Source organism: Lathyrus oleraceus, chromosome 7 (genome assembly GCF_024323335.1).
Source record: "Lathyrus oleraceus cultivar Zhongwan6 chromosome 7, CAAS_Psat_ZW6_1.0, whole genome shotgun sequence".
Taxonomy (NCBI): domain Eukaryota; kingdom Viridiplantae; phylum Streptophyta; class Magnoliopsida; order Fabales; family Fabaceae; genus Lathyrus; species Lathyrus oleraceus.
This window is the reverse complement of record NC_066585.1, coordinates 192,340,925-192,413,013: the sequence shown is the minus strand read 5'-3', so window position 1 is coordinate 192,413,013 and position 72,089 is coordinate 192,340,925. Positions and strand designations below refer to the sequence as shown.

At 36.3% G+C, this 72,089-nt stretch overlaps 3 protein-coding genes and 1 long non-coding RNA gene across 7 annotated transcripts; 3 read left to right on the top strand and 1 right to left on the bottom strand.

Annotated features, from left to right (window-relative positions):
• The first annotated feature begins 1,448 nt into the window (after positions 1-1,448).
• LOC127102845 (uncharacterized mitochondrial protein AtMg00810-like) lies at positions 1,449-2,432 on the top strand. Its single transcript, XM_051040172.1, has 2 exons — positions 1,449-1,767; positions 1,897-2,432. Exons 1-2 carry the CDS (start codon positions 1,449-1,451, stop codon positions 2,430-2,432), a joined length of 855 nt encoding a protein of 284 aa, XP_050896129.1.
• An 8,617-nt stretch (positions 2,433-11,049) lies between these two features.
• Positions 11,050-16,819, top strand: LOC127107878 (mitochondrial inner membrane protein OXA1). Of its 2 annotated transcripts, XM_051045219.1 has the most exons (10): positions 11,050-11,216; positions 11,304-11,775; positions 12,141-12,231; positions 12,567-12,614; positions 14,478-14,536; positions 14,952-15,027; positions 15,133-15,264; positions 15,385-15,492; positions 16,178-16,232; positions 16,329-16,819. In XM_051045219.1, exons 2-10 carry the CDS (start codon positions 11,321-11,323, stop codon positions 16,586-16,588), a joined length of 1,284 nt encoding a protein of 427 aa, XP_050901176.1. In that variant the 5' UTR covers positions 11,050-11,216; positions 11,304-11,320; the 3' UTR covers positions 16,589-16,819. The 2 variants fall into 2 exon arrangements, with proteins under 2 accessions (XP_050901176.1, XP_050901177.1); XM_051045220.1 differs by lacking the exon at positions 11,050-11,216 and having other exon boundaries at positions 11,223-11,775.
• A 410-nt stretch (positions 16,820-17,229) lies between these two features.
• On the bottom strand, positions 17,230-18,318 carry LOC127107880 (uncharacterized). 2 transcript variants are annotated; one of them, XR_007795859.1, is made up of 3 exons: positions 18,087-18,318; positions 17,714-17,908; positions 17,230-17,536 (listed from the first exon to the last, which is right to left on the bottom strand). It is a non-coding gene; the product is annotated as an uncharacterized LOC127107880 (long non-coding RNA). The 2 variants fall into 2 exon arrangements; XR_007795860.1 differs by lacking the exon at positions 17,230-17,536 and having other exon boundaries at positions 17,712-17,908.
• A 21,278-nt stretch (positions 18,319-39,596) lies between these two features.
• On the top strand, positions 39,597-60,209 carry LOC127107879 (mitochondrial inner membrane protein OXA1). 2 transcript variants are annotated; one of them, XM_051045223.1, is made up of 9 exons: positions 39,597-39,759; positions 39,864-40,286; positions 40,724-40,814; positions 41,155-41,214; positions 45,651-45,721; positions 57,217-57,292; positions 57,396-57,527; positions 57,772-57,879; positions 59,897-60,209. In XM_051045223.1, the coding sequence occupies exons 2-9, from the start codon at positions 40,084-40,086 to the stop codon at positions 60,017-60,019; spliced, it is 864 nt and encodes a 287-aa protein (XP_050901180.1). In that variant the 5' UTR covers positions 39,597-39,759; positions 39,864-40,083; the 3' UTR covers positions 60,020-60,209. The 2 variants fall into 2 exon arrangements, with proteins under 2 accessions (XP_050901180.1, XP_050901179.1); XM_051045222.1 differs by having other exon boundaries at positions 39,846-40,286.
• The last annotated feature ends 11,880 nt before the right edge of the window (positions 60,210-72,089 follow it).

Genomic DNA, 72,089 nt, shown 5'->3' with positions numbered 1-72,089 from the left:
CTCTGTTGGAGAATAGCCATCCATGGCGCAGCGGAATTTAAAAATTTCTCCATTTAGTGATCCTTACGAATGGGCATGATCAGTGATAGAATCGTTATCTCTTGTGGCGATTCAAACCTTTGGTGCAGATCTCTGATAATGATCAAAACCTTTGATACAGATCCACGGGGCGATCACGAACGTTGAATGATGACAACGTCTCTACTCAGTCTACACGAACGGATTCCTTCAATCGCAGTGCTAGCTGTTATGAATGAAGGCTTTGAGTGAGAGAAAGAGGGAAACAAAATTCCAAGTCTCTACTTGAATTTCTGTCTGAGTGGATTGGAGTGACAATGCTTCTACCCAAGGGGTTCTATTTATAGAACCACTTGTGTGGGCTTCAAGCTAAAAAGCCCATTTAAGTGTATTTTGGCCCATATCTTATAATATGCCCAAAATCACTTAAGTATTTGGTACCTTACCATATTTCGTCTCCCACTTAAGTGCACCATACCTTACGGTGTTCCTTAGTTACTCTATCTCTAATCAATCCGTCCTTTATGTGTGACCCTATAGGTTTTCGCGGCGTTGGCAATTATATTAAATCATGCATTTAACATAATAAACAGTGAGCGGTATCTAGCAACACATCACTGCTACCCAAGTCACGAAAATGTCATGTGATCTGACAAAACCTCCTGTGATAATAATTATGTGTATAATTACCCCTTTGCCCTTATGTCTATATTGAACACAAGGTATAGACCGTGTCACCCTTGTCCAGTTCAATATTGGGCCCATAGACATTTATCCTGTTACGCAGGATTGACAAATTCCATCTAGGACACTCATGTCCCTCAGCATGCTTCGTGGAGTACCCATCAACTGCCTTTATGGTTATCCAGTTACGGACAACGTTGGATCATCAATAAAGCACTCGACTCTACATCTAGGATCCATAGTGGTTTCAGGTCGAAGAGTGGTATACACTATTATCACCATGAGAATAACTTATGACACTTTGCATAACTTTCTATATAGTATTCTCATAGCGGGTCAATCCGGTATAAATATTACTCATAATATTCATACCTATGTTTAAGACTTGAAAACTCTTTATCCATGATCCATGAGATGTGATCATCAGTCTACAAACATAATAGTCTTAATGCTTTAATGTTATCCCACTTCACACTAAAACTCAACTACGGATACTTTAAGAATAATGTCCTTATGTTTAATGTGTTCTCATGATTAAGTCACACTTAATACATTAAACGGACTATCTATTCCAGGGACTTTATTAATCAACCATAATAAAGAAAATGCCTTTTTATTATTAATAAATAATTCGATACAAGTACCAAAAGTATTGGCCTCTAGGGCTTACACCAACAGTCTCCACCATAGGCTTTCATCACAACAAAATCGACCATTCCTTATTCATCTATCGCAAAGGCACGGACATGGCATACATTCTTCTATATGTTGATGACATCATTCTCACCACATCCACTGATGATCTTCGGAAATCCATCATGATGCTCCTTGCTTCAGAATTTGCCATGAAGGATTTGGGCCCTCTTAGCTATTTTCTAGGCATTGCAGTAACCAGACATACAAGTGGTATCTTTCTTTGTCAAAAAAATTATGTAGCAGAGATCTTTGATCGGGCCGGCATGTCATCTTGCAAATCGTCTGCCACACCTGTTGACACCAAACAAAAACTCAGTGTCTCATCAGGTGTTCCGCTTGAGGACCCCACTCATTATCGGAGCCTTGCAGGTGCTTTGCAGTATCTCACATTCACTCGACCAGATATTTCATATGCTGTCCAGCAGATATGCCTCCACATGCATGCTCCGAAAATAGAACATATGAATGCTCTAAAACGCATTCTGCGTTACCTATAAGGCACTCTGCATTTCGGCTTACATCTGTACCCTTCATCCATCTTTAGTCTTACTTCCTACACTGATGCGGATTGGGGTGGTTGTCCTGACACAAGGCGCTCAACATCTGGTTACTGTGTCTTTCTTGGTGATAATCTTATCTCGTGGTCATCTAAACGACAACCTACTCTCTCCCGTTCTAGTGCTGAAGCTGAATATAGAGGGGTAGCCAACGTCGTGTCCGAGTCATGCTGGATTCGAAATCTTCTCCTAGAACTACATTTTCCGATCCCAAAAGCCACGTTGGTGTATTGTGACAATGTCAGTGCCATATACCTCTCCGGCAACCCCGTTCAACACCAACGGACGAAGCACATCGAGATGGATATTCACTTTGTTCGCGAGAAGGTGGCTCGCGGTCAAGCTCGTGTTCTTCATATCCCATCACGTCATCAGATTGCTGACATATTTACTAAAGGGCTCCCGCGCATACTTTTTGATGATTTTCAGACCAGTCTCAGCGTACGGGAACCTCCCGCTTCCACTGCGGGGGTGTGATAGACCAGAATATTTGTTAGAATATTCTTGTAATAACATCTATATCTTTTCCATTCATAGAATAGGCAATACCTTCCTAATCTATTTTAAGCAAATAATTGATGTATAGTTAAGAGGCTTCTATATTGGTCACACATGATCATTGTACATATATGGATACAGATTAATGAAAACGGCAGGGAAACAATTCCTTTCATGGTATCAGAGCCTCGTTTAAGATCCGGTGGGTCACCTATTATGATTTCCGCTATCGGGTCACCCACCATCTATTTCCACGCTAAAGTTTGTCTAGTCCTGAGCGTGGGGTGGGGGGGTGTTAAGAGTCCCACATCGGATAATATATGGTCTGAACATGAGTTTATAAGTGGGGACAACCCTCACTCTACCAACCGGTTTTGTAGGGTTGAGTTAGGCTCAACCACACTTCTTTACAAAACCATTATACAAGGTGCTGGTTTGAGTTGGATTGATTGAATATATTAAAAGCAAATATGCAAAAATATTTTTAAAAAGTATTTAATTTATATCAACTGATTTTTTAAAATAATATAAAATAATTAATTTTTTTCCTCCATATTGATAGTGAATAATTTCTTCTTCTTTTTGAAGTTGACTATCTTATTCTAATTTCCATAATAATAATGATATATATTATACAAATTAATTATGATTGATCGGATAGTGAGACTTACTGTTAAAATTTTAAAAAACCAATATCCAAATCAATTAATATCGGACTTCACATATTTAATTCACTTTTTGTCGAAATTAAAAAAAAAATTGTCCAAACGAAACACCATTGTTTTGTTTGGTTTATAAATTTAGTTAAGATTTGTTGGAACTAATTAACAAATTGTTTTGTTTGGATTATGATTTAATTCGGATTTGTCGGAACAAATAAACAACTTCAATAATTGGAGAATATTCAAATCCAAACCTAACTTGAATCAAAATAAGTTTTCCTTGTCAAATTGTTGCCCCCTGCGGTGCACCTCATTAGAGTGAGATTTTTCCTGCCTTGCCCCCATTTTGAATTTTTTTTCCCACTATACCCCATTTTGAAAAAATATTCCCAGAATACCCCCTTTTTAAGTTTGGCCTCGTCACTCCAAGTGACGAGGGGGTGCTAATAGATTTTTTACAGTATACTCTCGGCAAATGGAATGACGAGGGGGTGAACGAAACTTTTTTGGTTTCATTGGCTCGTCACTTCAAGTGACGAGCATGTGCAGAATTCAATTTTTTTTATTTCTGTAATTATTTATTTCTTTAATATTGAATAAGTTTTAATTTAATAGTTTATTTTAATTCTTTAATTCTTTAATTCTTTAATTCTTTAATTGAAAAATAATAATTAATATTTTTTTTAATTCTTTAATTCTTTAATATTTTAAATAGTTTATTAAATACTAATAATAATTAATATAATTTTTTTTAATTTTTTAATTCTTTAATATTGAATAGTTTTTAATTGAATAGTTTTTTTTAATTCTTTAATTCTTTAATTGAATAATAATAATTAATATAATTTTTTTAATTCTTTAATTCTTTAATATTGAATAGTTTATTAAATAGTTTATTATTTAATTCTTTAATATTGATTTAATTGTGATAATTTTTAATTGATTTAAATAAATTGTAAATAATTATATTTCTTATTGATAATTAAAAAATTGTGATATTATTAATTTTGAAATATTAATAATAAAAATGATTAATTGATATAATGAAAGCAAATATATTTTATTGATATAATGGAAGAAATACATTTTATTGATACAATGGAAGCAATACATTTTATCTATAGTGACCGCCTGTTCCACATCTTGTGCCAACTTTTTTTCGTTTTCCCTTGCCCAAGTCTTCTTGTCTTTGTCTTGCAGGAGACGGAGATGAGTCGGAAGACAATTCATCAAGGGCGTTTTGTTGTTGTTGTTGACTTTGACGTTGTTGTGATGTGTTAGGAGGCATATCCATAACGTCGAGTTCTTGAACGCCAAAAGAAGGCATACTCATTAAATGGTCATCGGTGAGCTCAAAGTTGGGTAGTGAATATGTGGTTTGTGTGTAGGTTTGGGGTGGGGTGTGTTGGATAGAAGGATAATACACATCATCAGGGTTGTATGTGGGAGTGGGACGTGCGTATGTGGTGTTAGAAGGTTGGGGTTGAGAATGAGGGTTTGAGTATTCGAAGTTGGGTTGAGGAATAGGAGTGTATTGTATGGGTGGGCGTAGGTTGGGTTGTTGTTGATATTGTTGGTTGTTAAAGTAGTTTGTTGGAGGGAATGGAGTTTGGGGATTATGGTGTTGGGTTGAGGTGGAATAAAAGGTGTGTTGTTGGGTGGTCTGGATGTGTTGGTATGTTGGTTGAGCTGAGGAGGATGGTTGGTTATGTTGTTGGTATGTTGGTTGAGCTGAGGAGGATGGTTGGTTATGTTGTTGTGGGGGTGATGTTGTGTGTTGGGTTGTGTGTTGGGTTGCGGAAGCTACACGTTGACGGGGATCATCCAAAAATTGTGTTGGAGCAACGTGCATAAAAGGAATTGATAAAAACCAATTCATGTATTGTCTATCCGGCTTAGACTCACCATTGACCGAGTTTCCTTGTAACACCAAATGCCTTCTTCTTTTCCATTCTTTCAGCTCTTCTTTATTTAAATCTTGCCAATGCGTGTCCCAAGCTTTGACCATAGTCATGTTATGGTGTTCACTTAGACATCTTGGAGGAGACGGTATTTGTTGTTCAAATCCAAATTGGAGTTTGACTCGATCCGTCTGATGCATCTCAACGGTATAGAAACATACGATGTATGTTGTTGCACTCCAGACTCGGCTGTCATTATAATCAGGCACTGGATATTGTATGTACGGCCTCCAAATAAACTGTTAAAAGAAATATAACTATTAGAATGTTAAAAATAAATAACTTTAATATTATAATTAATATTAGAATGTATACAATAAATTTAAATAAGTTTAATATTATAATAAATATTAGAATGTATATAATAAATTTAAATAAGTTAAATATTATAAATAATCATTCTTACATCTTTTTCTTCCATGTGTTCTATTGCAACACGGTACCCTTGTAAATGATGTCGAGGATTAGTTCGATAATTCATACCTCGTTTGCACCATCTTGCATATTAAAAAAAAATACAAAAATACGTTAAAGTGATGTATAAATAATTTGAATAAATTTAAATTGGATTTAAAAGTAAATCGTTACCTTAATGCATAAGGAAATGATGGAACCTTGTTACTAACTGGGGCTATCAAGGGTATGCGTGTGAATGCCCATACAGATAGTAATACCACACATCCTCCTATGCTCTTTACTCCTCTATGGGCCGCCTTGCACATATGTCTATATAATGTAGCCAAACAAGCAGAACCCCAACTGTATGAATTACATTTTTCAAGGTCTCCTACTAAAGGTATCCAAGAAGAATGCAACAAATTGTGACTTTTATCTGGCATTAAAAAAGTAGCAATTAAAAGTAAAATATAAATTTTTGCATGTAAAATATTTTCTGCCTCGGACGGGTTAGGGTTATTTTTTAGTTGCGTTAATACTGCTTCTAGCCAAACAATTTTGATAGAAGCCCCATTTTTATCCGAGGCGGTTGGTTGGATTCCCAAATATTCCATGTAAACGTCATTTGTTACGTTTGTTGGCCCATTGACAGCTTTTCCATGGATTCGGAGACCGAATAACATGCTCACATCCTCTAATGTGATGGTACATTCACCGGTTGGTAAATGAAATGTATGTGTCTCCGGTCTCCATCTCTCTAACAACGCCACAATGAGTTTAGAGTCTACTTTTAGACTTGTAATTTTTGCCACATTCGCAAAACCAGCTAGCTCCAAGTACGGTATAATAACCGCACTTGGTTGAATATATGAATGCGAATGAACCCGAAAATTTCCATCTTGCTGAAATTAAAATAAATAACAGTAATGAATATTTGGTCTAATAAAGAACGAAAATAAAAAACGATAGTAAAAAACGATAATAAAAATGAATATTTCAATGAGACTTACGTATTCGGCAATGTTTGCCGCCGTTCCACGGTGTGATTCGCCCATCCATAGGAAAGACATCTTGAAAGGAAGTGTAGTAATTGAAGAGAGTAATAGAAATTGGTGAAAATGTGTGTAATAGAAAATGTAGTATTGGATATTGGTGAGTAAGAAATGTAGAAGTATTGGATATTTATATGGGTTAAATAATAATAAAAAATTGTGGTAAAAAATGTAGTAAATGTATGATTAGACTATTGAATGGAGAAAATGTAGTAAATGTAGGGATTAGACCCTTGCATGTAAATATATGGCATGCATGCAAAAAATGGAATCGGATTCCCCTGTGAGATTCCCATGCAGAAGGAAAAAATTTTGAAAAATTTGTGTACCTAGTCCTCGTCACTTTGATTGACGAGTTCTGAATACTTCTTCATCAACTCGCCAAATGGAATGGCGAGTGCATGCGTGGTCTTCATTAACTCGCCAAATGGAATGGCGAGTGCATGCGTTGGTCTTCATTAACTCGGTAAATGGAATGGCGAGGTATCACATGCAATTCAAAGGCACGCGTTTCCCCTCTCTCAGCATGTGAGTTGGTTTTTGTTTTATTATGTATACCAAATCAAATTGATTTTTCCTATAAATACTACTACTACCTCATTTACATTCATCAACTCAAATCCTCAACTTACAATTACACAAAATCAAAGAAATTTACACATCCATGGCTCAAAGAAACTTAGTTGTTTCTATCCATTCCGAAGGATCACTTTTCACATGTTCAAATGAGGGATTCTCATTTTGCAATACGAATGTAACTAGGTTCAAGATCCACATCAACTCCGACTATTTCCATTTAAAAGACCGTATTGAAAAGAAGTTGCAACGTTATGTTGAAGACATCATTTATCGTCAACCATTATTTAATGGAGATGGTAATACCGTCTTTCACATAATGACACCGATTAAGACCGACGAAGATGTCAGGTCGATGTTTCAATGTCATGTAACATTATCTCAATTACCCAGCATTGAGATATATGTTCGTCTAGTTGATATTCCCGAAGAACAACCGATTGGCAATGTTGAGGAACAACCGTCTCACTTCTATCCAACGCAATCTGTACAGTCACACGACTATGGAATGAGTCAAGCCATTGACGAAGAGCCGACTCAAAATAATGAACCTTTCATACCAAATGAAGAGGTGGGCGAGAATAGTGAGGATGATCTTGAGGAGGTTCGATTTGAAGATCTTTTCGGTGTTAGCGATGACGATGGCAATGAGGAAATATTAGACACACCGGCTGTTGCACTAAGAGTGCAACCAATTAGTTTGTACAATCCACCTGCGCACATGCAAAATATAAGTTTGGATGATGCCGAACCAACCTCCGTTTTCGGCAGTTCCATACCAACTCACAACTCTGACGAAATTGAGGAGGGCATAGAGTATGAAGATAAGGAAGAGTGTCTTCTGGCGTTGCAACAATGGCATATAAAACGTAGTCTAGATTTCTCTGTGGTTAAATCTGACAGTGTACGTTTTGTCATCAAATGTAGAAATGCAACATGCAATTTCAAATGCAGGGTCTCTTTGCGCAAGGGCAACTCAAGGTGGAGAGTTGGTAAGTCTAGTGGGCCTCATACGTGCACAACAACTTCCATGTCACAAGACCATACAAAACTCAGTTCAGAGATGATTAGCAAGAGCATAATGGAGCTTGTAAATCGGGACGCTTCTCTTAAGGTGAAGGTTATCATTGCTCATGTTGTTGAGAAATACCGGTATATCATATCATACAAAAAGGCATGGATTGCAAAGTGTAAGGCGATTGAGTCGCTCTATGGAAATTGGGAGACATCTTACAACGATCTTCCGCAGTGGATACTGGTAATGAAAACATATCTTTCAGGTACCATTATAGAATTACAAACCCTACCTGTGATTTCAAATGATGGTTCATACTTGGGTGACCAAAGGATATTTCATCGTCTATTTTGGGCGTTTAGACCATGTATACGTGGCTTCGCGTATTGTAAACCAATTGTGCAGGTTGATGGAACTTGGTTGTATGGCAAGTACAGAGGGACTCTGCTGATGGCTGTGGCACAGGATGGGAACGGAAACATATTTCCGATAGCGTTCGCATTGGTTGAAAGTGAAACAAAGGAAGCCTGGAGTTTCTTTCTTAAGAATTTGAGAATGCATGTTACCCCCCAAGCAAACCTATGCCTAATATCAGACAGGCATGAATCAATAAAGAGTGCATACAACAACCCGGAAAATGGATGGCAGTTTCCTCCTTCATCACACGTCTATTGCATCAGACATATCGCGCAAAACTTCATGCGGGAGATTAAAGACAAGGATCTGCGGAAAATGGTTGTTAACATGGGTTATGCATTAACAGAGGCAACGTTTAACTACTACCGGGGGGAAATCCGAAGAACAAACAACAACGCTTTATCATGGATAGACAACATCCCTCGCGAGAAGTGGGCAAAGGCATTTGACGGAGGGCAACGCTGGGGTCACATGACAACTAACCTAGCAGAAGCAATGAACGCCGTGTTGAAAGAAACCCGGAACCTTCCAATCACTGCGTTGGTCAAATCTACGTACTATCGTTTAGGATCACTATTTGGTAGAAGAGGCCATCAGTGGACAAAAATGTTAGCCTCTGGGCAGGTTTTCACTGATAACTGCAACAAGGGGATGGCTGAGGAAGTCATCAAAGCTAACACGCATAACGTCATGCAGTTCGACCGAGAGAGATTTTATTTCATGGTCCAAGAGAAGATTAATCATAACGACGGTCGACCAACCGGAACGTTCAGCGTTGATCTAAGGAAACAACACTGTGACTGTGGGAAATTTCAGGCATTTCACTTACCTTGCTCTCATGTAATCGCAGCATGTTCGAGCATACGCCAGGACTATTCCATTCACATTCCAGACGTCTTCAAAATTCGTAACGTCTTCAAGGTCTATCAGGAGAGTTTCCTAGGACTTCCCCATGAGGAGAATTGGCCACAATATGAAGGATATACTCTTTGCCACGACGACTCTATGAGAAGGAGGAAGAAAGGGCGCCCAAACAGCACCAGGATTAGAACCGAGATGGACGACGTTGAGAACGAGAAGAAAAGGTGTGGAATTTGTCGCGAAATAGGACACATGCGTAGGAAATGTCCTAATGTTGCAGGATCATCCCAACGACCTTCCAGATGATTATCTTGTTGTTTTAAATATTCGTTCAGATGACTATGTTTATTTATTTATTTATTAACTACTATGCACATAATATATATAAACCATTTTGTATTTCTAATGTCTTTTGGGAACAAACATTTATGAAATACATTTGATAATCAAAGGCTTCTGGTTACAAAGTACGACCACATCAACTAAACAACAACAACAACCAACACAAGTGGTAATTAAAAAACTAATCAACAACAACAAGCAACACAAGTGGACCTTCAACTCCTCTATTAACTTCACCACTATGTGCCGAAAACATACATTGGACATCTTCATCATTTTCTATACGATCCAGGTAATACATGTACGTACCATCGGGGCTTGCATCAGTCAACGTTATGTATGGACAACGATACTCTACTTTCCTCACCTTCATACGACGCCCGCCCAACTGTCGGAAGCCAGTGTGGATGGCAGAAATCAGTGTTCTGAAATTCCATTGCGGATCAAGGCAAACACTCATTTTTTCACCGTGTCCATAAAATACAAGACCACAAACAGACATTATGAACTAAAGAAAGGATTTGGTGGTGTGAGTTTTATTTCTACCAGTTCTGCTACTTATACAAAAATTAATAAGTGAATACTCGGCAAATCATTGGCCGAGACAGTAAAAACACAAAAACTTTTTGGCGGAAAAAATATCATTCCCAAAAAAAGATTTACATTATGGAGGGAAAAAATAACATTTTTATTATTAATATATAAAACACCAACTATTTCTATTATTAATATTCTAAAAATTATTCATTTTTATTAATAATATTTCAAAAATAACAATATCACAAATTATTATTATAATAATAATAATTATTATTTACTATTTACTATTTATTATAAATTATTTATTATTTATTTTAAATATTTTTTTATAAATAAATTATTATTATTTTTAATTAAATCAATTATATTAATTAAATATAGAATTAATATTTAAAAAACAATTATATTAATTATAATTACAATTTAATATACTATTTAAAATAAAAACAAAAAAAAAAGAATTTCCTTTGGCAGCTCGTCACTTCAAGTGACGAGCCCATGAGGCCATAAATTTTGGTTCAATCCCTCGTCAATCCATATGCCGAGCCCTTGAAGCATAATTTCGTTCAGCATCCCCTCGTCACTTCAAGTGACGAGGCCCAAGAGAAAAAGGGGACAATCTGGGAATTTTTTTTCAAAACAGGGCATATCAGGATTTTTTTTTTAAATTTGGGGTATTTGGAGCAAAAACTCCATTAGAGTCCTTTGGTGTCAAAACATCAAACACGCTCAAAAGTTATAATTTTTTACGTACTTGACTAACAAACAAGAGTTAAAAAATAGAATGAGTGTAAAAAGACCCACGGTAATTAATTAATTAAAACCCTAAAATGCTGGTGTCCTACTGAACTCACATCATTAGCCGTGAAAACCAGAGCCTCGCCGGAAAAAGCAGGCGGAGTTGCTCGTCAGCCGCCTGAAACACCGAGAAAGCCATCCAGGTTTTCCTCTTTTCATTCATCTCTTTCGGATTTTCCTCCCCCTCTTCTGTATCCTTTCTAATTTCTTCATGTAACGTTGTTCGATAGAACTTTCAAACAAATCAATGGCTTATAGACGTTGCCTCTTGCAAAGAGGGAACCTCATAGACCGGAAGTTCCACCCGTCTTTCACCTATGTTATCCATGGCAGTGAAGGGAATCGTGACCAGCCAGACGAAAAACCTTGTTCAACAGGAATCAGTAGTTTTATTCAATCAAGATCCTTTCGAAGCTCTCTTAATGGATCAACGGGTTTTTTCTCATCCTCTCAACGTGGACACTTTTCTCCATTTGCTGGATATAGTTTCTGCCGAAATATGTCTACACTGAATCAGGATTCGGATAGGATTACTGCAATGACTGATGTAGCTGATGTTCTTATTGATACTACCATGGAGGCTGTAGCTTCTCAGGCTCCAGTTGCTAGTGAAGTTGCTATTGCTGCTGCTGATTCTTATTTGCCGGTACAAGCCTTGCAGTACGTTATAGATGCAGTGCATTCCTTCAGTGGGCTAAATTGGTGAGTTTCACTTGCTATTCATCACTAATAAGCTCTGTAGTAGCACCAACGCCTCTTAAAAAATGTGTGTCAGTGTCCGACACGACACCAACACTTGTGATTTCTTTCAGTTTATTCAGTTTTTGAAATTATTACCGGTTTCAATGTATCAGTGTTGTGTCTGTGTTCGTGCTTCATAGGTAATAAGTAATGAAGCTAATGCTTTTCCCTTAAGAATATACAAGTTGGGGTCTTAGATTATTTATGACCTTTTTAAGGTGAATGGAAATAAAGAGTTTTTGAGACTATGCTAGCTACATTGTTCTTTAATGAGTTGTTAATTCCTAACTCCTAAAAAATTTAATGGCGCATGGATTTTGTATCAGGTGGGCATCCATAGTTCTAACAACTCTCTTGATTCGAAGTGCAACTGTTCCACTCTTAATAAATCAACTCAAGGCCACTTCTAAGCTTACAGTATGTTGTGCTGCTTTGTTTTCATATTCCTTTCTTGCTAAAATGTAGTAATGTCAATGAGTATTACTTGCCCCTTTCTCCTTTGTTGTTCTATTTCAACAGGATACTAATTAGATGTTTGGAGTGAAATTTTCCCTTTGCTTCTCCTTCCATTTTCGAATACGATATCCCTGATATGGGTTGTAGGGTTTATTATTCACTCACTTCACCATTTTGTTCCTTCATTTTTGCCCTTTTGAATGAAGGTCGTGAAGCTTGTTGTATATTTGATAATGCACTTTTTTTTTATATCCTTATCTATCTTATTAAGCTTACTGTTTCATTGTGTATTGCAGCTTATGAGGCCTCGCTTAGAAGAGATAAAGGAAAAAATTGATAGACAGGTAATGATGCTCTAGTTCATCAAGTCATTTCTTAATACCAGCAATATTCGATATGATGCTTATGCGTGTAAGTTAAGCAACAGGAGCCTCACAAGTTCTATTGTCTTAAATCTTCAAATTTTAGTTTGGATTTTTTTTATAGTTCACTGTTTAAGCGTCTAACCTGATTATCGATGTCATCGGTAAAACTGTAGGGATCAAAATAAATAATTCTACTCAAGTAGTCTCATTTTTTACCTTCAGTGAGTGTGACTAAGTTCTCTTATGCATGAGAGCAGATGAAATATGATAGGAATCTGATCTTTGTGAGTCAACCTTGAGGATAAGTTGTTTTGAGGAGGCGTGTGTTGATAGAGTATAGAAACATGTCTTATTAGAGTAGTTAACCGTTGTTAGAATAGTCAGTTAGTAGAGGTTTTGTTATATAGTTATCTGTATAAGTAAGAGAATACAAGGATATAGATAATTTTTAACCGTGGAAGAGAGATTTTTCTCCTATTTACTTATATCCTTTCTCAAATTTTCAGCAAATTGTTCATTCTTTTCAATGAAAATCCACGGATCCTAACACTCCCAAGTCTCAACCCACCAATCACTATAAATATCCGAATTCCATACTCTTTTCCAATCTCTCTTTTAAGACAAAAACTCCACCTTCCATTTTTTTCCTTTACAGTAATTATAGATCTTGAATAGAAATTTACACTAAGTTGAATCACACCAACTTTCAGCGCATTATTAACTGGTTTTCTATCTCAGTTTTTTTAATATTGACGGGGTACCTTTCAAGTTGCATATTAGGAATTTCTGCCCCTTCCTTCAACACTATGGCATGGTCATGTCTTTTAGAAGGTACTTTTATAGGATCTTTAAAAACATCTGAGAATCTTCAATAGTTCTTGTAGCCCATTTGGTGTATAGCCACGGTGATATGTGAAAAGATAGAACATCTTTGAAAAGCTTTGTTATTATTAGAGTTTAGGTTAGGCATAACAAAACCGACTTGTAAGGTGAAGATTCCTCCCATTTATAAACACGTTGTCAGGCTATATCTCTTCAAATATGGAACTCCTACCCCCTTCCCCCTCCCCCACGCCTAGGGTTGGACTGGACATTTGGAGTATGATCTGAGTGGCCCGATAGCGGAAACATGACAGGAGGTGGTCAAACGGATCCTGGGTAGGATTTAAATCCATATTAGAGTTTGGGTTGGGTCGGGTCTAACTCAACCTTACAAAACCCGGTTGTAAGGTGTGGAACTCTTAACAAATACCCCTCACGTCTAGGATTGGACATCTGGAGTGTGAGTTGAGTGGCTTGATCGAAGTAACCTGATAGGAGGTGGTTCAACTGATCTTGGATAAACTTTGATGCCATGTTAGAGTCTGGATTGGGCCTAACTCAACTTTACAAAATTGGCTGTAAGGTGAAGTTATTAATCACCTAGTTTATCTTCTGTGATATGTGTCTAATCGTAGAGTAACTTAGTTTATCACCTAGGATTAGTTTTATATTGCTTTTTAATATCATGATTTCCTTCATGTTTTTCTTATTTATGGATTAGGAGTCTTGTGTCCTTATAGTTAGGGATTGGTGTTTAGTCTTTTGTATCAGTTCAATATTTTATATATTAGCAATAATTTAATGCTCTTATTCTTTCTCTTATTTATCTAAAGCTAACAACTTCAACAAATTCCATTAAAAATGATTTTTCAATTAAAATAAGTGACTTGTCTATTAAATAGTTTATAAGAAATGAGTTCTTTGTCATATTGGAGCAATGGAATTTTTTCTTACATGCATGTTATACGTTATATCAAAAGACAATTTTTTTTTCTACTCACAATAAAATCCATTTTTCAGACAATGGATCCAGAGGCTGTTGCTGAAGGTCAGAAGGAGATGTCAAAGCTATTCAAAGAGTAAGCAGTTCCATAGTTTGTTTAATGCATGACTGCAAAATGAAAATAGCTATGATTGATCTCCAAATTTAATGTAAATACTGCATTCGGTGATACAATGTATCACCGGAGTAATCTTCGTGGTGACTAGTGATGGCCATAACTTAAATATAACTTTTAATACTCAGTGTCACTATTATTATTGGCTTCATTCGAATATGCTGTTTTCATTAAAATGAAAATGTTGCTTTTCTAAACAGTCAAATAATCAATCAGATATTTAAACATTTCTTCTACTTACAATTGTGATCACAATAGTCCTATGAAGATTCGTTATGGTTAGTATTTAAGAAAGTATGATGTAATTGGTCTGTGGCTCCAAGTAAACTTTATTTTAAGTAGTAAATAAAACTTCATGGTTCTTTTGTTTCATTAGATATGGTGTGACTCCATTTACGCCAATGAAGGGACTCTTTATTCAAGGTCCTGTCTTCATTAGTTTTTTTCTTGCGGTAAGCTGACTTTTGCTTTGATGTTCCCTCTAATTGTAGAATCTGATGATGAGCCTTAATATTGTTTCTATTCACTCAGTTCTATTTTACTTTCTTTAATGGCAGATAACAAACATGGCTGAAAAAATGCCATCATTCAAACACGGTGGAGCTTTCTGGTTCACTGATCTCACAACTCCAGATGCCTTATACATTTTTCCAGTTATAACTGCATTGTCATTTTTATTAGTAGTAGAGGTGCACACTTCATTTCCAGAGACTTTACTTTCAACTTTTCAATTATCTTTGTAGTTTGACTTTTTGAAATCTTGTCTGAATGTGTTTGGTCGTACATTTCGTTTTTTATTTTCATTTTAGTGTAATATGCAAGAAGGAATGGAAGGAAATCCTATGGCTGCCACCATGAAAAATTTCTCAAGGGTTCTTGCTCTTCTTTCCGTTCCTTTCACCATGAGTTTTCCAAAGGTAAACTTTCCTAGCCCTTCTTTTCGGATGGAACAACTTCCCTTTGCTACTACACGCATATGCATATGAAAATTTTTAATTGTATAAATTTAAGAAGAAACAGTGGATTTATCTTTGTTAGATATAAATGCCTCTAGTTCTATTATTTCTTTGTACTGTTCTAACTAGTTAGTTTCATTCTGTTTGTACAGTGACAGTGTCACTTATCTGCACTTATCTTCTCCCTTAATGAATTCATTTTTTTAAATCAAAAGGATTGATCATAATAATCAGAAAATAACATATTCAATTTTAGAAACTTGTTGGGAAACCTGGAAAATGTTATCTGTTGACCTGTAACAAAACAACATCGTATTCCAGTTCCGGTCAGGAACTTAGAAAATTGCTGTGTTTTCTATATTTTAGAAAAGAAGTCTTAACAATCATGAAAATTAATATTGAAATTAACCTTAAATTGAAGAGAATCTTTCAACAGAACTATTATGCATTATAGATTATAGATATAGAAGATAGAGTATTGATTGATTCTCCTTTTTTATTACACATGATTGATTAAACTGTACTGTAAAGATATTCAATGGTGTTTGGCTAATCAAATAAATGTTTGCCTATTTTCTTCTAACTACTGCTGCTTTTATTTGCCATTTGATGTAATTTGAACTTGTGTTCATGTATAATTTTGCAGGCTATATTTTGTTACTGGATTACATCAAATTTGTTTTCACTTTCATATGGAATGGGTAAGGGGAACTTCAAAATTCTCATTTGATATTTCATATTGTCATTATTCACCTTTTCAACATGCTGAAATTTGGTTTTGTTTCACCATTTTGCAGTGCTTAGAGTCCCTGGTGTAAAGAAAACTTTAGGTATTCCTGATTTGCCTCCTGCAGAACCCACCAGCTCTCCAAAATCTCCCTTCTCAATATTTCCAGCACTAAAACAAGCGGCATCAGTGGCAAGTGGTCAAAGCTCATTTCCAGTTGATTCATCAAAACAGCCCAATAAAAAGCCATCTTCTTCTGCTGCTGTTATCAGTCAAAGGCTTAGAAGCTTAGAGAAACAAGTAAAAGGAAGAAAGAAAAGCAAGAAGTGATTAAATTTACTAGCTCTTTAATTGTGCCATATAACATATGTAGCAAATATGCTTAGATTTTTTGTCATAGTGTATTATTATCCTCGGATTGAGGGGAAACTAACCATTTATTTAATAGGGGAGAGGGAATAAAAACAGTATGTGATCAATTTTGCTGCGGAAGCTAATGCTTTTTGTTCAGATGTAATATTTACATTTAGTTTATTAATAACATTTTCTTGTGTTTATTTACTTATTCATGGTATGAACTTGCAAAATACGTGAAGGATTTTAACCCCTGGGATGGGATACAAGCCCAACTATCTTTGTATGCTCAACATTTTAATGATTTAAATTTTTGTAGTTTTATTCTCGTATAACTATGCACTTTTGGTTCTAATTTGAGTGTTTTAAACTATTGATTCCCTTTGAATTTTTATGGTCCTTTCGTTATTGGTGATGTGAGATTGATGATTGGGATAAAAAATATATTTTTTAAACTCATTCATTTACAATCAAGGTCTAATATACATATTGCATGTGTCTATTAGCTTTATAAACACTCAAATTATTTCTAACCAAAACAATACGAGACTATATTTTACTAATCAATTTGTGCTCACCTTATTTTTTCAAGATTTTTGTTCCTTCCTCGTAGTGTTTATGAACATGTCCTTCATGTGGAACATTCTCATATGAGTCTACGCCAAATCCACAAATCACAAACACCATGCTATTGTTCTTTACAAAGAAATGATAACTGAAAAAGAAAATGAAATCTTTCTTGATAAACACAGTTACCCGTTTCTTCTTAAGGTTCATGCCCATGTTTTAAAACTTAGGTTTGAGTTGGATAGTTATATCTGTAACAATTTGATTCATTTCTATGCTTTTGATCTACTTTCTATATCAACTTTTCATCTCCAATCGCATCTTGACAAACTTCAGCAACCTTTACATTCTTTTCTACTGCCATGCAAAACAATTGTAAAATCACTATACATTCCTTCAAATTAACTCTAAAACCATCCTTTCCAATTTAGAAAAACAATATAATAAATAGAAAAAGAAATTCCAAAGTGCATTATATTGGTCATAAATCAAATAACAAAAAGTAGAGAATTTAATTGGAAGGATTAAGGAGACCTGTTTTTTTTAATGCAAGACCCTGCAGTAATGAACATCTTGAGAAATTACCACAATTTATGTTGACTTAAGTTCAACGATTTCATTTAATCATTTTTTTTCTTACAATTTTGACTTGCAGCCACCAAAATCGGATAGTTAGAAACATAAACATTTGAAGATGGTTGATAATTTTTCAATCTTCCCTCCCTAAATCTGTCCAGAAAATTTTATAGTTAATACCAAACTGAATTATAATATCAGATCTATTAGATTACAAATTATGTCCATCATTACTCACAAATATTACATCTATTAGATTATCTCCTCCTTGTAAAGGAATGAGTTTTAACAAGAGAGCCAAAAAAATATATTTAAGTCATTATTCAATTACCTCCAACAAGAATTTATTGCAAAAGGCAGTTGCGACAAAACATTTTCCATGGTTTTATGGAAGCATTTCGTCTTTGCAATATACTCCTATGATTTTTTGTTTTCGTCCTTGTCATTTGCCAATATGGGAACTCGGTGTGGGATTTGCCAATATGGGAACTCAGTGAAAATGGGATTGAGATTGAGTTTGATACACGATGAAAAGGAAGATAAGGACATGACACACAACACCGATAAAGTCTTATTTAGTATGAGATGGTTACATTAATCTTTTTCAAAATATATTATATTTAAATAGTTAATCTGAAGATGTATTTTTAATAACTTTTCTTATATATTTTTTTACATTTACATTAATTGTTTGATTATATTTCATCTACTCTTTAATACCACATAATTTACATGTCTTCTCTCTACATATCAGAACCACCAAAGTATATTTTCTACCATCTTTTTTATTATAGGTGTTTCCCCAATGTTTTATCTAATATTGTCATTTCTAAGTTTATCATGTCTAATCTTATCACTCATCCAATACAACATCCTTATCTCTGCTACACTTATTTTATTTTCATCCAATATTTTGACTTTTAATTGTCCAACATTTTGTCTCGTACAACATCGAAGGTCTTACTGCAGTCAGGTGGAATTTTTCCTTCAGCTTGAGCGGTACTTTTGTGTCATATAAAATCCATAAAGTTATCTTTCCTTTTAGTCACCCAACTTGAATTCGATAGCTTACATTCTCTTATAATTCTCCATCGTTTTGTATTACGGTCCCAAGATATTTAATTTGTGTGACTTGAAAGAGGATATGATTTACAACTTTCACATCTAGGTTAGAAACACTTTTTCTTTTACCGAACATGCATTTCATATCCACCATGTGTTTCTAAAGCTCGTCTCCAACATCTCATTTAAATCATAATTCGACTCTTCAAGTAGGACTATATCATCTACAAAAAACATGTATCTCGCTGTTAACTCTTGGACGTGTTTCATGAGTACATCCAAAATTAAAGTAAAAAGATAGGGGTTTAGTGTTGAACCTCGGTGCAAACATATTGTAATTGAAAAACCGTATATCTCTATGCCTTATGTTTGCACTCAATGACTTTATCTTTAAGAATTTTTCGCAATTCAATATGTATGTTGTTTGGTTTAGCTGCCTTACTGTTACTCATCATTTCAATGTTTCTTTTACCCCTTGTTTCTGAGTCTGATGGTAGTAGTTATAATTTTAATCACCTTCTCTAATGTCGAGCCTACAATAGTTGGATCATCTTAGATGGATCTTTGTCACACTCTGAGGCGATTAAACAAGCTAGATCCTCATAGAAGGATCCTTGTCACTCTTTGAGGCGATTAGACAAGCATGATCCTTAACAAAGAGCCCTGACATCATGTCTAGAGTGATTAGAGGCTCGAGACCCAAGCATAAAGATCATTATCGTCGAGTGGGAGCTAAAAATAGAGTATAAGAAAATAAAAGTCTGTACAAATAGGGATAAAGTCCAAAGGAAATAAACAAACAGGGTGATTAGAAAGTTCTCTAGAAAAAACATGTATCAAAAGGGGATCAAGGTGCAAAGGACTTGTCAAGGGACTTACTTGTCGTCCACCAACGAACCATCTTGAACCACCTTGAACATGTTCATTCAATTAAAATCTAGGTTTGCATAGAAGAAGGTCACCTACTCCTTCGCCCTCTCAAAATACTGATCAAAGGCGGCCATAACTTCGTCCTTGAGTAATGAAGCCTTATCCTATAAACCTTTTATGAACCAGAGAGCTCCCTTCAAGCTTTTCCCATCCTCATCTTGGGCATATGCTTTTAAAGCCACCTTATTGGCAAGGGCTCTCAAATTATCCATCTCATTGGCCATGGTTGTCATCGTCTTCTAAAAGGCTCGTTAAATAGGAAAGAGACTTATTGTGAAGTGACTGATTGTCGCAAGGAAAAATCTTTGAAAATAGGAGGCAATGCCTAAATAACTCTACAATATTGAAAGAAAGGTCACTCCATAACGAGGGTCAAGGAGCTCCAATCGTCGAAACAGGTCCCCCGACTGTCTTTCCTCCTTTATCGGTTATCGAGTGGTCTACCGAAGGCCCCAAGGAACCCTCTTCTCGACTTTGACTCTTTGGAGGGAGAACTCCTCAATCACTAGATGTTAGGCCCTCTCTTTTTCTACAACAGTCGATAAATCTTTAAGGAAAGTCAGGGACATGTCCACTAGTCGCTGCTTAGCTTGCATATGAACCATGCAACCTCTCCTCTCGCAGAGCGATATTTTAGACGTATCCCCTGCAAGACGACGACGTTAAAACGTGCAAAGTAGTAAATAAGGATTCAGGTCATAAGGTTATTTTCATACCATAAAGATTACCCATATACTTCTCTACTCCACCGTCGTCTTCTCGATCCAGGGTGATTAAAGCACGAGAGCTCATAAGCTGGATATAATTTAAAACCTGGATCACCTCTCACTTGAGGAGAGAAAGGGTGTTGTAGTATATCCCCTTGGAAATTTGAGGATTCATTGTCCATGACAGAGGAAAGTGAAAGGCACACGTCACCTTTGTGGTCACCACATAAGCGTCGTCTCTCCATCTGATCCACATGAATTTATCTTTCCAATCCTTATAAGGCTCCACGTATGATTCCAACAAATGCCTACTAGACAAAGCACATAAAGTTACCCAACCAAATATGGGGAAGAACGTTACTCCATAAAAATAAAGGAATTCCCCGACAATAGGGAAAACATTTAGATTACAACAGACGATCTCGAAAGCCCTGATGATACTTCATATGTTGGACATAATTTAGGAAGGCTTGACATTAGCGGTCGCCAAAAGTCTTCCTCAAAAGGCGTAAAGGGTATTAAAACCTCAAGTTTATGAATAATAGGGAGATACAAGTAAAAATAATAAGCGAACGAACCACCTGCGGTGGCCATGTTAGCTCTTTTAATTTCTGAACAAGGCTCTAGGATTTCCTCTTCGTGCCCTATACTAGAGAACCCAATGTCCTGGCAAAACCTCGCGATCATATCAAAGTCAGAATATAGAGACACAATGTCTCAAACATGAACACACTTCACTTCCTTTTTTGCCATTAGTTTTTAGCGAGAGGGGATAGGTTAAAAGTTTTAACGGTTAGATCCACTAGCGACTAAGGAACCCCGTAATCTCCCATCTCCTATCCAAACATAAAGAAGCACATTTTCATTGTGCCTATGTTTTTATTTGATTAAGAAAAGAGGAAATTTTAAAATGGAAGGGAAATGAAAAGTTTTTTTTTGAAAAGTAAGTTAGGGCCCTTTATAGGGAAAAACCAATAGCGTAAGTAACATACCTACCTAATAGTTCAAATGTTACAAGAAGCGGAAAAGGTTCCACGCATTAAGGACACATGTATAAAAATAAACTGGATTGGGTTTCCCCCAGAAAAACCATCACGTGCAACATTAAATGCACACACACTTCTTTCCCATTAAACGATTAAGCTTTCACAACTGACTGGCGTTTTGACATCCAGAAGTCATTTGACTGATGTTTGACATCCCTCATCTAACACACGAGCTCACAAGAGAAACCTGACAGGAAATTGGTGACTCACCCTAAACTGAGGGACTCGCTTATAGGTGAGGGACTTACCCTCAACTAAGGGACTCACCTTTATCTGAGAGACTCGTCCCTAATTGAGGGACTCACTTCTAGATGATGGACTAACGTTTAACTAAGGGTCTCACTCTTGACTAAGGGACTCACACTTAATTAGGGGACCCACTCTCGAACTATAGGCTTTAATCGAAAGATATAGTGAGCTTAAAACACTTTGCCCTTTACAAGCCCTCATGCTTGAGGGACTGTGTAGTGATATATTTGTAAAGATTCATAGAAAGGGCGACACAAGACCTATCCTCATTAGGCGTCCCCCCCCCCCCCGAGTATGTCGCCTAAGCCTAACCCCCACACGGTAGGTGGCTCATCCTGAGGGGAAACATGGATGAAGACGTGCACAATACCTATAATTGTGTGTGCATGAAGTCCTGGTAACAGTTCCATGAGAAGTAGGCAATCAACAACTTCCCCAATCAAGGTGAAGCATTTACTACTTTCCAGGGGTCCCTAAATCTAGGCCCAATGGCCTATATAAATACATTCACTCTAGGGTTAAGGATGACAATCCGGAATTACACAAAACACCTAAAAAATACAGATATTCTCACCTCACGTGAGCTTTCTAATACTAGCGAACAAGGTTCATCAAAACCGCGAGCTTATCCTAAACCACTAAAAACCTTAAAGCCTTTGTCCATCCCTACCATCCTAGGGGTGCCACGCATTTGTACTTTTTGTACAATATTTATATCTATGATTTGATATATGAAATATCTGTTAAGGAACACATTAAGTTGAATTCACATTCAACTACTATTTCAATTCAATTCTCAGATGTGGCTAATTTAAGTCCATAACTGTTGAAAATTGTCTATGTAATAGTTTCATAGTTTCATATCGTGTTTTTATATTTGTTGGATAGTTCAGACATTCAAAACTTATATTCTTGGTCATTTTTATACTCCATCTTCATGTTTGTTAAAATGAATGTTAAAGTAAATGATGTCCATGATGAGTAAAGTATTTGTTCTATTTTGGAGCTTCTTATAGAGGTGTGTCATACCCCAAAATTTGCCCGTTCATTTTTCAAGGCATTGATTCCAAAAGAACAAAGGCCAGCTCACAGATGGCCAAATCCAGAAAATGGCCCAAAACTGGCATGCTCGCTAGGCGAGCAATTCCTTCGCCTAGCGAACCCTTCGCTACAATACTCGCCTAGCGAAGCTTGCGAATATCAGAATTTCTGGGCTTCATTCTGAGCCCATTAGGTCACAACAAGAGCATTATAAATAGCCAAGATTCAGTCAGAAAAAGAGAGAACGAAAACAGACGAGGACGGACGGAAACCCTGGCATAGAAACCCTGGAGACCAATTCAGAGAATTCCGAGTAAAGAAACCCTGAAGGCCGCTCATCCGCACCGAAGTTACCTCCGCCCAATTCGACCCGATTTGCCAATCCAAATCTGCAATTCCATTGCAAACAGGCTTACACATTCCCGAAGAAACGGCCGGCTAAGTATTCCACTTCATTTGTGGGATACCCTTATGGAGATGGATTCTGAATTACTTAATTTTAATGTGGAGATTCATCCTAAATTATCCAGCTGATTTTAATGTATTGATTTCATCGATTTTTAATGTGGACCTAATTACTTAATCGATTACGGCTATCTAATTAATTGTAAAACTTTGCCTTTAAATATGCGATCTTGGACCTCTCTTTGTTACCCTACGATATTACGGTATTATGGTCATGTCCCGCGAACGTGGGGATACCCTTAGCCAAGACCCTTCGAATAAATCATCATGTCCCTATAAAATAAATCATAGTCCCTCGGATGTTACCTTCGAATATATGGTTTTGTCCCTCGATGACCCTTCGGTATAGCCTACGGTTAAATGATGATAGTCCCTTCGAATGCTAAGGTATCCTTACAACCGTTGCTTTCAATGACCAATCGATGACCCTTTTACATCCAAAGGATAAAACTACTTATTTCTCAATAATAAGGACGGTTTTACCCTCACAAGGATAGGAAATACCCATCAAGACCTTGGGTAGGTATAACTCTTAATTGCTTACGCACAATTTAAAAATACTTTCCACACTTCACAAATACTAGAAAATCACCACTTGGTATACATTCATACTAGAATCATTACTGAGTTATATTTTTCTAAACCATTTTTAAAACTAAACGAGATAACCACTTTGTATACATTCATACGAGAATCATTACAAAGTTAAACTCTCTTTTCAAAACGTTTTCTAAACAACTCACGAACACTTTTTCAGACAAGAAAGATAATATAAGTGATCAAGCAATTAAGAGCCCATGGATAACCATGGATACAAAGGGTGCTAACACCTTCCCTTTGTATAATGTACCTCCCGAACCCAAAATCTAATTAAGGTTTTTCCTGTTCTTTTCCACCTTTCCTTATTGGATAAAAGAAAAGTCGGTGGCGACTCTTGCTATCCGCGACATTTGCTTTCCAAAGCAAAACACAAAAAGTCAGTTCACCGTATGACAGAACTGGCGACTCTGCTGGGGACACTTAAAGAGAGGTCACCTTAAAAACAAGATCATTTATTTAAATTGTCTAATTTACTTTTAAGGGATTGCTTATGCTTGAGTGAAAGATCCTACACCCGGATCTAGTGTACCTTAGGTAAGTAGCAATAGATCATCGCGACTATCCGGCGTATACTGGAATGGTTAAAATGATGGCTACGGTTAATGTGACACTTTGGATGTCCTGATGTTCCTCATGTTTACTTGAGGAAAAATTTGGCTTCCGCGTGGTGTCATCAAAACATTAACCAGACCTTTAGAACCCTAATTGACTCATCCTAGCCATTAGAAAGTAGTGAGATAACTGACTTCGGTTCCGACTGAGGTTGGTTGAGACTCGATACTACACTCTTTGAGATTGAACTTTAAGGAAGCTTCGGTCAACCACTTGGTGTTGCACTGAAGTGGACTTAAAGGAAGGTCGATGATTTGAGATCCTTCTAGAACCCGGTTACTATTCTAGGACAGGTTGAACCAACCAAACTTCAATGGGGAGGGTACTTACCTATGGAACTCATGCAAGCCTTAAAACTCAGGAATGATGGTTGTGTGACTTGCTTGTGCTTGTTATTTACTTAACATCATAACATCATAACATCATAACATCATAACATCATGACATCGTGGCATTGTACTAACCATTTCAAGGACTTTAAACATTGAAAACATTTCATACATTGCATAGCATAACATAACATTGCATAACAGGTACTCTAAAGGGATCAATGTTCTCACGGTTTTCCTCCAAACAGAAAAATGGACCTCGAACAAACTGTCAAAGATCTCCATGCTCAGAATGCTCAACTCCAGGAGATGATGCTGAGCTTATCCAAGGGGCAGGAGGAACTGAAGGCTCTCTTGCTCGAGAAGAAAAAGGACCAGAAACCTGTGAGTTACATCAACCCGGGAAGAAGGCGTAAAGGACAGGCTGCGGGAGTCAAGATTAGACTTCCGAAGGATCAAGAAGAGGAGACCGAAAATGATTCAGGAGAAGAGAATGTTGATCTCTTCAACTCTGAGGACGACGATGAAAATTATGAGAATGAACAGTACTCTCCAAGAGATGGCAAGTACAAGTTGCTGGAAGAACGTATGCTAGCTATGGAGGGTCAGAAGGCGCCCGGTCTGGATTTCGAAAGCTTGGGTTTGGTCTCTGATGTGGTCATTCCTCGCAAATTCAAGATCCCCACTTTCACTAAGTACGATGGTGCATCTTGTCCTCAGATGCATCTGAGAGCTTATGTGAGAAAGATTCAGCCGTATACCACTAATAGGAAACTATGGATCCATTTCTTCCAAGAGAGTCTGTCCGGCACACAGTTAGAATGGTACTATCAGCTTGAGAGCTCTGACATCCACACCTGGACTGACTTAGCGACAGCTTTCTACAAGCATTACCAGTATCATTCTGAATTAGCACCTACTCGGTTACAGTTGCAGAATATGACTATGGGATCTAAAGAAAGCTTCAAATAATATGCTCAAAAATGGAGAGATTCGGCTGGCAGAGTCAAACCTCCTCTGACTGACAGAGAGTTAGTGGACATGTTCATGAGCACACTGACTGACCCATTCTACAGCCATCTATTGAGGAGTTCTTCATTGGGTTTCACTGAACTTATATTAACAGGTAAACATGTTGAAAGCGGCATTCGAAGTGGAAAGATACAAGCGGCTACCTCTGATCCTCCGGAGACTCCTAATGTCATCATTGCTCCTCTGCCTAATCATGACGAGACTGTCAATGCTGTGGAAGATACTGATAACGATTATGACTTGGATAGCTGGATTTTCCCAACAATTGGTGACGGACTCCAATTGGAAAGCTGAAGACACTATCCCGATTTCCTTTAGTCAGGAGTAATTGTTATTGCTTATTTTAATGTATTAAATTTTGTTAAAGGTTTTGTCATTTTTATAAGCATCTTCACATTCAATAAATCAATGGACCTTTTTGCATTCAAATATTGCGCTCTTTATCTTTCCTGTCATCTTTCAAATAAGCTATGTTTTCTTGCACACACTCACGTAACAATTTGCCGATCCATATCCACTCTGGATCCTGTTGGTAATAATTCTGCTACTGTGCATTATGACTTTGAAAATCCGATCTACCAAGCCGAAGATGGAAGTGAGGAAATTTGTGAAGTCCCTGAGAACTTGCCAGGCTATTACTGCAAGAAGGAAAGACCATACAGCCGCAGGAATAATCAATTGAAACTGTGAATCTGGGTACTGAAGTAGACAAGAACATTACTGAGGAAAAATCAAGAGATAATATGGAATGATGAATGTCAAGAAGCTTTTGACAAAATCAAGAAGTATCTCCAAGAACCCCCAATTCTGATGCCACCAATTGAAGGAGGACCTCTAATCATGTATTTAACCGTGTTGGAAAATTCAATAGGGTGTGCTGGGGCAACATGACGAGTCTGGTCGAAAAGAGCATGCAATATACCACCTTAGCAAAAGGTACCGGCTATAAAACAAGATACTCACAGCTCGAGAAAGCTTGCTGTGCTTTGGCTAGGGCTGCTCGCCGACTAAGACAGTATATGTTGAATCATACCACTTTATTGATTTCTAAGATGGATCTTAGCAAATATACATTTGGAAAACCTGCTCTCTCCGGAAGAACAATAAGATGATTACTGAACTCTGCACGCAGTTCAAAATAAAACACCATAACTCTTCTCCGTACCGGCCAAAGATGAATGGCGTCGTAGAAGCTGCTAATAGGAATATCAAGAAGATCATACAAAAGATGACAGTAACATGCAAAGACTGGCATGGGATGTTACCCTTTGCTCTTCACGGTTATCGCACTTCAGTACGCACTTCGACGGGGGCAAATCCCTTCTCTTTAGTCTACGGAATGAGAGCCATTTTACCAGTGGAAGTTCAGATTCCCTCTCTAAGAATCATGAAAGATGCAGGTGAATGGATTCAGACTCGACTCGATCAGATAAATTTGATTGGTAAAAAGAGACTCGTGGCTATTTGTTATGGGCAGATATATCAGAAGCGCATGACCCAGGCATTTAACAAAAAGGTCAAGAGACGGGTGTATCAAATTGGCGACTTGGTGATTAAGCGTATCATTCCACCACAAAGTGATCCCAGGGGCAAATGGACTCCCACATACGAAGAGCCTGTAGTTAAGAAAGTATTCTCTGGTGGAGCCATGATACTTGCTACGATGGATGGTGAAGATTTCCCGCATCCGGTGAACGCGGACATAGTTAAAAAAAAATACTACGCATAAAAGACCCGCTAGGTCGACGTATCTAGACAAAAGTAAGGGCATCCCGGCGAACCAAAAAGGGTTCGGGCAAAAATTAGGGATAAACAGATAAAAATGTACACCCGGCAAGTCGAAAACCTGAAAAGGCGGCTTGGGCAAAAAAGGGTATCCTGGTGGACTGAAAACCTGAAAAGGCGGTCCAGGCAAAATTAGGGATTAAAGCGTAAGACTATGTCCCGTTCTCAGACGACTTCATCCAAGTTCAAGGGACTGAACAAGCCAATCACCTCTATCCGACAGCAGGAGATGAGATGCTTGAAGACATAATGACAGTAGCAGAATTAAAATCGATAGGACTTTTCCTTCATAGCTTTTTCTTTATGTTCTCGACAATTTCCTCTTACTAGGATTTCTGTCTCCCTGTACACGAATTGCCTATTTACAGGCCCTCTTTCAAAATCAATACGATTTCATTTCCAAAAAGATGTTTTGTTTTACTTTCTCTGTTTTGCTTGCATAAACGTCCATTGATTTAATTTGAATTGATATATGCATTTGAATATGATTGATGTTTACCGAAAAAACATGCATGAAATAGCAATGGCAGTTACTAAAAGACTTCATGATCGTGGATAAGGTCTAACCATGCTTTCCGATGAATCCCGTTGCTAGTTCTATTCCCCAACAAAAACCAGCTATTTCCCAGAAGAGGTTGGCATCACCAGACAGACTGGTCATCTCTTCCATCCCCAGCCAGGCTCTGTTGAGTGTTTCCATCGTCAGACAGAAATCAAGTATCCCAGCTAAGAAAGGATCATCAATACAAATATCTCCGACCAGAAGACTAAGATTTATTTCCCCAGTAGAGTCCCCTGGAAGAACGTTTCAGACGCATAGTGCATCACATACATGCATACAATGTTCGCATTTATTTCAGACGCATAATTCATTCATTACACCATTCCACAACATACGCATGCATGCATTGTCCGCATTTATTTTCATGAGCATAAAACATCTCATGCATCATGACATAGCATGAAGCTAACTTTATTTTTCAGGTTAATTATCCTCCTGATACAGTCAAAACAAAGGTCCATTCAGACGGACATCTTTATCAATTACATTCAAGATTTAACTACATCCTTCAGATATACTCCATGTCAACATTCATTCTGACATCCTCCTAACGAGGGCATCTATAAGCCCACCTCAGATATTCAGTGCAAATACAACATACAACAAATATTATCAGATATAGCCTAGCGTACGGTTCATTCTGATTCAGCTCAACATATGACTCCTTCAACTCAGATGCGATCTAACGTACGGTCCATTCTGACCTTCAACAACTCTAATACGGTCTAACATACGACCCAGTTAGACCTTCAAGTCCTCAGATGCTACCTAGCGTACGGTACATTTCTGAAGTGTAGTCTAGCGTACGACTACCCCTTTCATCATCAGATTCAGCCTAACGGACGGCTCATTCTGCTCAGAGACGGTCTAGTGTACGACCCATTTGGATGTTCATTCCCTCAGATGCTACCTAGCGTACGGTACATTTCTGAAGTGTAGTCTAGCATACGACTACCCCTTTCATCCTCAGATACAGCCTAATGGACGGCTCATCTTGCAACTCAGATACGATCTAGCGTACGATCCATTCTGATCTTTCATCCCCAGTGAAGTCATCCGCCTAATGAACAACTCACTCCGGTATTCAGATACGGTCTAGCGTATGATCCATTCTGATCCCCTATCCCCAGCAGCGTATAACACACTCTGACTCCCCAGCGAAGTCGACAGCCTAATGAATGACTCACTATACGGTCTAACGCACGACCCGGTATAACACCCATGTCTTCAGATATCGTCTAATGTACGACGCACTCTGAAGTCCTCATCATCAAATTTCCTGGATGGTATCTTTAAGCCCATCTTCATCAAGACTAACGGTTGATTAACAAGCGCAAATTTTTGGGGCATTCTAGTGTTCAATAATCTTCCACCTCCCGATCACGAATGGCGTACACACCATTCTAACTCTCTCGGTTCAAGAATATTGAACATGGGCAGCTGTCATACCCCAAAATTTGCCCGTTCATTTTTCAAGGCATTGATTCCAAAAGAACAAAGGCCAGCTCACAGATGGCCAAATCCAGAAAATGGCCCAAAACTGGCATGCTCGCTAGGCGAGCAATTCCTTCGCCTAGCGAACCCTTCGCTACAATACTCGCCTAGCGAAGCTTGCGAATATCAGAATTTCTGGGCTTCATTCTGAGCCCATTAGGTCACAACAAGAGCATTATAAATAGCCAAGCTTCAGTCAGAAAAAGAGAGAACGAAAACAGACGAGGACGGATGGAAACCCTGGCATAGAAACCCTGGAAACCAATTCAGAGAATTCCGAGTAAAGAAACCCTGAAGGCCGCTCATCCGCACCGAAGTTACCTCCGCCCAATTCGACCCGATTTGCCAATCCAAATCTGCAATTCCATTGCAAACAGGCTTACACATTCCCGAAGAAACGGTCGGCTAAGTATTCCACTTCATTTGTGGGATACCCTTATGGAGATGGATTCTGAATTACTTAATTTTAATGTGGAGATTCATCCTAAATTATCCAGCTGATTTTAATGTATTGATTTCATCGATTTTAATGTGGACCTAATTACTTAATCGATTACGGCTATCTAATTAATTGTAAAACTTTGCCTTTAAATATGCGATCTTGGACCTCTCTTTGTTACCCTACGATATTACGGTATTATGGTCATGTCCCGCGAACGTGGGGATACCCTTAGCCAAGACCCTTCGATTAAATCATCATGTCCCTATAAAATAAATCATAGTCCCTCGGATGTTACCTTCGAATATATGGTTTTGTCCCTCGATGACCCTTCGGTATAGCCTACAGTTAAATGATGATAGTCCCTTCGAATGCTAAGGTATCCTTACAACCGTTGCTTTCAATGACCAATCGATGACCCTACGATGACCCTTTTACATCCAAAGGATAAAACTACTTATTTCTCAATAATAAGGACGGTTTTACCCTCACAAGGATAGGAAATACCCATCAAGACCTTGGGTAGGTATAACTCTTAATTGCTTACGCACAATTTAAAAATACTTTCCACACTTCACAAATACTAGAAAATCACCACTTGGTATACATTCATACTAGAATCATTACTGAGTTATATTTTTCTAAACCATTTTCAAAACTAAACGAGATAACCACTTTGTATACATTCATACGAGAATCATTACAAAGTTAAACTCTCTTTTCAAAACGTTTTCTAAACAACTCACGAACACTTTTTCAGACAAGAAAGATAATATAAGTGATCAAGCAATTAAGAGCCCATGGATAACCATGGATACAAAGGGTGCTAACACCTTCCCTTTGTATAATGTACCTCCCGAACCCAAAATCTAATTAAGGTCTTTCCTGTTCTTTTCCACCTTTCCTTATTGGATAAAAGAAAAGTCGGTGGCGACTCTTGCTATCCGCGACATTTGCTTTCCAAAGCAAAACACAAAAAGTCAATTCACCGTATGACAAGGTGGAAGAAGTAAAAACTGATACATATACACTAACAATAAATGTGTCTTTACTTGACCCATTAAAAGGATCTTCTAGTAATGAATAATCTTTAAGATCAAAATAGTTTCCTTTCTCTAGAATAATAACTTTGTGGGGAGAAGGAATATTGTGGATTATGCAGAATTATGGGTGGTAAATGGGAATGTCCGCCTAATTTAGGTTCGCCCCGCAAAAGCCCACAAAAGATGGGACGACCCATGACGGGCATAGTGTAGGGTGTGGGTCTAAAACCATAGTCTGCCCCGCACAAAAGTGTGGGTGGGGCGAGGCTTACCCGCGAACACTACATATTTTAGGCCTAAAAATGCCTAAAATTATGATAATACCCATATCCACAAAAGCCCGCAAAAAATGGGACGGGACGAGGCATACACATTATAGACGATCGCCTAAATCCTTGGTCCGTTCGGCACTAAAGTACGGGCAAAACGGCATACCCAACGAGTCGGGCCTGTTTTGCCACCCCTATATAGAATACCTCATGTGTAAATATGTAGGTAGAGAGAAAAAATGAAAAATTTATGTCGAAAAATCATTTGTTGATAAATAGTAAACTTGAAGGATAATATACAAGGAAAAATGTAAACTTTTTTTTTTGAAAATAACAATGTTTTAAAAAAAAATAATCCAAAATAATCATATTTTTAGATTAAATACCAAAGTAACCATGTTTCAAACAAAAAAAATCGCTCCCAAGAAGAGGCGCCATAGGCAGTGGCACATGCAGTCAAATTTTGAACTAAGGCTCCGTAGGATATGAGACATGCATTCATGTCATGCCACTGCTTATGGCGCATGCAGACATCCTCTAGGAGCATACACCATAGTCAATGGCTATTATGTTGTTTTGATTTTTTTTATAAATTATTTTAATAATAAAATAATATTAAATAAAATGGAAAATAAAAAATAAATTATAATATTATTCCAGCAAATAGAATTACACAACGATTAGATAGATATTCGCTTGGTCGTAATGAAGGAGAATTTTCATCCAAGGCGCAGCGGAATTTAAAAATTTCTCCATTTAGTGATCCTTACGAATGAGCATGATCAGTGATAGAATCGTTACCTCTTGTGGTGATTCAAACCTTTGGTGCAGATCTCTGATAATGATCAAAACCTTTGATACAGATCCACGGGGCAATCACGAACGTTGAACGATGACAACGTCTCTACTCAGTCCACACGAACGGATTCCTTCAATCGCAGTGCTAGCTGTTATGAATGAAGGCTTTGAGTGAGAGAAAGAGGGAAACAAAATTCCAAGTCTCTACTTGAATTTCTGTCTGAGTGGATTGGAGTGACAATGCTTCTACCCAAGGGGTTCTATTTATAGAACCACTTGTGTGGGCTTCAAGCTAAAAAGCCCACTTAAGTGTATTTTGGCCCATATCTTATAATATGCTCAAAATCACTTAAGTATTTGGTATCTTACCATATTTTGTCTCCCACTTAAGTGCACCGTACCTTACGGTGTTCCTTAGTTACTCTATCTCTCATCAATCCGTCCTTTGTGTGTGACCCTATAGGTTTTCGCGGCGTTGGCAATTATATTAAATCACGCATTTAACATAATAAATAGTGAGCGGTATCTAGCAACACATCACTGCTACCCAAGTCACGAAAATGTCATGTGATCTGACAAAACCTCTTGTGATAATAATTATGTGTATAATTACTCCTTTGCCCTTATGTCTATATTGAACACAAGGTATAGACCGTGTCACCCTTGTCCAGTTCAATATTGGGCCCATAGACATTTATCCTGTTACGCAGGATTGGAAAATTCCATCTAGGACACTCATGTCCCTCAGCATGCTTCGTGGAGTACCCATCAACTGTCTTTATGGTTATCCAGTTACGGACAACGTTGGATCAGCAATAAAGCACTCGACTCTACATCTAGGATCCATAGTGGTTTCAGGTCGAAGAGTGGTATACACTATTATCACCATGAGAATAACTTATGACACTTTGCATAACTTTCTATATAGTATTCTCATAGCGGGTCAATCCGGTATAAATATTACTCCTAATATTCATACCTATGTTTAAGACTTGATAACTCTTTATCCATGATCTATGAGATGTGATCATCAGTCTACAAACATAATAGTCTTAATGCTTTAATGTTATCCCACTTCACACTAAAGCTCGACTACGGATACTTTAAGAATAGTGTCCTTATGTTTAATGTGTTCTCATGATTAAGTCACACTTAATACATTAAACGGACTATCTATTCCAGGGACTTTATTAATCAACCATAATAAAGAAAATGCCTTTTATTATTAATAAATAATTCGATACAAGTACCAAAAGTATTGGCCTCTAGGGCTTATACCAACACGTAACGCCCACCAGTTCCACACCCCGAAGCACTCGCTTTCCTTCGAGGTCCCCCATAATTTCTTTGAGGTGTTTGGGATCTCCTAGTATTAGCCTGAGGAAAATGTGGTTGGTGTGAGGGTCCTGACATATCTAATAAATTTTCAGTCATATCCCTCAGTAGTCGGCGCTGCCGTATCGAGTTTGGTGCTCATTTTGTCGTAATTGGGTCATGTTGGTTGGGTTATGTGTGGACGTGTTGGTTGGTTGACATGAGACATTGAATCATTTTGGAAACGAAACAATGGTTCTTGTGTTGTTTGAATGACATGTATTTGTTGGGTGCTATGGCGATGTGATGTTTTAGTGCTTTGGTGGTGTGATGTTTTAGTGCTTTGGTGGTGTGATGTTTGGATGCTTTAGTGGTATGATGTTTGGATGTACATTAGTTGAGAGCTATGGTGGGATAGGGTGGTGTAATACCCCAATTTTCGAATTATTATTTTAATTGATTTATTTGTATTTTAATTTAATTATTATGTGTGATAATTGAATTAATTTGGGTGATAGTGGTGTGCGACCTCGAGATAAGGGTGTATGGGTAATTAGAGATTGGTAGAAGTGGACTAAAATTAATAAGAATTATTTTAGTAATTAAAATAATAATATTTTATTTTAATTTAATGAATTAATGGGAAGAAAGTTGGGGTTGAATTGAGAATTATGTAAAATAGAGGGGAGGAAGGAGTGAGAAGTTAGTAAATAAAATGCGAGTTTATAATTTTAATTAGATTACCCTAATTATATAAAAAAAGAGATAACCTAGTTTTAGGGAGTTTTTCTATCTTACATAACATCAAAATTTGGGAATAGAGAGGAGGCTAGAGAAGGTGCAAGAGCAAAGCTACAAAATTGGTGGAATTTAGAAAATCAAAGTCATAATTTTGCACTACTGCTAGGATAAATAGGTAATAAGGAATAATTGATTCAATAACAGATATATGCATAAGGGATAGAATCGAGGAGTCTGTAATCTAGAATAAGATGTTGTTTGATTGGTTTGAATTAGGAAATTGGTGGTGATGTGTTGTTATGTGAAGAATTTGATGATCCAATTCGTGTGATAATAGGTGCTAAATATCATGTTATGAGTTGTTTTCTTGATTATGCCATTGTTGATATTTTGAAGGTTTTAAGAATAATATGATTTTATAATAATAAATGTTTAGAATGGAGTGCAGATAGGTTTGGGTCAAAGAAATTGGGTTTATGAGTGAAATTCATGTAAGGGAATCACAGAAAAATGCAGGAGTATTAATCGACTTGCTTTCGTGCGTATCTTGAGTTTCGTAAGTCGATTTGAGATGCCGTCAGTTGTGTTGGAAAGATAACTTGATAATATTTCTTTTGAAGTGGAGAAATAGGATTTAAGAGCGTTAAAATAGTAGCGGATTTCTGGTTTTTAATACCAGAGGCGTAGTCAATTTTAGTATTACGTTGGTCATTGTGTTTCACGCGTCACTAGGGATGTTAACGGGACAGAAAATATTTGGAGGATGCTTCCCCACTTCTCGCTCTACCCCCCAATATTTTCCCCATCTCCGTCCCTGATCCCCACCATGGGGCAATATTTTTCCTCATCCCCATCACCACAAATCCCCACAAAGAATTGGTGATCCAGGGAGATTGAGTCATAAAAACATTTCTATATTTTTTGATCAAAACCATGACACTATCATTTCGTTTTTATTATTATTATTTTTAAACTTATATAATTTTTTGTGCTGTTTTGAAGTCAAACATTTTATTTTAGAGTTTATGTAAGAATTACTGCGATATGGATGAACTGAAACAAATAGAATCGGAGTTTCTAACTCCTTTTGAGGTGTGGTTAAGTGCCTTAGAAAACGGGCTTAAAAATATTTTAGGCTGGAGATTTTCATAAATTTCTCATAAGTATATAATTTTTGGCGTCATTTTGATGTCAGACGAATATTTTGTCCGATGTAAGTACCTGTTTTTGTTGTTTGATTTAACTGAACTGATTAGTGTATTAAGTCCTAAAATAAGAATCATATTCTTAAAATAGTCTTTCTAAGCTTTTCAGAACATATTTATTTGATTGATTCCGACTATGTTTGATATTTTAAATAATTATTCAAATATGATGTGTGTTTAATAGGAAGCATGATTTTGGGCCTTTTTAATGAGTTTAAAATTATTATTGACTAGTCTTGAGCTCATTAGAATTGTGAGAGTGTAATTATTAGTTTGATATGTTTTAGAGTTGTCTTTGAGTAACTCTGATATATTTTAGAGTTATGTTGATAAATTTAAGAGAGAAATTTGTTACCTTAGAGTTGTTAGAGTTACTATTTGATTAATTCTGATATGTTTTTAGAGTTATGTTGATAAGTTTGAGAGAGATTTGTTACCTTAGAGTTGTCAGAGTTACTATTTGAGTAAATATGATATATTTTAGAGTAGATTGGTCTGCCTTGGTGTTACGGGTTACTACTTTGTTGATGGTCTGACACAAGTAATAATAATAGTGAGTTACTTTATTGATGAGTTTATAGTTAGGTTGACTATTCTGAATCATTTTCAATTATGCAAGAGTTGTAAATTGAGGATTTTAAAGTACTTTAGAATCTTATTTTTGTTTGTTTTGAATAACTTTGACATATTTAATGAATTGTTTTCGAGTCTTTTAGAGTTAAGTCTGATGAGGTTTATTTTATTTAGTAATAATAATAATGATAAATAATATACTTTTTTGGTCCTTTAACTATATCTTTGAATTCAAATTGGTCCCTTAATTATTTTTCGTGTCAGATTGGTCTCTTAACCCTTAAAATGCGTCATGTTGATCTTTTTTTATCAAATTAGTGACGAAAAAAATTCAAAAATCAACGCTAAATTTGTCGCTAATTAAACAAAGAACCAACACGACACGTTTTAAGAGTTAAGAGACCAATATGACAAGAAAAATAATTAAGAGATTAATCTGAACCCAAGGGTATAATTAAGGGACCAAAAAGAGTATTTTGCCTAATTTAATATTATAAATTATAATATTTTATAATTGAGTTGAAGATATGTATTATTTAGAGTTGTCAATAGGGTTGTTATACCAACCAAATGAGTTCATAAAAGTTATTTTTATAGGCAATAGTTGGTAGTAGAGCATTTGGAATACCTTGCCGTTAATTTAGAGTTGCATGGATTGTTGTAGACTTGTTTAGAGTTCCTTGGGAATTATATTGAGTATAATTATTTATTGTTATAACCTTTGATGAGTTATGAGTATAAAATAAATCAATAAAAAATACTTTGTTGAGACATTTTGAGCATGTATGGTTGATTTTCGAGCTGCTGAATAATAATACAATTTTACTCAATTATTGATATTTTTTTAGTTATAATATAACTATTGAATTTAATTATATGATAATGTTTGAGTTGAGTAACTCAGTAGAATTACAGTGAGACCTGATAATTGACGAATTTATTGGTCAATAGTGGAACCTGTTTTGAGTATGAGCATGAATTGTGTTGATGAAATATGATTGTGTTGTTATGGGATGATAGTTTATGAGGGAAATTATTATCGTTGAGTCAATGCATGTTTTGTTTATTGTTGGGAGGGGACTTTAAACATTAAGTTGTTGTTGCATTAAGGTGTATTGACATTCATTCATTATATTGTCGTTGTTGATGAAAGAGACAAGTTACTATCCGAGCATGACATATTTGTGGCTTGTCCCGAATCCGAGTAGAGTGGACTCAGGGTTCGAGCAGGGTGAACCCAACTCATGAGTGAACTAATTCATGATGATATGGTACCATATTCATACGAGTCTGGTCGAAGTTGTGAGTGCCATTGCATAATTTAATTGAATAAGTATGTGGTTGTGTTGTGTATGATGATAAATTGGGTGTGATAATGATTGTTGTGCGATTATTGATGAATTTGTAGATGTTTGAATTCTACCTTACAGCTTATGCCATTAAATTATTGATGTTAATTTTCACCCCCTTTGCTTTGATGTTGTTCACCATGAATATCTTGCAGATAATCAGGATTAAAAGTTACTTTTGTGAGTGGAAGATAGCTTTTAAAGTTACGTCCATTTAGTTTCATTGTTTAGTTAGTGGCTATGCTCTAATCATGTAAAATCGGGATTGAGACACTTGTTTTACTTGTTGAAATTGAAATAATGTTTTGAGAAGTTTTTATGACGTTATTTTGAAGTTGAGAACAAACATGATTTTGTCAAGTATTTTAAATTTGATTTTTCGCTGCGATTTGAATAAAGTTGAGTTGTTTTAAAGTTGGTAACACTTTAATCAGCGTATAATGCTTGTTATATAAGTTTCGGGGTTACAGTGTTACAATAGTGGTATCAGAGTCTGGTTGGTCTGTCCGACCAAATTTTTGTAATGTTGTTTGTTCCCTAGTACCCGACATATGTGTGAAATACTATCGGTGCTCGTTTGTTTTTCTCACCGCTTGTTTGCAGGAGGGGATTGAAACAAGTGGGGTATAAGCTTCTGCTTCTCTGAGATGTTTCAGGTGCGAAGAGTTGGTTCATCGTGCCGCTGTTTGTAAGAGTGTAGGTTCTTGGATAACTCAGTGTTGTTTCCTGAGTTTGTTAAAGATAAAGATTTGAAGTTCATATCAACTATTTCAGCATGTCATTGTCATTTCTAGAGTTTGATGCAAGTGGTGAGCTATTTGTGTTTGCCAAGCAAGTAGATGAGTTCGTAAAGGATGAGGTTGAAGTGTTTATGATATTAGCTTCTATGAAGGTTGAGATCAAAGTTGTGATCGGTGGGTAATCATTGGTGTATGATTTTTCTAAAGTGTTTCCAGATGATATCAGTGAATTTTCGTTAGAGCGTGAGGTTGAGTTTGCCATAGACTTAATACATGGTATTAGTCTTGTGTCGATGATGCCGTATATAATGTTTGCTTTAAAGCTGAGTGACTGAAGAAGCAATCAGAAGAGCTGCTTGAGAGGAAGTTTGTTCGACCAAGTGTTTCTCCGTGGGGTGCGCCAATGTTGCTATTCAAGAAGAAAGATGGTAACATGAGATTGTGTGTTGACTATCGACAATTGGATAAAATGACTATCAAGAACAAGTATCCACTTCTGGGGATTTATGATTTGATGGATCAATTGGTAGGTGTTTGTCTGTTTAGTAAGATTGATTTACGGTTGAGTTATCATGAATAAAATATCTTACCGTTTAAAGAAGGATAAATCGAAGATCTTACCTTTTAAACTTTGTAATTGAAACCTTGTTAATGCCACACAACTTCACTAATGAATGGATGATGAAGAACATCATGAATCTGACTCATACAAAACATCATGAACAACACAAAAAAACAATTAAAAAAATGATGATAGCGTTTGTAGCTATCGTTAAAAGGATTAAATTTTCACCTTTTTGAACGGAGTACGTCAAACGATTTTAGGTTAAATGACGATATTGTAACCTATTTCTTCCCCATAAAAATGAAAGACAATCTATGAAAGAAGTAGAGTTTAAAAAAAGCGTTTCAAAGAGAAATGAAGATGAAATATTTAAAAGGCGGAGAAAGTATATTAAACGCTGAATGTGTAAATATAAACTCTGAAGTACCTTAAAACTGACATGATTAAGAATGTGAAACGATGCATTCATAATCTACAAAATCTAAAAATATGTATTATTAAATTACTTTACGTTTATTATTTTATTTTTTATTAGTTTATATTTCAAAAATACAAGCGGACCATTATTACGTTTATTATTACATGATCTATTAAAAGATAAATAAATCTAATTCATGCAATATTAATTAAATATTATTTTTATTTAAAATGATTAATATGCAGAATAATATTTAAGATTAGTTTGAGTCTAATAATTTTGATAAATATTAGTTTTTTTATTATCCTGATAATGATAATTGATAATAAAATTTCAATCTATTCCAATAATATATTCTCGATTCATCTAACACAATTCTATCAATTAAAACAAAACTTTATGCTATAAAAAAATAAAATAAATTTCTACACTTTTCTATATATATAATATATTCTTCTTTATTGACCCTAATTTTTATTTTACCTCGTAGCAAATATTCTATCACCCTCCATTGTTCTCCAAGCTCCTCCTAATCTCACTGAACTTCGAATACTATTACTTGTTTGCTAATCCTATCTCAGCTTCAGCACATTAACCAGAGTTTCTCCCTAAAATTCAAATTTCAGTTTCTTACAGGTTTTCCTCTTTTCATTCACTTCTTTCGGATTTTTCTATTTCTCTTATCTATCGTTTTTATTTGTTTATGCAATATGATTTCATAGAACTTCAATGGCTTATAGACGCTGTCTCTTGCAAAGAGGGAAACTCATTGATCGGAAGTGCCACCGTTCTTTCAGCTACATTCTCCATAGCGATGAAGGGAAACATGAAGAAAAATATAGTTCAACACGAGTTCGTAATTTTATTCAAACAAGCTCTCTTAATGGATCAACGGGTTTTTTCTCATCTTCTCAAAATAAACAACTTTCTCCCTTCGCTGGGTATAATTTCTGTCGAAATATGTCGACAATCGATCGCGATTTAGATAAGATTACCGCAATGACTGATGTAGCTGATGTTCTTATTGATACCACCATGGAGGCTGTAGCTTCTCAGGCTCCGGTTGTTAGCGAAGTTGCCATTGCTGCTGCTGATTCTTATTTGCCTATACAAGCCGCGCAGTATGCCATAGATGCTGTGCATTCCTACACTGGGCTAAATTGGTGAGTTTCATTTGCTATTCATTATTAATATGGATTATGCAACTTTTTGAGTTGAATGGAAATTTAGGGTTTTGATAATTTTCTTGCTACATTGTTCTTTAATGACTTAGTTAGTTCCTAATTGATAAAATATTTAATGTATGTTTGGGTTAGCAGGCAAAAATAATTCTAGAATTGATTTTGAGGTGTTTGGTTCTTCTAAAATAGAATTGATTCCGCCTCTAGAGTTGATTCTACTTGGAGGTAGAATTTATAACTTTTGAGTTTAAGCGTGATTTTTACAAATTTATTGTTTCAAATCACTTCTGCATAAAGTTATCCAAACATTAATCACTTTACGATCAACTTACTTTTGATTAGAATCAATTTTACAGAATTAATTCATGCAAAATCAATTTTGAAAGAAATTTTTTCACTTTTTTTCTCCTTGGTATCAGGTGGGCAGACATAGTTCTAACAACTCTCTTGATTCGAATCACAACTATTCCAATCTTACTATATCAACTCAAGGACACTTCTAAGCTTGCAGTATGTTGTGCTACTTTGCTTTCGTACATCTTTCTCGCTAAAATGAAGTAACGCCGCCAATGATTATTACTTGCCCCTTCCTCCTTTGTTATTCTGTTTCGACTGGATACTAATTAGATATTTGTGGTGAAATTTCCCCCTTGGTTTTCTTTTCCATTTTGAAATTCGATGTCCCTGACATGGATTGTAGGGTTTATTCACTCACTTCACCACCGCGTTCCTTCATTTTTTGCCCTTTTGAATGAAGGTCCTAAAGCTTGTTGTATATTTGATAATGAACTTTTCAATATCCCTATCTATCTTGTTATTACCAAAGCTTACTGTTTCATGCGTATTGCAGCTTTATACCATTCAAGTGAAAGAGAGGAGGGAAGAGATGAAGAGACAAATGGATAGAAAGGTAATGGTACCCTAGTTCATCAAGTCATTTAACCAGTAATATTCGATATAATGTTGTGCTATATATTGTTATGTATGTAAGTTAAGCATAAGGAGCCTCACAAGTTCTACTGTTTTATATCTTAAAATTTTAGTTTGCATTTTTTGGGAATTTTTTATTGTTCACCAGTAAAGTAGTCTTATTTTCTCCATTCATAATGAGCGTGACTAAGTTCTCTTGTGCAAGAGGAGCAGATGGAATATGATAGGAACCCGATCTTTGTGGTTCAGAGACAACTCAGAATTGAGAAGCCCTCCATTGTTGAGGGGCAAGTTTGTTTTCCATTTGTGTATTGACTTCTCAGATTGGCAATTGAATTCTTGTATCTACGAAGTAAAACATGTATTCTACTCCATTGTTGCTCTTAAGAGTCCTACGCCAGACAATATATGACCTAAATATGTGTTTATAAGTGGGGGCAATCTTCTCCCTACAAGTTGGTTTTGTAGACCTAAACCATATTTCTTAACATGATATCCAAAGTCCATTGATATGCCACCTTTCACCGTGCTTTATCCGATTGACGCACTGTCTTCCAATGAGAATTTTCTTTTGGAAAACCGTGTCCCAAACTCTAATTTGTCTTCCATCCACTATCGTTGCTCATTCCAGCATCAGTTTTCTGATCCCCACCACACCGCCGCCATCTCCACTGATCAAACGTCTTTTTGGAAAATCAGCACTACCGGCTGAAACATCTCCTCCGATCGAACCATTCCCCGAAGTTTCTCCGCAAACAACCTCTACACGCACCCTCACCCGTCGCTGCAATCAATATTTTAAAAATCAGATGGTGAAACTTTCGGTATAAGGTTCAATTGGTTCAACCGGTTAAACCTACCGTTGAACCATTTCTTAAATAAATTAATAATATGAAATTAAATTTTTGATATGTCATACATAATTTAATAAATAAATTAATCATACGTTCACAATTTAATAAAATAAATATTTCAAAAATCCATTATAAATTTATACAACAATATCAATAAGACTCATAATAACATAACATAGTAGTACTTTTGATTTCAACATTTATTTAAGAATAATTTGAATAAATTAAAGAATTAAACTAAAATAAGTTAAACCAATTCAAAACAAAATTAAAATAATAAAACATAATACCTAAAATAAAATTCAAATAATTAAGAATATCTAAATGAAATAAGATAAAATTACTAAAAATAAACAATATAATAGATTTAATTGAACAATATTAAGCAAATTCGAGTTGAAAGACGACAAACAAGTCATAACAGGACAACGACAACGACGCAACGATGATAGAACGTAGTTGAAAGAAAAACTATAACAAAGTGATAGAACTTTGAAGTTTGTATGCTTTTAGAAAAAATAAGGAGTTCTTTTTTTGTGAATCGAAAATGTTTTAAGTTTTGATATTGCCATATTAAACTTTTCAAACAAATTTTAAAAAATGACCAATTTGATGCATTTTTTTGAACCAGTCAGTTTTACAAAACCGACACCAATTCTTTGATTCGAACGGTTTTGGACGGTTCAGTCCGAGTTTTACGGATTTACTCCAGTTTTAACCCACTATTGGTTTTGAAGGTTGATTGGACCAGATTCAACTCCAGTTCTCGGTCAAACCGGTTGAAACGTTCGGTTCGGTCCGGTTTTTAAAACATTGGCTGCAACCTACGCGCGTGGGCCTCATGCGCCACCACCTGAACCATGCGTGACAGCGCATTCGACGATTGATTCCGACGATTTTTCCATCGCCCCACTCGCCTTTCTGTCCTTGTTCTAGATCCGACCTCAAATTTTATTTTCCACTCACGAAAAAATTGTGCTTTAGTTCAAACAACCCCTTTTTCACTATGTTCGCTCGATATTTCTCTTCCTTCAGATACTCATGGCTGGTCCTGGTGATTCCTCTGGTATCAAGAGGCTCGTTTAAGATCCGTTGAGTCACCTGCTATCAGGTTTCGCCTATCGAGCCACCCACCACTTATTTCCATACTCTAAATGTTCAAAATGTTCAATCCTGAACGTGAGGGGATGTTTTAAGAGATTCACATGGGATAATATGTGGCCTAAACATGTGCTTATAAGTGGGAGTAATCCTCGCCCTATAAATCGGTTTTGTAGGGATGAGTTAGGTCTAAACCATATTTCTTAACCGTTGCAGGAGCACGTTTGTTTTTCATTTGTGTATTGACTTCTCTGATTGACAAGTCGTTTCAATGCTCCATGTTAATGGTGGAAGTAAAACATGTATTTTACAAGCAACATGACTTTCTATTTTGTTCCTCTTGGACGTATGCTCTTCCTTTAGTAGAAAAAATTGGTAGAAAATAAGATTTGGTGATTTGAGCATGTAGATAGAAGACTTATAGGTTCTATTGTAAGGAGAGTAGATCAGATGAAGAGGAGTCAAACAACTAGAGGTAGAGGAAGATCTAAAAAAATTATAAGGGAAACTATTCAAAAAGATTTCGAGATTAAAGAATTAGATATAAACATGATCTTAGATAGAATATTATGGCATGTAGTCGATCTCATTTAGTGGGATAAAATTTGATTGTTATTGTTTGCGGACGTATGCTATTCCTCTATGGACTATCAAGATACCTATGATTGAATCTGTCAAAAATTACTTATATAACTAAAAATACCTCTGATTTTATAGATTAAACGCCATGAATTGTTTTCTGATAGAGATAAGTTACAAAGGAATATGGGAAATACAATAGAGAAATGAAGAAATGTAACTGGTAGTAACCTGCTAGGAGTTAGAAAGCCTAGTTCTCTCTGATAGGATATATAATCATGACTAATTTGAGTAGTTAAGAGTTGCTAGAATAGAAAGTTGAGGTTGTTATGAGGTTATTTGTATATATAGAAAAATACAAGACTAGAGATCTTTAAGTATTGTAAGTATATGTGAATAGAATGGTGATTTATTGTGACAGGGAAACTTTAAGGAGAGATTTCTCTCCTATTCTTTTTTATCCTTTCTCAATCATTCAATAAAATGTTTATTCTTTTCAATAAAATTCTTGGAATCCTAACCAATTGGTCCAACATAAGATGCCACTCCTTGCCCCAGAAAGACAGGTGACAACATTGGAGCTTTTAGCTAGCAAAATCACAGCCAAAGCTGGATGCACTTAAACTTCAGTCAAGATGAATGTGTTGCAATCTGCAGTTAATTAAATCAAAGAAATTATTGTTGATTTGAAAACTATGAACAAACAAACCCACTGTGGCGGAAGAAATCTCTATGCACAAGAAATCAATCTCAGAGAGGTTGGAGATCATGGGTATGATGTAGAAAGAATTAGATGCCAGGATTGCATAGGATCAAAAGAAGGATCAACAGAGGCGAGAGAATAATGGATTCTTGGAATCAATGAGACATTGGTGAAAATTGACATTGTGGAGATAAGAGTCATTGGTTGATGGTGAAAAAAGTGTATGTCCAGCAGTCAACCAATGAGATAAGAGTGACAAAAAAGTTGGTGAGAATGGACTGTTTTCAGAAGAGGCAGAATCTCACTACACGTATAAACTTGACGTAGTGTGTTAATGCGGAACTTTTAACAAATTCCATATTTGGTTTGGATATCTGGAGCATAACCTAAGTGACCCGATAACGGGAATCCGATAAGAGGTGGTCAAACAAATCTTGGATAAGTTTTGATGCCATATTAGAGTTTGGGTTGGATCTATTTCAGCCTTATAAAGCTGGCTTTTAAGATGAGAATTACCCCTACTTATAAATAACTGTAATGCCATATCTCATAAAATTTGGAACTCTTAACACTCCCCTAATGCCCATGACTAGATACCATATTAGTGTTTAGGTTGGACCTAACTGAACCTTACAAAACCGACTTATATGGTGAAGGTTATCCCTACTTATGAACACATTGTTAGACCATATCTCATCAAATGTGGAACTCGCAACTCTTATTAATCTCTTATTAATTTTAGAGTATTCTAGTTTATCTTTTATGACGGGTGTCTAATCATAGAGTATTTTAGTTTATCACATAGGATTAGTTTTATATTACTTAATATCATGATTTCTTTCATAATTTTCATTTATTTAGGATTAGGAGTCTTGTGTTCTAATAGTTAGGGATTAGTATTTAGTCTTTTGCATAAGTTCAATACCCAAATATTAGCTATATAATTTATTGTTTCATTTTTTTTAATCTAAAACTAACAACATCAACAAAATCCATTAAAAATGATTTTCAGTTAAAATAAGTGATTTGTCTATGAAATAATCTAGTAAATACGAAATGGGTTCTTTGTCATATTGGAGCAATGAAATGTATTTTGTTTTTGATATTCGTACATGCATGTTATACATTGTTATATCAAAGAGTATTGTACTCTAGTCACAACAAAAATCTATTTTTCAGATATTGGATCGAGAGGCTGCTTTAAAGGCTATTGTTGAAACTCAGAGGCCGCAAATAGAGCGACTCAGAGAGTAAGCGGTTCATAGTTTGTTTAATGCATAACTGCTAGTAGTCATTATTGATCTTCAAATTTAATGTAAATACTACATTTGGTGATACATTTGAAAATATCTTCTAAACTTTAGATAACTAACTATAGGTTAGTTGTGACTGTTAAGAGATGTGGTTGGGTTTAACTCAATCCTACAAAACCGTAGTCATTATTGATCTCCAAATTTATTATAAATATTACATTCGGTGATACATTGTTCATAGTTTGTTTAATGCATAACTGCTAGTAGTCATTATTGATCTCCAAATTTAATGTAAATACTACATTCGGTGATACATTTGAGAATATCTCCTAAACTTTACATAACTAACTATATGGCTATTAAGAAATGTGGTTGAGCCTAACTCAATCCTACAAAACCGGCTTGTAGGGTGAGGACTGTCTCCACTTATAAAGACATGATCAAGTCATATATTGTCCGATGTGAGACTCTTAACACCCCCCTCACGCCCAAGACTGGACATCTGGAGCGTGGAAATAAATGGTGGGTGGTCCGATAGCGGAAACCTAATATTAGGTGACCAATCGGATCTTAAACGAGGCTCTGATACCATGTTAAGAAATATGGCTGAGCCGTCCTCAACCCTACAAAACCGGTCTGTAGGGCGAGGATTGCCCTCACTTATAAAGACATGTTCAGACCATATATTATCCGATGTGTGACTCTTAACAATGACAACTGTTATGATGATTGACATTTGTCTGTTCATTATATAGCCAGCCACCTGCTTCAGCATATCACACTTTGCTCATATACATGCAAGTGTTGTAACTACTTTTGTAGCCAATTTCAATAAATGAAGATTAGTTACCGTAGATATAAGAATCCACACTATAGTTTCTAATATGATATCGGTTAGCTGAACACCGATCCGTGGCCGATCTCACTCCCCCATCGCCTCCTCCACCATACTTTAGTTGCTAGGTTCCGATGTGTCACTTAATTCATAAGCTTCTTTAGAAGCGACTCATCTTCCTTGCACTTCATTCTCTCAAAATTTCAGAGATATTGACCAAAGAAAACCTCCATCTATGGCTTTAACAATTTGAACCATACGTCACCGTTCACAATCTAACCGAATTGTAGTTTGTTCTCGTGTTCCTATCAAATTCTTCACGGACGAAGACTGCCATGCAGCGAAACTCAATCCAAACCTTGTATCTTTTCGCACGCGTGATCAAATGTTATTTTCTTGGCTTCAGTGAATGCTATCTCGAATGAGATTCTCACATAGGTTATTGGTTGCACTCATACTCATGAGCTTTGGGATCGTCTTTTTGCCTATTTCCGCCAACAAACTTGTGCCAAGGTGCGACACCTCCGTGTCGAGCTCCGATCAAACACGCTCGTCAATTCAATTGTACAAGACTATCTCCTTCACATTCGTAAAACTGTTGACGCTCTTACTTCAATTGGTGACCTTATTCCTCATAGTCATCATATTGATGTTATCTGGAAGGTTTACCATTTGAATTTGTACCCATAGTCACAATAATTGAAGGCAAATTTATTGTTATGGATTTAGATGATGCTTCTTGCTCGTGAACTTTGGTTGGAAAATTTCAAGAAATAAACCATAATTGATGTTGATTCACTAAGCCCAACTCACAATTCATCTTCACCTACCATCACAAATTCAGACTAGTCTCCTAATTCTCGTGATCCACTTCTGCCACAATCAACTAACTCACAATTCATCTTCACCTACCATCATAAATAATTCTGACTAGTCTCCTAATTCGCATGATCCACTTCCACCATAATTAACTGAACCTGAGGACAACTCCTTTAGAGGAGGTTGTAGTTCACGTGGTGGCAAAGGAAGAGGAGGACATAATTTCAATATTTAGTGTTAGGTTTGCGTCAAGTTTGGTCATATTGCTCTGCCCTTACATGTTGGCATCGGTATAATCAACATTTTCAACCTCAACCTAGCACTCAATTTTCTGGTTCATCCTTTGGTCAAGCATATGGCTATGAAAGTGCAGTTTTTGGTTCCCCTCACATGCCTATTTAACCTTCTAATACTTGGATCAAGCCTCAGTTTAATGCTCGTCCACCTTATATGTTTGGCAACCAACCCAATGAACTTGTTATCAACAACACTCCTTCACCTATAAGCTCTTGGTACCTAACTCCGAAGCTTCCTTTCATGTCACTGGTGATTCAAGCAGTCTACACCAACTTACTTCCTTTGAAGACAATAATCAAATCTACATAGGTAACAATCAAAGGTTTGCATATTCACTCCTGTAGTTCAAACACATTTTCTTCCCTTACACAACCTCACATGTCTCGTACTCTAGAATCTCCTTCATGTCCCCTCAATTATGTCACTGGCGATTCAAGCAATCTACAACAATTTACTCCCAAGCAATCTACACCAATTTACTCCCTTTGAAGACGATTAAGATTTCCACATTGGATAATATGGCCTAAACATATGTTTATAAGTGAGTGTAATCTTCATCTTACAAGTTGATTTGGAGGGATGAATTAAGGCCAAACTCTAATTCCTACATAGTATTTAGAGCTTGTTTCGGTCCTCCTTGAACTATCGATCGCTTTCTTTATTGAGTTACAACAAGTTTAGGAATGTTTGTGGTTTTGACCTTTTTTTAATGACAGGTACTATTGAAGTAAAAAATCCTCATGTTGAATGCACAAATTGTTCTCGGCATGTTGTTTACCACTTTATGTGCTTGAAATCAAGTTTTGATCATATATGGATTTGGTTGATTCTCTTACCGTCGGTTTTGATATTGGTCATATATACCCTTCGTTAGCATCTCTCTTGGTCGGTTTGGTCCCTTTCTTTGGATGCTCCTTCTGTTGGCTTCTCACTTCGGCTACACTTTTGGCGTCACTTCCAACTAACTCCACTTCCACCGTCACTTCCGGTGCCAATTTCGGCGTAATCTCTGGAATCACTTCTGGCGTCATCCTCGTCGTCACTTTCGACGTCATCTTTGATGTCATCTCCATATCTGTCTCCACTGGAGAAACAATCTAATCCCTCTTTGGTTGTTGCTCTTCTCTACGATGGTTCTTCTTGTTGGTTTCTCTTTTCGTTGGTTATGATATTAGTTTGCTTGATTTGATCCAACATTTTTAAGATTAATTTGTAACAAAGTTAAAATTTAGTAAGCTTGGTTGAGGGGGAGGGGGAGTGTTGGAATATGTTGAAATGCGAGAGACTAAGAGACATTTGAATAAACCGTGCGTTTTGAAAAACACTACAGATACTCAAAAGTAGGTCTTGCCAAACTTTTGGTCAGGATATCCGCAGTTTGCTGACTTGAAGTCACGAAGGGTAGACATATGATTCCCGCATCTAACTTCTCCTTTAAAAAGTGTCGATCAATCTCGATATGCTTGGTTTTGTCATGTTGAACTGGATTATGAGCTGTGCTAATAGCAGCTTTACTGTCAGAGTACAATTTCAATGGAAGCTCAATTTTCATCTTAAGTTCTTCTAGGACTCTAAAGATCCATAATCCTTCACAAATACCTTGAGACATAGCTCTAAACTCGGTCTCTGCAATATTCCTTGCTACAACTCCCTGTTTCTTGCTCCTCCATGTCACAAGATTACCCCAAATATAGGTACAATATCCAGAGATTGATCTTCTATCTGTGATTGAACCTGCCCAATCGACATCGGTGAAGATAGACACATTTCTTTCACTAGTCTTCTTAAAAAATAATTCTTTTCCAGGATTTTCTTTCAAATATCTCAGTATCCTATAGACTGCCTCAAGATGTTCCTCGAAAGGAGAATGCATAAACTGACTCACTACACTAACTGAGAAAGCAATGTCAGGTCGGGTGTGTGACAAATAAATCAGTTTTCCAACCGATCTTTGATATCTCCCAGTATCAACAGAAACATTACCTTCTCTCCAAAGTTTAGCATTAGGATTCATAGGGGTATCTGCAGGACGACATTCACTCATTCCTGTTTCTTTCAACAAGTCTAGAGTGTATTTCTGCTGTGAAACCACAATACCATTCTTTGACCGAGCAACCTACATACCTAGAAAATATCTCATGAATCCCAGGTCCTTGATTTCAAAGTCTACTGTCAATTTCTCTTTTACTCTTGCCATTTCCACTATATCGTTTCCAGTAAGGACAATATCATCAACATAAACAATCAGGACAACAACTTTCCCATCGTGGGAGAATTTTGTGAACAAGGTGTGGTCAGCCTGTCCTTGGATGTACTCTTGTTTCTTCATGGACTGAGTGAACTTTTCAAACCAAGCTCTAGGGGACTGCTTTAATCCATACAAAGACTTATTTAGTTTGCACACATTTGGTCCAAATTTGTTTTTAAAGTTAGGAGGAATGTCCATATATACTTCTTCTTCTAGATCGCCATTAAGAAAGACATTCTTAACATCTAACTGATGCAAAGGCCAATCCATATTAGCAGCAAGAGACAAAAGAATTTTGACAGTGTTCAATTTTGCAACAGGAGCAAATGTCTTTGAGTAATCTATACCATAGGTCTGAGTAAAGCCTTTAGCCACCAAGCGAACCTTGTACCTTTCAATTAACCCATATAAATTATATTTGGTAGTGACGTAACACTCCAAGTTTTATTTTTTTCAAGATCTTTCATCTCCTCAAGTACAACTTCCTTCCACTTTGAAATTTCTAGAGTAACCTGTACATTTTTTGGAATTTCTACACTAGACAATTTTGAGGAGAAGACAAACATAGATGAAGACAAATTTGAATATAGTATAAAATTGGATATGAGATGTTTAGTGCAAGATCCGACAGGTTTTCTAATGGCAACATGATCATCTATATCAGGATACAAAACACGACTCTCAAAAACAGAGATAGACTTACCTTTCCTTTTGTTAGGAAGTTGATCATTCCCCAGTTCAGATTCCTGACAGTGTTGAGATGTGGATTGGTCCTTTCCTTTATGGTGTTTTTTCACAAAAACCTTTCATTTCCAAGTCCTGTTTTCTAATTCAAATTTGTTTTGTTGAACTGACTCATTATTTTGTGGCATTTCAATTAGATCATCATTATCATCGTTTTGACGATTCTTATTATTTTCTACAAGAGAAAATGTAGGTTTGGATTCACAAGGTTCCTTACTCATAACAGGAGTAGGATCAGATAAAGAATCATGGCCATTTTCTATTAGTGCAGGTGTAAAAATCTCAGAATTTTGTGATACTGGCAAAGATAAGTTATTTAAAAAACTCATGTCTTCAATTTGAAACGAATCTTTGTTTATCTCCCCCCCTTGAAGATGACTGTCATAAAAAAAAGTTTATTTTCAAAGAATGTAACATCCATAGTGACAAACATTTTCTTATTTTTTGGATCAAAACATTTATATCCTTTTTGGATTGGGGAGTATCCAACAAAGACACATTTTATAGCACGTAAGTTTTCCAACTTTTTTATGTTCATAAACAAATGCTGTGCAACCAAAGATTTTTAAAGTCAAATCAGTTAAAACACGAGTACTAGGAAAATATTCTTTGAAGACATTAATTGGAGTTTGAAAATTGAGAATTTTGGAGGGCATTCTGTTAATTAAATACGCAGCTGTTAACACAGCTTCGTCCCACAAATAATTTGGTACTTTATTTGAAAAAAGTAGAGCTCTGGCAACCTCTAGTAAATGTCTATTTTTTCTTTCGACCACTCCATTTTGTTGAGGAGTATTAGGACATGAGCTTTGATGTATAATCCCATTTTTTAGAAAAAAATCATCCAGGATAGTGTTAAAATATCCTTTGCCATTATCACTTCTAAAGACTTGGATATTTGTTTGAAATTGGTTCTGCACCATTGAAAAAAACTTCTTTACAGCCTGACAAACATCTGATTTTCCCTTTAACAAGTACACCCAACATACTCTTGTATGGTCATCTATAAATGTGATAAACCATTTTTTGAGAGAGAGGGTACTTGTACGGTTAGGGCCCTAAACATCACTATGAATAATAGAAAAATGTTTTGATGGTTTATGTTAAGAGTCCCACATCGGACAATATATAACCTGAACATGTGTTTATAAGTGGGGGCAATCCTCACTCTACCAACCGATTTTGTAGGGTTGAGTTAGGCCAAACCACATTTCTTAACAGTTTATAAGACTGTATTGAAAACTGGGAACGATGATGCTTTGCAAACTCACATGCTTCACATTTAAACGAAGAAAAGTTCTTATTGTGACATATCTTAGGAAACAAGTGTTTTAAGTAACGAAAATTAGGATGGCTTAATCTTAAATGCCATACCATAATGTTGTCATCTTTATTATTCAAAACTGGAAAAGACTCCAAGCAGGAATTTATTGTTTTTGAAGGTAGTTGTGATGCAGATCCAATGTCAAGGTAGTAGAGTCCTCCACTCTCCTTAGCACTGCCAATCATCTTCCCCGAGTTCAAATCCTGAAAGACACAGGGAGATCGGAAAAAAATAGTTTGACAATTTATATCTTGGGCTAATTTACTAACGGACATTAAATTACAAGATAAATTTGGAACATGAAGGACATTTTTAAGAGTTAACATTGGAGACAACACAACTGACCCTTTACCTGCAATGGCTGAAAAAGAGCCATCTGCAATTTTTATTTTTTGATTACCTGCACGTGGACTATATGAAGAGAACAAAGTAGATTCATCTGTCATGTGACCGGAGACACCTGAATCTACTATCCAAGTATGACTGGGACTGACACTAAGAAATGCAGAATTACCTTTTGTTACTATAGAGCAAGAAGGTGTTGGAGACTCGAGGAGTTTGTACAGTCTGCCTAGTTGCTCCGTAGTGAGTGGAAACTGAGACGGAGGGGGTTGCTGCCCTTGATCAGAATTATTAGTCTGAAATGCACAACCATTTTTCTTTTTCCAGTTAGGAGGTTTGCCTTTGAGCTTCCAACAAGTTTCACGTGTATGCCATTCGCGCTTGCACTGATCACACCAAGGAACTTTGTCTGACTTTCTTCCCTTGTCAAGGTTCCTAGTAGCCAGAGCTGAGCCTTCAAATTCAGAGTTTCTGCGGCCGAAGCCCGACTCAGGTTGCGGTTGTTCGCCATGGTTGGATCCGGTGTAGGCCTATAATGGGGAAGGCCGCATGTTGTTGTTATTCGCCATAAGAGGCTAAACAGGTATGTGAATCGGGTCGGGTAAGAAAGCGGGTCGAACAAAAATAGGTTGAGGAAAACTTTATGGTAACCCCTAATCCAACAAAAATAGGTTGAGAAAAGCTTTATGGTAACCCCTAACCCAATAAAAATAGGTTGAGGAAAGCTTACGGTAACCAAGGTAGTCAGACTCGAGATCCTACGCAAGATCGGGTTGGGGTGATTAGATCGTGAATCGGGGGATCGTAACACGAATAGTAAGATCCTACCAAATTGAAAAATTCATATATATATTTTGCATATAGATTAATAATATGCATATGACACAACATAGTATATAAATAAAATTCAAATAACACTAAAATTGCTTTAAAAAACTGAAATTCCATAGGATAATATTTCATTGAAACTACAATTCAAAACAACACAACATTCAAAATAGTAGCAAATAACAATTGAAAACTTCTAAGAAAAACTTAATGAAAATTCACTCAATTTCCAAACAGTTCATGTTGGAGTTGGTCAAAACCACTCAATGAAATATTGAGTGAGATAGTGACTCTATTTATCGTGAGAGAGGTGAAAGAGTTTAACGTGAATGAATAAATGTATTTTGGGAAGTTACACTAATCATGATGTATTTTGGGAAGTTGAATAAATCCTTAATTATTGGGTGGCTGAGTATTGATTACTCCCAGTTATTATCATTTATCCTAGTTATTAGGCAGAAAAGAATCTTTTCAGGTTTAAAAAAAAACTTTTTTAGGGTTTTTCAACAGAAACTGCGATTCTACCGTTTTCACGTGATATCACGACGATTCTGGCCGTGCCTACCAAAAACTGATTCTGATCATTCTCTGACACGGTGGGCAGTTGCAAGATCGTAAAATCGTACGATCCTACGAGTAAGATCGCGATTTTGACTACCATGACGGTAACCTATAACCCAATGCTTTTGATACCATATTGAAAAAAATAGGTAAAAGTTGTTATGTCTTATTCGTCAGCCTTAGGCTGGTTTATATTGTGAAGATACAATTATTACAATGAATTTTTTTCTTAATGGAGAATAAAGAAAAATAAAAATAGTATTAAAGACAATAATAAAACCGGAAATAATATATTTTCCAACACATTCCTTCATCTTAAGAAATACCTCTCAACTTAACCTTTTTAACTCTACCTCTCCATCAGAGTAGGCAATAGAAGCGCTATCCTGCTATAGCGGAGCAGAGTCGAGGCCGACCATTAAAGGAAGAACCTTAGCGGTGTAGAACACTATAATGACCATTATATGGTAAATAAATAGTGAGATAATGGAAGCAGTTTCTAGCTTGCTATCCTTTTTCCCTCTATAAAACCAAAATTACCCCTTAAATTTACAATATTTTAAGGATATTTTTGGAATTTTCAATCAAATTTGAGTTGAGACTCAACCTTAATCTTCCTTCATAGTCGTTTATACGTTTATGTACTTCAAGAATCATGTGTGCTTTGATTTATAAATATTTTATGAGTTGAGTTATTTGTTTAATTTTACACTTTATGTGTATAATTATTATATGTAATTTGTCTAAAAATAATCAAATAGAGCGATCATTCCGCTGTATGCTATTCCGCTATCCCAATTTTGAAGTCGGCCGCTCCCCACCACTTTCCAGAAACGACTACTCTGCTCTCCACTACAGACCATGCTTTCACCCGAGCTGAACACTAATCCTCAACCTACCTAGTCACCTCAACCTACCTCATCTAGTCCTCACTTTAGTTTTGTATATGTCAAATATGGCATCACTCAATCAAGGCTTTAACCTAGAGTGCTACTAACTCACACTAAGCCCAAAACAGTCCAACAAGCACTTCCAAACCCTAAATGGAAAGCTACAATGCAAGCTGCGTTTTGCAAAGCAACCGCACCTGGTCCCCAACTTCCTTACCCTCCATGGTGTGCAAGCTGAACAAGGCATTATATTGCCTCAATTAGGCTCCTAGGCAGTGGTTTGAACGCCTACAAACTACTCTCCTTTCTTTGAAGTTTACCGTTAGTAAATGCGATCCTTCGCTTTTGATTTATCCTCTCAGTCCACAATTAGGCTCCTAGGCAGTGGTTTGAACGCCTACAAACTACTCTCCTTTCTTTGAAGTTTACCGTTAGTAAATACGATCCTTCACTTTTGATTTATACTCTCAGTCCACTATCATCTACCTCCTAGTATATGTTGATGACATCATAATGATGGTCAATTCTACAGAAGTCATACACCAACTCATTAACAATGCCATTTCTCTCAAACACTTGGGGTGTTTTATACTATTTTTTTTTTGGGCATTGAAGTGAAACACATGCCTAATGACTCCTTCCTACTAACTCCGCCAAGTATCTAACAGATTTACTTACTAGGATTCACATGTTTGGACTCAGTCTAGTCTCCACATATTAGGAAGATCCGAAGTCTATATAGCTTAAAAAAAGTTTATATACAGTGATACCTTTCACTTTACAAGTCGGTTTTGTAAGGATGTGTTAGGTCAAACTCTAATATGGTATCAGAGCCTATCGATCGTACCATGGGCTGTTCACCGTTAATATCCACGCACCTAACCCAAACTCTAATATGGACATGAGGGGTGTATTGGGAAGATTCCAAGTCTCACATTGGTTAGAGATAGAGTCTTGAAAGAGTTTATATAGAGTGACACCTCTTTCCTTACAAGTCGGTTTTGTAAGGATGAGTTAGTCCAAACTCTAATATGGTATTAGAGCCTATCGACCGGACCATGGACCGCCCACCATTAATATCTATGCACCAAATCCAAAAAAGAGTGTTGGGTGCGAGGGTGTGTATTGGGAAGATTCCAAGTCCATACAACTTGAAAATAGTTTATATAGGGTGACACTCCTCACCTTACAAGCCGGTTTTGTAAGGGATGAGTTAGGTCAAACTCTAATACTACACCTATATTTGGATTATCCTTACATGTATAGATTTGTTTTTTTGTTGGGGCTTTTCAATATGTCACCATTATAAGACCAGAGATTCATTCTCTATCAACAAGGTTTGGCAATTCATGTCTCATCCCCTTGAGTCTCATTGGGTTGCGGTCAAGAGGATATTAAGATACCTCAAAGGCGCTCTTGGCCACAAACTTCACCTATATCCAGCACCTATCACTCAAGCTCCATCATTGCAAGCTTATTGTGATGCTGATTGGGCATCGATCCAGATTACAGTAGAAGCGTCTCATGAGCTGTCATTCATTTCGGCTCTAACTTTATATTTTGGTGGTCTAAAAAGCAACAAGTTGTGGCTAGATCCAGTACCCAAGCCTAACCCATGTCACTGCTGAACTGCTTTGGGTACAGACACTTTTGACTGAACTCAATGTCACTTGCAAGTTCCCTGCCATATTCTTTGACAATCTACTTGCACGCAGTCCCATACTTCTTGCAAGGACCAAATATATGGAGATAGACTTGTTCTTTGTCAGGGAGAAAGATCTAGCTAAACAACTCAATGTTGTTCACATTCCTGGTACAAGTCAGTGGGCCGATGTTCTTATTAAACCATTATCCTCCTAAAATATTTTGGACTTGAAACCCAAGCTCAATGTGACTGCCCCAACTAATTTTGCTCAGCCACCTTGAGCTTGAGAGGGGTATTTGAGAATATCTCCTAACCCTTGCATAACTAACTATCAAGTTTGTTATGACAATGGGGGCTGCTGTTATTGTTGAGAAGTTGTTAACATAACCAACTCGTAGAGTTAGTTATGACAACTGTTCTGATGATGACTGACATCTGTCAGTTAATCATACAGCCACTTGCTACAGCAGGTCACTTTCCTCCTATGTAAGTAAGTGTTTTAACTACTTTTGTAACCAATTTCAATCAATAAAAATCAGTTACTATGGATCTATGAATCCACACTACAGTTTCTAATACATCGGAGTAATCTATGTGGTGACTTGTGATTCCGTATCGCTAATATTATTGCTTCATTTTGATTCTGCTGTTTTCATTAAACTTAAATTGTGCTTCTGTAAACAGTCAAATGAATTAGATATTTAACAATTTCTTTTGGTTACAGTTGTGACAATAATAGTTGTATGAAAATCCATTATGATTAGTATTTTAGAATGTATGATGTAATTAGTCTGTGGCTCTAAGGAACCTTTATTTTAAGTAGTAAATCAAACTTCATGGATCTTTTATTTCATTAGAGATCATTTTCTCTTGCTGGGTTCATTGGCGCATATATGGTGTGAATCCATTTATGCACTTCACGGGATCCTTTATTAATTACTCTGTCTTCATTGACGCAGAAAAGGTGTGAATCCATATCTGCACTTCACGGGGTCCTTTATTAATTGCTCTATCTTCATTACTTTTTTTCTTGCGGTAAGCTAACTTTTGCTTTGATATTCCCCCTAATTGTAGGACCTGATGAACCTTAATATTGTTTCTAACCATCACAATTTTATTATATTTTCTTTAATGGCAGATAACAAACATGGCTGAAAAAATGCCATCATTCAAACATGGTGGAGCTTTCTGGTTCACTGATCTGTCAACTCCAGACGCCTTATATATTTTTCCAGTTTTAACTGCACTGTCATACTTAGTAATAGTAGAGGTGTGCACTTCATCTCCAGAAACTTTACTTTCAACTTTTCAATTATCTTTCTAGTTTTGTTTTTTGATATCTAAATGTTTGTTTGGTCATACATTTTTCTTTTTAATTTTATTTTGTGTTCACTAAAACCCGTCATTTCATCTGGCAAAAAAGAATTTAAAATTGAGAGAACTAGAGTGGTTTATGGTTTATCTGTTATATTTGATTTCCAATTAAGATGAACAAATTTTATATTGTTCTTCAGTATGATATGCAAAAAGGAACGGAAGGAATTCCTTTGTCTGATAGGAAGAAAAATATCTCTAGGGCTCTTGCTCTTCTTATAGTTCCTTTCACCGTGAGTTTTCCAAAGGTAAACTTTCCTAGCCAGGCCTTCTTTTTGGAATGAACAACTTACCTTTGATACCACTTGTGTATGCATTTGAATTATTTTTATTTGTATGAACTAAGTAGAAACATTAGTTTTGTCTGTGAGATATAAATACCTCTAGTTCTATTCTTTCTTTGTTCTTTTCTAACTAGTTAGTTTTCATTCTATTTGTACAGTAACCGTTGTCACTTATTCTGCCTGTACCGTGACACCTGTATTAACAGCTGTCACTTGCTTATTGGTTGCTTAGAAAGCTTGGTCAGCAAGACTCATAGTTAGTTAGAACCTCAGGCTATTTATAGCACTGAGCTTTATCATTGTATTGTAACCAACTCAGCATTTTACGAGTATATAGAATGGTTTATCAATCCTCTCGCTAAAATCTAAAAGTCTTTGATATTAAATAACCCCATGCTCTAGTTAGATTATCTCCATATAAATTTATTTTTGCATCGGGAGAGCATGGTATGACGGTAAAATATTTGCGGCTATGTGATTTGACTAGCAAATTTGCAACAACATCCATAAAATAAACAATCAGCTCTCACATTAGATAAGATCTATGAAGCCTAGAAGCTCGATATGATACGGTTACAGAGATACTGGAAAGTTTTAAAATTCAAGATAGATATAGGCTACAGCCAACATACTTTAATAAAAAACTAAATTAAAACTAAATAACATATATAAATGCACAATATGGAAACATAACTAAAAATTATAAGAAAGATTCAATTATTAGAAATGATCAAAACAAGTGACAATTACATTGTTTAGGCACCAATTAGAAATATAACAAAATCATCATTAGTACTATCAATAAAGAACATATTAGTAATATTCAATACTTAACAGCTAACTCTAATTGAGAGCCGGTCTCTCTTCCATTCTCATCATCGAGAAACAACTAAACTTTCTATTCTGACTAATCATCTCTTGACTCTTTCTCGCTCATTTTATATGTTTTTTGTAAGTTCTTTTTAAAAGAATATGAAAGAAAAGGTTTAAAAATGTTAAGAGTCCTACATCGGACAATATATGGCCTAAACATGTCTTTATAAGTGGGGGCAATCCTCACCCTGAAAACCAGTTTTGTAGGGTTGAGTTAGGCCCAACCACATTTCTTAACAAAAAAGAATTGTGTATGATGTATTTTTACTGTTCCTCTGTATCCTGCGTGTATCAGTTCCCTTCCACCACTGTATCTTACGCGTATCCCAAATGTATTGGACAATTCTTTTGTAAGAAAGTTAAAATTTAATTGCTTGATACTTCTCCGATAGGTATTAGGGAGTATCGGACACATATCCCGTGTCTGATACGAGTCAGACACCGATACTTTAGCAATGTTGAAGTATTGGGGCTCCACAAGATAGCATGCATCTATGCATGGTGTAGTGTGCATTACTCGCATGTAAACTCTAGATTAGGTCTGGAAAATAAAGCTGACTTATGTATTCACCTCTACTGGCCTTGTATCAACGTTGAGAACTACCTTTGGTGATATGCCCACATTTTTTCAATCTCTACGAGATTTTCTTTTCCTCATCTGCACTTCTCTTCTCCCTCAACGAATTCATTTTTTTAACCAAAACGATAGATCATAATAATCAGAAAATAAACTATTCAATTTTAGAAACTTATTGGGAAACCAGGAAGATATCATCTCTTGAAACTTAGAAAATTGCTTTATTTTCCATATTTTAGAAAATAAATCTTAACAATCATGAAAATCAATACTGAAACTAACCTTAAATTGAAGAGTATCTTCAACAGAGCATTTATGCATTATACATTATAGGTATTGATAGATTATTGATTCTCTTTTTTCATTACCCATGTCATAATACATAATAAATTAAATTGTACTCTAAAGAATTTAATGGTGTTTGGCTAATCAAGTAGAAAATAGGCCTGCTTGCTTTTTTTCTTCCTACTACTACTGCTTATATTTGTCAGTCGATTTAGTTTGAACTTGTGTTCATGTATAATTTTGCAGGCTGTATGTTGTTTCTGGATTACATCAAATTTGTTTTCAATTCCGTATGGAATGGGTAAGGAACGTCAAAATTCTCATATGCAATATCACATTGTCATTATTTGCTATTTCAATATGCTGTAATGTGGATTTGTTTTTATGAAATGCATATCTCTTAGGGCTTTGATTTTGCTGGTATTCATGATTGCTTTTAAGTATTGTGGATGTCACTGTCTTTGAAGTTCCATTACACTCTAAAGATGAAAATGTTGTCATTTGTTGTGTTACATAATTTCAATCTAAATTTTGTCCTGCAATCATGGATAATGACATCAAAGTTGTTCATGTATGAAGTTTCAAATGTTGGGTGGGGTTGGATTGGATAGTTTCTAAAAATAAGGGATTGTGTTAAACCCAAAACAGCTTCTTTTTTTACATTTGCTATTTAAAGAAATTTTCTAGATGCTGTGTTTGTGTTTTTTAAATTATATACAATTTGTTATAACATCATTTTCTCATCATTTGATTTTTAGAAAAATTGTTTTGAAGAAAAAAAATGAAATATGTTTGTTAATTTTATTTTGGAAATATTTCCTATACATTATTTTGACATGCGACGTGTATAAAATTAAGATTCGAATTTTTTGTTATTATTTTTTTTCTCAATTTTGCTATAAAATAAATTATTTTGTTGTGTAATTTATATGATATCAAATACTTTGTTATTTAAATTTAAATAACACTTTTTTTTAATTATTTTTAATTTGAAATTGTAAACATTATTTTTTCTAAAAATTATTCAAGTTTTTTATATAATTATTTATATTAATATAAAAATATAAATAAATGATACATTCAAATATTAAATCTTAGACCAACCGTTTACATTAATTTAATTCAACTATCACATATCAGAGTTGAATAACACATAAAATAAATATAATCAATAAAAATAATTATAAGGATAACTTTTTTTCTTTAAAAAAGGAATAAAAATATAAAGATAATAATAAAATATGAAAAAAAATATTTTGTAGAAATTACATATTATTTTGGCGTGCAATTTCAATACACTTCTATCTATAAGAGAATATGATTTATACATTTTTTTATATTTATATTTTAAAGCTGTATAATATTAGAACTATGTAATTAATAAAACATATACTATTTTTCTTTAATTTATTCTCTTCTCAATTTTCAAAGTGAAAATCGAAACCTCTAAAAACTTTACTTTTGATTTTCAAAGTTTTCAAAAAAATAATTTATAAAATTAGATAATCAAATAAATTTTATTATTTTAAATTTATAAATTAAAAAACAATTTTACAAAATTAAATCAAACTAATCCTAATTTTCTGACCTCCTTTTACACATCAATGTTTTAAAACTTGAATCGATACCCAGACTAGACCATTAGTCACCGCCAAGTCATTAGAAAAATCACATGACTATTGACTCTCCCTTTAGAAAAAATAACCAAAATTTGAAAATTTTAATTGATAAGCACATAAAGTATAAAGACATTTTAGACTATCCGTTAATCATAACAATTAGATCTTGAATCTTTATTTTAACTATATATAAGATAATAATTATGGATGGTCGTAATACACGGCCAAATAATGTATAATAATTAATTTTTATATTTCATGCAAATTAAACCCTAAAAAATTTCATCTGCAGGAACCTTTATTGTTTACTTTCGAGTTCTACTTTGTCATTGCAAGCCACCATGTTCCAATGTTCGAAATCAAGTTAACGATTCACTTCACGTTGCTTTCAAAAGTTATTCAAATGTAGACTTGAATCTCCATTTATGACATCTTTGACCGATTTGAATCCAAGTCGTCATTTTTATGGTTGTGGGATGTATAAGTTAATAAATCTTTCATTTTTGTTATGTAATTCCAACTGCAAAGGTACAAGAGGTGTAATTATTTTATCTGATATGATAAAAAATGTCTCCAAGATTTAAGGATCTAATCTCTTCCATGCACCAAAAATTAAATAAAGAAAATATAAATTTGAATGATGCCAAAATTAAAGAGGAGGAAATGAGATGAAGATCGAGTTTGTGAAGATGTTGATCAAATTTACTTTGTCCATCACTTTTGTATTGTTAATTAGATTAATTGTATCTAATTTAATAAAGTAATTGATTTGATTTAGTTGAATGTGATATTTTATCCATTGTTGAATTTGTAAACTATGTTAACTTTGAATGTAATATTTTAAGGTTGAATGAAGATGATGTTCATGTGATATTTTGTTGTTTAAATTCAATTACAGTTAATTTTGGATAATATTGAGTTGTTTGACACAGTTCGAATAAGCACAAAATTTCTGACAGTTTCTAATAAGCACAAGTTAGACAATCCGATTTTAACAAGTTGGACAGTTGGACAGTTCAATTTTAACAAATTTGGAGTAAACACAAGTTTATCAGTTCAATTTTAACGCATTTTGGACACAATCTAATTTTATCAGTTTTGACATAGTTCAATTTTAACAGTTTGACAAATTCTAATAGTTTGTAGAAAACCGTGTTGAACATAGTCCAATTTTAACAGTTTGACAAATTTCTAAGTTGAACACAATTTGACAGTGTAAAAGCCAAGTTGAACACAGTTCAATTTTAACAGCGTCAACTATCACATTACCAAGGATAAAAAACCATGTTGGACACACCCTACTCATGATAGTATACTGCATCAAATGTGAAAGTACCAAGTGTAACATTCACACCAAGTTTAACATCAAAATAAGAAACTATGACATAATCTTGTATTGCATCAACATATCAAATAATACATCTTCTTCATGATAAAAAAATTATGACATGATAAAAACAGACATTACAACTTTGTTAATAAACATATCAAAATAGCAAAGAATACCAACTTTTTCATGACAGAAACAAACATAAATTTTTTATTCGTAAACATAAAACAAACATATAACATCCTAAATTCATCCTAAATCTATTCTTGGGTTGGTTGTGTAGGATATGGTGCTTGTGATGAAGTCCCAATTTCTATTTCATTGTTTTTCTTTGCATTCTTGGTCTTGTTGTTTTTAGTCTCTGTCTTTTTGGTCTTGTTTTCGCCCTTTGGTATGACCCTAGTAGCAACTCTCTTTCCCTTACAACTCATTATGTTGTATCACATGGCTCTACACTTATGGAATGTAACTGTTGCAACCTTTCTTTGCATCATATGACGATTTCTAGGCTCATCATTGGTCTTGTTCCTCAAATTGTTGGGACATCCGACTACCTTTCTCATCAATTGTGGAATAAATTCTAATTGGCCATTTAAAGGCCATAGTTATGGTCCATTAGTTGGGTAGATGATATGTGAGTAATTCTTATGAAAAATGGCTTTCCTGCTAACTGATACACCATATAAGCAACACTTTAGCCATATAAATACAATACATAAGCAACATATGAAACAAACATGTAGTACTTAGATACACAATCCTATGGTCATTTCTTGTTTTTCCATATACATGTGATGGCATGGTTGCAAGGGATCCTAGACAAGTCTCATTTCCTACATGCACAAGTTTTTTGTTTGAGATTGACACAATATGTTTCATTGCCATTGGTTACTCAGAATATGGCTAGTTCATCATCACCACGCCATGTAGGAATCCAACCTTCTACAATTTTTTTGTTTTTGTTCAAGTATCAATTCTCCCCAAATCATCTACTACATCATCATTATCAGAATTTGGCACATCATTAACATGAACTTATTCATCCTATCCATGTCCTAACTCCGAACCATCTATTATATCAGGACTATCAACACAATGCTCCACATAAACATCAACCAACTCATATCCATTAACATCCTCAACAAATTTTAGCACATCAACATCACAGTTTAGGGGTCTAAGTCCACGAGCAAAGGTAAACCTAGGATTACAATACCAAATACACTTCATATTTTTATATCCCTAATTTTTAATCAAAGTCTCTAACTACATATAAGTCATATAGTCAACGTCCCAATTCCAACTTATTTCCCACACTTCCCCATCCACATACCATTTAATAAGGGTGTGTATAAATTTACACCTATGATGTATTCTAAACCTAATAGTTCAGCTCTTAGCTGGCCTATATAACAGTTAAAATACATATATTAGATTAAATTCTTGGGTCCACTATTGAAGTAATACAATTTGTGACAAAAAACTAAGTAATGGGTCTGCATATCAGATTAAACTATTAGGGTTTCAGAAAACGGACCATAAAAGACAATTTCACTACAATGCAACCATAAACTAATGATGGAAAATTAGGGTTCCAAAGAATGGACGACAAACGACAACAACAAAATACACATTTAATTAGGTTTCTAAAAGGGGGACAATAAAGCACATATCCAGGACAAAATTTAACTTCTTCATTGCTTTTCCATGATGCAAGTGGATTGTTAATTATAGAAAAGCTTCTCTAAATAGTAGAGCACGAACATGTATGATGAATGCTTCTAGGAGAAGAATGAAACAAATTGATGAGATTATGAACACTCACGATGAATGCGTCTAGTGTTCAGACCAGGTGAGACTCAAAAGGGAAATGGAGGAACTTAAAGTTTTTGTTTCTATTTTACTCGATGTCTCTAACTTTTTATAATTTAAGATTAAAATAATAAGTTAATTTGATAACATAATTAATATAAGGCTTAATAAAAATAAAATACTGTATTTCTAGATTTTGTTTTAAATGACGTGACAACCAATTTTGATACGTGGCACCACATGCTCCTTACCATGTCATAAGTTGGGACGTCATGTTCGCAAGTGTGAAGGGAAACCACAAAACAAAATAAGAAATATGACAAAAGGGGATCAAAAAGTAGGTTTTTTAAAGAAGGGACTAAAAAATTATAAAAAAAAACAAAATAGAGGAATTAAAACTGCATTTAAACTTTAATTTTTTTTATAATATTTGTATTATATATATAAATTAAAATCTAAACATACATAATATTTTTTTAGAAACTATATTTGTAAATATATTATGTATCTGTTATGACTCAAAATATCAATGCAAGTACCACTGTTTTATTGATGGTAATTGACTCACTCTTAGCAATAAATAAAGAGGATAACTTGATCATAATTAAATATTGAAAAATAAAATGTTTTTTAGTTCATTGTCGCCCTTTTTATTTTGAGACTGTCTTGGTAATATTTTTGGCCTACTTTCTAGTCTCATTTTACTACGCCTATACATTTGTTATCCAAAGGATATTTGATCTTCAAGTAGAGTGTGAATAATATTGTCTCTAGGACGTTGAAGGCGTGGGAGGCCTATGATTATGTTATATGAAAATCGTGATTTAACGACGAGGCATCTGACTTTTATGGATCTTGCCCAGTCAAAAAACTTTATAATGGAGATATAACCTCATACTTGTACCCGTTCACTAGAGAAATTCACTAGGGTGCCTTTAAATGATTGTAGGTGCTCCATATCAAGTTGCAACCTTTCGAATGAGACTTTATATAGAACATTAGCTGAGCTTTCGTGATCTATGAGCACTCAATATCCCAATTGAAAATATGCATAATGATGACCATGTGATCATCTTAATGGGGGTAGAATTCTTGCAATGTCATGGTATGAAAAGGTGAATTATGGTGTTGAAGTGGATTGAGGCTTCGAGGAGGGTTTACGATGTGAATAATTTAGCGGGTGTATCTTTTGCAAGAGGAGCTCGACTAACCTCCCCTAAAAAACCCTTATATAATGGTGTTAAGTTTATGGCTAGTCAGTTCATCCACTTCTATAGTCGTCATCCAGGTGTTGATGGCGGTAAGGTTTTTCAGGGTCGCTCTTTACTTTAAAAGCTACAAATAAGGGTGGTCAAAGTTTTCAGGAACTGGAGTGCCCTATGTTATTTTTACTAAGGTCTCACATAGGATAACTAGTGTACTTGTAGCGAGTACAATAGTAGAAACTTTGCCCGCGATATGCGTACCTGTCATACGGTGAACTGGACCTTATTGGATTTGTAATCGCAATGTCGCGGTTAGCAAGAGTCGCCACCGACTTTTCTTTTATCCCATAAGGAAAGGCGGAAAAGAACAGGAAAGACCTTAATTTAGATTCTTAGGTTCGGGAGGTACTTTATACAAAGGGAAGGGGTAAGCACCCTTTGTATCCATGGTTATCCATGGGCTCTTAATTGCTCAATCATTTATGTTTTTTTTAGTTTGAAAAAGGTGGTTGAAAAGTGTATAAAAAGGTTTTGAAAACGAGAATTTAACTTTGTAATGATTCTTGCATGAATGTATACAAAGTGGTTATCTCGTATAGTTTTTTGAAAGTAGTTTAGAAAAATATAACTCGGCAATGATCCTAGTACGGATGTATGCTAAGTGGTGATTTTCTAAAAAGGATGTTTGAAAGGTGTGAGGTGTGAAAAGCATTTTTTTGTTATGAATGAGCAATTAAGGTTATACCTGTCCGAGGTCTTTCCGGGCATTTCCCATCCTTATGAGGGTAAAACTGTCCTTACTATTGAGAAGTAAGTAGTTTTATCCTGGGGATGTAGAAGGGTCATCGTAGGGTCATCGATAGGTCATTGAAGGCAACAGTTGTGAGGATACCTTAGCATTCGAAGGGACTGTCATCATTTAACCGTAGGCTATACCGAAGGGTCATCGAGGGACAAAATGGTATTTTCGAAGGCAACGTCCGAGGGACTATGATGATTTTACCGAAGGGTCTTTGCTAAGGATATCCCCATATTCGCGGGACATGACCGTATTACGTAATCGTGGGGTAATAAAGAGAGGTCCGATATCATTTATTTAAAGTCCATGTTTTAAGTTCATTAGGTAATTATAGTGATACCGCACTAAATCGATACATTAAAATCAACACATTAAGGATCACTACATTAACATTAATTAGGCAATCAATATGAATCTTCACATTAAAGTGAAATAATTTAGAATCCCTCTCCTTGAAGGCTTCCCATGCATAAAGCGGAGTACCTAGCCGGCTATTTCTTCGGAAGTATGTTAGCCCTTACACCATGAACACACGGATTAAAGCATCGAGGTAAAATACAATTGGAAATTTCGCCATAAAATAACATCACAGCCAGGAATTTAAGCCAAAGAACGCAGAATCATTATTAGGTAAACATGAAATGGGCAGCAAAAAGGCAAAGCAGCCCTGGCCCGGTCGCCTCTGCTTCGCCTAGCGAAGGCTCAGCGAAGGCTCGCTGCGGGCTCGCCTAGCGATGAGCTAGCGAGCGGCCACGGGTTTGAAATTTGAGAACATTATGACCTCAACCTGCAGCATGGCTTATGGCATCCAACACATAATTATATGGTTCAGTTTCACAATATTCAAACACATTTAAATTCTCATGCAAGACTTCAAAATGTTTATGAATTCAATTATAATATCCTCCACAAATTAAGAACATGAAGTGGTACCATATGCCAAGTGAGAGTACAAAACGATATCACATGCAAATTAAGACACTAAAGTGGTACCACATGCAAAATAAGGACACAAAGTGATAATCATATGCCAATTAAGAAACTAAAGCGATAATAGTGAGGCAAACCTGTTTGCAAATCGAGTTGCAACCTTGGATTGGCGAGCCGGATTGAGTTGGGCGACGGTAGCTTCGGAGCGAGTAAGCGGCCTTCAGGGTTTCCGCCTTCTGAACTCTTTGGACCAGCAGGGTTTCGGTGCTAGGGTTTTCTCGGGATCTCTGTGTGAGTGTCTCCGGGTGAGTGAGTCCGTCTCTGTGTGTTCTTTTTCGTGGCAGTGGAGCATGTATTTATAGTAGTGGTAATGGTGACCTAATGGGCTTAAAATGAGGTCCAAAAATCTCAAACTTTCGCAAACTTCGCTAGGCGAAGGAATTGCTCGCCTAGCGAGCAAACTAGGTCTGGGCTTTTTCCTGGATCCAACGCTTCGCTGGGCGAGTGGCATGATGCAATGTTCGCTAGGCGAAGGAGCTGCTCGCCTAGCGAGCCAGCTGTTTTGGGCCGCCTGTGGATTGGGCCTGTTGTGAGTGGGCTTTTGTCCATTTGATACCAGTGCCTTGCAGAACAAGTCAGAGGGTCTTGGAAAATGTTTGGTAATGCCAACGGGCAAATTTTGGGGTATGACAGCTGCCCCTGTTCAATATTCTCGAACCGAGAGAGTAGAATGGCATGTGCCGTTCGTGGTCTGGAGGTGAAAGATTATTGAACACTTAGAATGCCCCAAAAATTTGCACTTGTCCATTTGTCTTGACGGAGATGGGCTTAAAGATGCCATCCAAGAAACTTGCTGAGGAGATTTCCAGATTGTGTCGTACGTTAGACGATATCTAGAGACATGGGTGTCACACCGGGTCATACATCAGACCGTATATTGAACCCTCCATTATGCTGTTGACTTCGCTGGGGAGTCAGAGTATGCTATACTGCTGGGGATAAGGGATCAGAATGGATCATACGTTAGACCGTGTCTGAATACCAGAGTGAGCTGTTCATTAGGCAGATGACTTTGCTGGGGATGAAAGATCAGAATGGATCGTACGCTAGATCGTATCTGAGTTGCAGAATGAGCCGTACGTTAGGCTGAAGTTGCTGAAAAGGGAGTAGTCGTATACTAGACTACCATTCAGGAATGTACCTGTCCGAAGGTAGCACCTGAGAAAGGGAGTAGCCGTATACTCGACTACCATTCAGGAATGTACCTGTCCGAAGGTAGCACCTGAGAAAGGGAGTAGCCGTATACTCGACTACCATTCAGGAATGTACCTGTCCGAAGGTAGCACCTGAGAAAGGGAGTAGCCGTATACTCGACTACCATTCAGGAATGTACCTGTCCGAAGGTAGCACCTGAGAAAGGGAGTAGCCGTATACTAGACTACCATTCAGGAATGTACCTGTCCGAAGGTAGCACCTGAGAAAGGGAGTAGCCGTATACTAGACTACCATTCAGGAATGTACCTGTCCGAAGGTAGCACCTGAGAAAGGGAGTAGCCGTATACTAGACTACCATTCAGGAATGTACCTGTCCGAAGGTAGCACCTGAGAAAGGGAGTAGCCGTATACTAGACTACCATTCAGGAATGTACCTGTCCGAAGGTAGCACCTGAGAAAGGGGTATCCAAAGGGGTCGTACGTTAGACCATATTGGAGTTGTTGAGAGTCAGAATGGATCGTACGTTAGACCGTATCTGAGTTGAAAGAGTCATATGCTGGGCCGAATCAGAATGAACCGTACGTTAGGCTGTATCTGATAATATTGGTGTATGCTGTATTTGCAATGAACATTTGGGATGGGCTTATAGATGCCATCGTTAGGAGGATGTCAGAATGGATGTTGACATGGAGCAGATCTGGAAGATGTATCTGAAGAAGAAAGTAGTCGTACGCTAGACTACACCTCGGAATGTACCATATGCTAGGCAGTATCTGAGGGATATAGTTAAATTTTGGTATGCAATTGATGAGGATGTCCGTCTGAATGGACCTTTGTTTTGACTATGTCAGGAGGATAATTAGCCTGAAAAATGAGGTTAGCTTCATGCCATGTCATGATGCATGAGATGTTTTATGCTTGCGAACCTGGTATGCCTGTATATGTTATGAAATGATGTAAAGTGTATGATGCGGAATGAAGTAAATGTGAGCGTTGTATGCAGGTATGTAGTACGAAATGATGTAATGAATGCATTAGGCGTCTGAAACATTCTTCCAGGGGACACTACTGGGGAGATAGATCTCAGTCTGCTGGTCGGAGACATTGGTATTGATGGCCCTTCCTTAGCTGGGGATTTGAGTTCTGTCCAACGGGGCCTGGCTGGGGATAGAAGGGATGACCTTTCGGTAGGGCGGTGCCGACCTCTTCTGGGGAATAATTGGCGTTGCCGGGGAATCGAATTAGTAACAGCCTCCTTGGAAAGCGTGGTTAGACCTTCTCCTCGATCCTGAAGTCGTGTAGTAATTGCTATTGCTATTTTAGGCATGCATTTTTGTAAACATTGGTCATATTCAAGTGCATAAGTCAATTCAAATTAAATCAATGGACGTTTACGCAAACAAAACAGAAAAGGTAAAACAAAAGCATCTTTTTGGAACTGAAATTGTATTGATGTTGAAAGAGGGCCTATAAACAGGCAATTTATGTACAAGGAGACAGAAATCCTAGTAAGAGGAAATTGTCAAGAAAAAGAGAAAGCTATGCAGAAGAAGTCCTATTAATTTAAATTCCAATACTGTCATTATGTCTTCAAGCATCTCATCTCCTGCTGTCGGATAGAAGTGATTGGCTTGTTCAGTCCCTTGAACTTGGATGAAGCTGACAGAGGACGGGACATAGTCATACGCTTTAATCCCTAATTTTTGCCTGGACCGCCTTTTCAGGTTTTCAGTCCACCAGGATACCCGTTTTTGCCCAAGCCGCCTTTTCAGGTTTTCGACTTGCCGGGTGTACGTCTTTATATGTTTATCCCTAATTTTTGCCCGAACCCTTTTGGTTCGCCGGGATGCCCTTACTTTTGCCTAGGTACGTCGACCTAGCGGGTCTCTGTTATGCGTAGTATTTTTTAACTATGTCAGCGTTCACAGGATGCGGGAACTCTTCGCCATCCATTGTAGCAAGCATCATGGCTCCACCAGAGAATACCTTCTTGACTACAAATGGTCCTTCGTATGTGGGAGTCCATTTGCCCCTGGGATCACTTTGTGGTAGAATGATACGCTTGACCACCAAGTCGCCCAGTTGGTACACCTGTCTCTTAACTCTTTGGTTAAATGCTTGGGTCATGCGCTTCTGATATATCTGCCCGTGACAAACAGCCGCAAGTCTCTTTTCATCAATCAAATTTATCTGATTGAGTCGAGCTTGAATCCATTCATCCTCATCTAAGCCTGCATCTTTCACAATTCTTAGAGAGGGAATCTGAACTTCCACTGGTAAAACGGCTTCCATTCCATAGACTAAAGAGAACGGAGTTGCCCCCTGTCGAAGTACGCAACCCTGAAGAGCAAGAGGTAACATCTCATGCCAGTCTTTGTACGTTATGTCATTTTTTGTATGATCTTCTCGATATTCTTATTAGCAGTCTCCACGGCGCCGTTCGTCTTTGGCCGGTACGGAGAAGAGTCATGGCTTTATTTTGAACTGCGTGTAGAGTTCAGTTTAGTACCATTATCAGTGATAACTCTCTCAGGAGACAGCAGGTTTCTCAAGTAGATATTGATAGAGTCCATCTTAGAAATCAATAAAGTGGTATGATTCAACATAGACTGTCTTAGTCGGCGAGCAGCCTAGGCCAAAGCGTAGCAAGCTTTCTCGAGCCGTGAGTATCTTGTTTCACAGTCGGTACCTTTTGCTAAGGCAGTGTATGACATGCTCTTTTCGACCAGACTCGTCATGTTGCCCCAGCCCACCTTATTGAATTTTCTAACACGGCCAAATACATGATTAGAGGTCTTCCTTCAACTGGTAGCATTAGAATTGGAGGTTCTTGGAGATATTTCTTGATTTTGTCATTCATCATTCCATACCATCTCTTGATTTTTCTTTTTTGGTAATTTGAAGATGGGTTTGCAGGTAGCAGTCAAATGCGGGATGAATCGGGCAATGTAATTCAAGGGTCCCAAGAAACCTCTGACTTCTCTCTTGTCTATTTCAGTACCCAGATTTACAATTTCAATTGATTCCTCATGCGGCTGTATAGTCTTTTGTAGCACCAGTCTGGCAAGTTCTCTAGGGACTTCACAATCTTCCTCACTTCCATCCTCGGCTTGGTAGATCGGATTTTCAAAGTCATAATGAACAGTAGCAGAGTCATTACCAACAGGATCCAGAGTGGATATGGATCGGCAAATTGTTACGTGAGTGTGTGCAAGAAAACATAGCTTGTTTGAAAAATGACAGGAAAGATAAAGAGCGCAATATTTGAATGCAAAAAGTCCATTGATTTATTGAATATGAATATGCTTATGAAATGACAAAACCCTTGAAAAATTAGCTATTATGCCCCGGGTATAGACACAATGCTTTGAAACACAAAAATAGCAATAACAATTACTCCTGACTAAAGGAAATCGGGATAGTGTCTTCAGCCTTCCAATTATTGGGTCCGTCACCAATTGTTGGGAAAATCCAGCTATCCAAGTCATAATCGTTATCAGTATCTTCCACAGCATTGACAGTCTCGTC

Bases quoted from the DNA above. Each gene is read 5' to 3' on its own strand.
- LOC127107879 (XM_051045222.1), top strand. From the start codon at position 39,853: ATGGCTTATAGACGCTGTCTCTTGCAAAGAGGGAAACTCATTGATCGG. The intron at 40,287-40,723 runs GTGAGTTTCATT...CCTTGGTATCAG, and splicing joins TCCTACACTGGGCTAAATTG to GTGGGCAGACATAGTTCTAA. The intron at 57,293-57,395 runs GTAAGCTAACTT...CTTTAATGGCAG, and splicing joins TCATTACTTTTTTTCTTGCG to ATAACAAACATGGCTGAAAA.
- LOC127102845 (XM_051040172.1), top strand. From the start codon at position 1,449: ATGGCATACATTCTTCTATATGTTGATGACATCATTCTCACCACATCC. The intron at 1,768-1,896 runs GTGCTTTGCAGT...GTTACCTATAAG, and splicing joins TCATTATCGGAGCCTTGCAG to GCACTCTGCATTTCGGCTTA.
- LOC127107878 (XM_051045219.1), top strand. From the start codon at position 11,321: ATGGCTTATAGACGTTGCCTCTTGCAAAGAGGGAACCTCATAGACCGG. The intron at 15,493-16,177 runs GTAAACTTTCCT...ATAATTTTGCAG, and splicing joins TCACCATGAGTTTTCCAAAG to GCTATATTTTGTTACTGGAT. The intron at 16,233-16,328 runs GTAAGGGGAACT...ACCATTTTGCAG, and splicing joins TTCACTTTCATATGGAATGG to TGCTTAGAGTCCCTGGTGTA.